We start from the raw sequence: 71,413 nt of genomic DNA on the forward strand, positions 1-71,413 counted from the left end.
AATCATTCACAGATTTTCCTCTTTTATCATAAACGTGGATGTGAGTGCTGCCAGATAGGGTTTCTGTTGTGGACTTCATGGTGAAGATAGCAACAGTCAATGCACTCATTTTAGAACTGCTCTCTCTCTCTCTGTGGCTGTCTCTCTCTGTGGCTCTCTCTCGCTCTTTCTCTCTCTCTCCCCATCCATCCATCCCTCTCTCCTCCTCGCTCTCTCTCTCCCCATCCTCGCCTCTCTCATTCTCTATCTCTCTATGTAAATTGATCCAGTCCTTGGTTGTCCTCTCCCTCTTCCTCCAGTTCCAGTATTGGAAAGTGTAGGGCTGTTTTGTGTACTATACCCTCCCTGCCTTAGGCGACTGTCTGTCTGGCCAGACCATTGACACACCAACCTCCTCCCCTTCCTCATCCCCCTCTCCATCCCCTCCACACAGCCCCACATTGCCTTACGTCTCCCGAATACAGATGACTGATTTTGACTGCAGCAATTTGTGGGGACACACGTGTTCTGTACAGCCTGGCTCACGCACACGTCTATATACTTCTGTCACTGTACTCCGCCACACAGCTTGTACGTCTACAATTACATCCACACGCACACACACACTCTTACACCCTCAATGCATCTGTACCACAGATGTACAGTACCCCTTGACTTTTTTCACATTTGTTGTGTTACAGCCTGAATTTAAAATTGACTAAATTGAGATTTTGTGTCACTGGCCTACACACAGTACCCCATAATGTCAGTGGAATTTATAAAAAATGAAAAGCTGAAATGTCTTCAGTCAATAAGTATTCAACCCGTTTGTTATGGCAAGCCTAAATAAGTTCAGGAGTAAAAATGTGCTTAACAAGTCACATAATAAGTTGCATGGACTCACTGTGTGCAATAATAGTGTTTAACATGATTTTTAAATGACTACCTCATCTCTGTACCCCACACATACAGTGCAATTATCAGTAAAGTCCCTCATTCGAGCAGTGAATTTCAAACACAGATTCAACCACAAAGACCAGGGAAGTTTTCCAATGCCTCCCAAAGAAGGGCACCTATTGGTAGATGGGTAAACAAATAAAAATACATTGAATATCCCTTTGAGCATGGTGAAGTTATTAATTACACTTTGGATGGTGTATCAATACACACAGTCACTACAAAGATACAGGCATCCTTCCTAACTCAGTTGCCGGACAGGAAGGAAACCACTCAAGGATTTCACCATGAGTCCAATGGTGACTTTGAAACAGTTATAGAGTTTAATGGCTGTGATAGGAGAAAACTGAGGATGGATCTACAACATTGTAGTTACTCCATAATACTAACCTAAATGACAGAGTGAAAAGAAGGAAGCCTGTACAGAATAAAGATATTCCAAAACATGCATCCTGTTTGCAATAAGGCACTAAAGTAAAACTGCAAAATAATTGCCAAAGAAATTAACTTTATGTCCTGAATACAAAGCGTTATGTTTGGGGCAAATCCAGCACGTCACTGAGTACCACTCTTCATATTTTCAATCATGGTGGTGGCTGCATCATGTTATGGGTATGCTTTTCATCAGCAAGGAATAGATACAAAATAGAGCTAAGCACAGGCAAAATCCTAGAGGAAAACCTGGTTCAGTCTGCTTTCCAACAGACACTGGGAGACAAATTCACCTTTCAGCAGGACAATAACCTAAAACACAAGGCCAAATCTACCCTGGAGTTGCTTACCAAGAAGACAGTGAATGTTCCTGAGTGGCCTAGTTACAGTTTTGACTTAAATCGGCTTGAAAATCTATGGCAAGACTTGAAAATGGCTGTCTAGCAATGATCAACAACCAACTTGACAGAGCTTGAATAATTTTTAAAAGGATAATGTGCAAATATTGTACAATCCAGGTGTGCAAAACTCTTAGTCTTACTCATTAAGAATCACAGCTGTAATCGCTGCCAAAGGTGATACTAACATGTATTGACTCAGTGGTGTGAATACTTATGTAAATGATATATTTCTGCCAAATGAGTAACCATGGGAGGGAGAAACTAATGTAACTGTAGAACGTGTTGAAGATTGTTTATCTATGTGCCGTTCTTTCTAACACCTGTTTAATCCACACAATCACAACTTCATATGTTCCTCTAATCCCTCCCGCTCTCTCCGCCACATCAATATCACCTCTCCTTCTAGCTTGCCTTTGAAGGGACTGACCCAAATACTCCACTCTGTTTGACAGACTTCTTTGCACAGCTGCTCAGACTCAAAAACACACTCTGCCACACACACACACATAAAATACTCTCACGCATATACACACATACGCACATATGCACACTCATAGCTTAGTTTATGAATATTCCGAAATGGAATAGTTAATGCAATAACAGTGGGATGTACTGTATACATAATCTGCTTAGTCTCTGGGATAATTTAAACAAATAATCTATTATGCTGTTATAGGGTCAGGAGATTTCACCAAACGTGGTCAGACCAGAAATATTAGGCCCTAGTTATTGGATTTAACCAGGCCCCGATTCTTTCAGTGGACAGACCATATGGTCTGGAAAAACTGTATTTTTGTGTAGTAATTTCCCTCTAGGAACACTGGTTGACACATTTTTTTTGTTGATATTTTCAAGCAGGTTTGGCCACGGTTTATTTTACTGAAATTGATTTGAAGAAAAATCCTCTCCTTTCCTCTAACTCCTGCTGGAAGCAGATTACTGCCACTTCACCATGACAAGTGGATTGAAGTCAAGACATAGACCCTAAGAGGGATTAGTATACTGTGGTGGTCAATTTCCATGTGACCATGTATAATTTGTTGGATAGGGCTTAGGCATAATGAAATAAGGGTACATTGTCAAAGCTTGTTATATCCTGGCATTTCAGTGATTTGGGAATTTCAATTAAACCTTAGTGATCTGGTCACTTGAGCGGATTGTTAACTAAAACCTGTCTCCTTTTCAGTCTTTCTAGGGCTGAAGGCGCCGGCTTGGTTTGAGCTGATCCTTAGGATTTAAGGATCCAAGAAGTTGAGATCGAGAGGAAGGGAAGTTGATCATCAACACCATGGCGCCTGAGGGAGTGGTCGAGCTGCGTGATTGGCTGTTCCTGCTCATGCTCTGCCTGACTCTGTTGGCCGAGGTGCTGGAGGTTGCTGCAGCCACAGCCCAGGGGTACGACGAAGAGGGAGACCCAGTGTGCCCCTCTGTGTGCCGATGTGACGAGGACTTCATCTACTGCAACGACCGTGGCCTGAGCTCTATCCCCCCTCTTCCCCCCTCTGCCACTGTGCTCTACCTTCAGAACAACCACATAGACAACGCCGGGCTCCCCACCTCCCTGGAGCGTCAACTCACCGTCCGAGTGGTCTACTTGTATGATAACGAGCTGGATGACTTCCCCATGCACCTGCCTCCTTCCCTCCGGGAGCTGCACCTGCAGGACAACAACATCCGTATGCTTCCCCGCGCCACCCTGGCCCGCATGCCCCTACTGGAGAAACTGCACCTGGACGACAACTCTGTCTCCACCGTCAGCATCGAGGACCAGGCCTTCGTTGACAACCCGCGGCTGCGCCTGCTTTTCCTGTCACGTAACCACCTGTCCAGCATCCCTTCTGGGCTCCCGGCCTCTCTGGAGGAGCTGAGGCTGGACGACAACCGCATCTCCACCATCCCCACCCATGCCTTCCGTGGCCTCTCCTCCCTGCGACGCCTCGTTCTGGACGGGAACCTCCTGGCCAACCAGCGCATCGCAGACGATACCTTCTCCCGCCTCTCCAACCTGACGGAGCTTTCATTGGTGCGTAACTCCCTCCTGACCCCGCCACTCAACCTGCCCAGTACCCACCTGCAGCGTCTCTCCCTGCAGGACAACGCTCTGATCCACATGCCCCGTGGCTCCCTGGATGGCATGAGGAGGCTCCAGAGACTGGACCTGTCTGGCAACAACCTGACCACCCTGCCTCGGGGCCTGTTCAAAGACCTGGACAGCCTGGGACAGCTGCTGGTGCGGGGGAATCCCTGGCACTGTGGCTGTAACCTGCGCTGGCTACATGACTGGCTGCATGCTAGGAGTAGCTCCATCACGGTGAGGGGCCTCACCTGCCAGGGGCCTGACAAGGTTCGAGACATGGCCCTTAAGGACCTGACCAGTCAGATGGAGGAGTGTGAAGTCCCAGGCATAGTGGCTGCCGGGGCTGGGGTCGGGGCCACAGGCAGTGAAACCAGAGACAGAGTGGGTGGAGCAGAAGTAGGAGGGGTTGCTGCTAGCTCCACCACCCTCGCCCCTCCACAGGGCTCCCTCTTCACCCTGCGCTCCAAGCGGCCTGGCCTGGGGCTCCCAGACTCTGGTCTAGACTACACCCTGGGCAGCAGTGGAGTAGGTAAGAGCCTGGCCCTGAATGTCAAGGCCCTGGCCCCTGACAGCATCCGTGTCACCTGGAGCGTGGCCCAACCCACCTCCTCCTTTAGACTCAGTTGGCTGCGGCTGGGAACCAGCGCTGCCATGGGCTCCATCACAGAGACCCTGGTGAGAGGAGACCGCAGAGAGTACCTGCTCACCTCCCTGCAACCCCGCTCCAGCTACATCATCTGCATGGTGCCCCTGGCAGCCAGCTCTGGGGGTAAAGGAGCCAGGGCAGGTGGAGACACTGACTCAGATGAAGCTCCAGTGTGTGCTAAAGCTGAGACGTCAGACCCCAGTCAGCCAGACGCGGGCCAGGAGGACAACCAGGACCCTGAACACATGGCTACTCTGCCTCTGGCTGGGATCATTGGAGGAGCTACAGCCATCGTCTCTCTGGCCCTCATAGTCGCCGTCTTTTGCTGGTACAGGCATCGGGCCGGACGCCTGTCTTCTCGTGACCACTACAGCCGTGGCAGCTCCAGAAAGAACAAGCACTACGATGACTACATTGAGTCAGGCACAAAGAAGGACACCACCATCCTGGAGATCCGAAGCCCAGGGTTCCAGATGACACCCATGGCTACTCACCAGCCGCTGCAGCCCATGCCCCTCAGGGAGGATTACATCATCCACACTATATTCCCCTCCAATGGCACCGGCCTCTACAAAGGTGCCCACCAAGTGTCCAATGCAGGGTATGGCACCAACCGTGGCTATAGAGAAGGAGGGATCCCAGATATAGACTACTGTTACACGTGATAGTCTTGGCCAGTTCCACACTGTTCTAGATGTACTGTATAGATGCAGTTTTTTTGTCCGCATGGGTTCTTCTGAAGCACCCCCTTTTGTGCCTTCCTCTTCTAGTCTCCCATTCCAACTAAGCCTGCTGTTCACGGCACTGACACTATTTGATTAATTGGCTGGGATGCCTGCAGGAAACCGCTACTGGTACACAGCAGCAGGGACTAACGAACATCCCATTACAGGTGTTGATACAGACTGCTTCTTCACACCATTAGTAATGGTCAGTGTACTTTTTCATCACTGCTCCCTCTCTCAGTTAGACATAGTAAAATAATGTACTGTGTTAAAACTGCAGGATATTTTCACATACAGTACAGTTCCATTTCAGGGCATATGTATGGCAAGTCACACTAACAAAGCTATAAGGTTAAAAAGCCCTGAAAGGGTCAGAGAGACAGACTGATATGCATCACTTGCCCACTGGCTATATTTTGCTCTCTTGGCTCATCCGTTTAAATGCCTCAACTATCCTGATGTGCCCATTTTGCCCTATCAGTTACCTGAAGACAGGGCTCTTTTAAGCTGTGAATGGTTCTCTTTCAAACGGCCCACATAACCGCTTGTCTTAAAGCAGACTAGTTGTGGTCTGATCCAGTGGTTCCACAGGGTGAGGGTCTTGTCAGGGCCCAGGGGTGGCTATCCCTGATGATATCCTTGATGACTCTGGCTAGGTTCTATAATGGAACAGTGCATTGAATTCAATGCAGCCCAGGCTTGTAGATACTTTACTTAGATAGACATCCACTGGTCTGTGTTTGGAGAACTCATTATTACCTGTTAGTGCTTTGATCAGTCCATCATTGCTACCCTTATTTATTGGTTTTGTTTTCGGTGCGTTTTTTTGGAGCTGGGCCTTTACTTTTTTTGATGGAGAAATTACTCATTTTTTTCAGTGAGAACAGTCACCCTTGATGGGGACGATGGATTTGTTATTGGTAATTTTTTAGCAAGAAGAAGATTTAAATAAAAAAAACACCTCCTGAGGTCCATCTGAAGGTTAGAATTATTTTACTGCACCAGCGTGAATGTTTATGTTATGTACACCTCTTCAATGAAAACTATCAGAAGCAAAAGAGACATGATCCGTTTACAATACAGAACTTGGTTAATAATAGAGTACCCTCCCAAGACTGACAAATCACTACTTTGAGACATAAGAGTCCAACCTCCATTTCTCTCTCTGTGTACTTATCCAGTTACCTGGAGGGGGTGGTGGTGTTCTGGTGAGAAGGAGAGCCTCCGCTTTGTACTAGATGGCTTTCTGTTGTTGTTGTTCACTAGTGGGCCGATTCCCAACAGGACAGAGGACTTCTGTGGGGCATCCTGTGGACAGACACAGCAGTATTGTAAGTGTGAACCAGAAAATGAGTGTGTAAACAGCTAGAGGATATCAGGTAGATTATCAAACCGCAACACTGTGGACCTGCACTGTGGGAGGGAGTGAGTAGGTAGAGGATCTGAGGAGGTGGGGTGAGGTGACAATGAGTTCTATTTTCCTTTGTGTGGGCACTGATGATAATCCTCTGCTCAGCAGGGTTGGGCTCAATTCGAATTGAAGGCAGTCAATTCAGGAAGTGATTTATAATTTGAAATAAATAGCTTTTTAGTTTATTGAGAAGTCATTGAAAATAAATGCCCTTATTTAGATTATTTTAGTTTACTTCCTGAATTGACTGCCTTCATTTCGAATTGAGCCCAACCCTGCTACTCAGTCCACTTCTCCTATACCAAGCAGCACTACAAATGTAAATGAATCAGCACTTACAGCTACGTAACACGGAGTGAATGAGGGGATAATGATAGACAGGGAGACCTAGAGAGACACAGAGGAAAAGAGAGACAGATTCAAATGCAGAAGACGGCACAGAAATGCTGGCTCTGGAACGATGGAGTTAATCCATGCATAAACCTGTTTGTCATACCCTGCTACTCCACATTGCTTTAATATTCTCCATTGCTTGTTTATCACTTTACTGTTTCCACGGTGGAAACTAATCGTGATTCCTTGGCTGTTTTGTCTGATAGGATTTCATAGTAGGCTGACTGTCAGACAATATGTCAGAGGAGTGTTAATTTTATTTTGAATACAACATGTGAAACTGGAACAAATGATGCTGTTGGTGGCAGGTTTTTATTTTAGAAAATATTGATAGAAATTATAGCCATTTTTTTAGTTTATTCATTTTATGCTGTTACCATGACACTAATTTCCACTTTGAAATACCATCCACACCTGTCTCTACAGGAAAAACAAAATACTGAGCTAAAAGTGTGCACATTTTGTGTGGTAGGGTCCCTATTGAGTGTACACCTTCTTTAGAAATCAATTCTCAGAGAGGGGTCACAATACTGTATAACCTATCACATTACAGCAACAATGTCGCCATTTCACCTTATGTAAGAGCACAAATAACTGATGAAATACACTGTATATATCTATATATTTTTTTTAAGTAACCACACATAGGGGTATTAGTGTGGGGAAGAATCATATCACAGGTAACCAGCTTACATACAGAAACCAGGCCTGCATATTTCACTGTAATTCCCTCTCCTCCTATTACTCGCCCTCTCTCCCCTATAAAACACAGTGAATTTATTTGGTATGCAGCTATTACGGCAGGTAGCATAGTGGTTAGAGTGTTGCGCCAGTTACCGCTAGGTCGCTGGTTCAAATACCTGAGCCGACAAGGTGAAAAAGGAGCAAGGCACTTAACCCTCATTTTCTCTAGGGGCACCGTACTACTATGGCTGACCATTCAAAATAACACATTTCACTGCACCTATGTGACAATATATATATTTTTTAAATTATTGTTTATAGTTGAGCTTGCATGCCTAGATGTGTATGTTTGAGAGAAATGGAGTCAGCGAGAGAGAGAGATAGGGTACCATAGTAAGTATGTAGATTGTGTGCATTGCAGTCATCGCCGGGAGCACTTACGGTAATTTTGTTTAGTTTTTTAGACCATCTGCAGATTTTACCTCTCTGTCGACTCGACCAGCAGTTGGTGTGTGTGTGTGTGTCAGATTGTGTGGCTCCTGCCGACTCAGACCAGCAGTTGTTCCACCTGCAGCCCATTAACACTGATGTCTTCCCTTCCCGGCTGCGACTGCTCTGGCTCCACCGAAAGGCCCTGTTTGCATAGTCTGTGTTTCTGAAAAAAATAAACCACTCCTCTCTGTGCTCAGATCGATGCTAGCTGCGTAATAACAGGGAGCGAAAACAGGGTCAGCTGGGGATCCGTCACCCAGCACACTTTCTAAAGCTTTCTGGGCGAAATGGTGCGCTTCATTATCATCATTATCATCATTATCATCAATTATTGCACATTCACATCCACATTCAGCGCGCCCTCTTCATGCCTCTTCTCTTAGTAGAGTGCCCATCACCCAACCCACACAAGAGGTGGAAGCCTTTGGTATGCTGAGTGGATCCAGGTTTCAGGCGCCAACTTGTGCCATTTTGACGTCATGTCGGAAACTTGGAAACTCTGAGATTTCCGACTTGCTTACTCATTGTAGAAAGATGATACCCAAGTTTCTCACTTGGGAAGTATCAGAATCAACCAATAGGAAGCTCTACGCAAATAACTTAAGTTAATTTTAACTCGGAGGTCCAGAGTTTCCGACATGACATGAACACGGCATAACACAGGAAATTCAAGGCAAGGGTCTGTGGTTTTATGGTTAAAATAATCAGAACAAGGAATTATTTGACTGTTATCAGGAATGTGTTATCTGTTGTTATTTTTTTGTCTACCCCTCCATATTTTTCCTGTGTTTTTTGTAGGTTGCTGCTGTTGAAACATCGCTCTCTCTTCCTTTGTTGGACTCTGTGTTATACTGAGAAAAAATGAACTATTTTGTATAAAGGATGTCTCTTTTCAATGTGATTAAAGGGGAAATGTGCAAAGCCTTGTGGAGTCCATTTATTTGTGTGTGTGTGGAGTCCATTTATTTGTGTGTGTGTGTGTGTTACTGTGTGTGTGTGTGTTACCGTGTGTGTGTGTGTTACCGTGTGTGTGTGTTACTGTGTTATGTGTTTCAGTCTTGTCTATCTAGCATTAGTGTGTTCTGTGTGTGTTTGTGTCTATTTGAGTGTACCTGTTCCTCGTTAAAGTTGTGTCCTAGCACACAGTGTTCTAAACCGAAGCCAAGCAGCTTTGTTGGCTGTGGTACAGATGTATTGATTTCCACTGCTTTGGCCCCCTCATATCCCACAGGCAAATACACACACACACACACACACACACACACACACACACACACACACACACACACACACCTACACAGCTGATAGACCCACAATGATTACCATTATACTCATTATCCTCTCTTCTTTATATCCACACGCAGCTCCTAGAACAGACGGGCCGGCGTTAACCTGTTCTCACATTCACACTGGCCTGTTTATGAGCATCTTTAAACTATGTCTATTGCTTCTGGATGCACTAATACTGAAGGGACATTATCACAGCAATGCTGGCTGACTATGAGTAACACGGGAATTAGTCTGCTGGGACAATAAGCTGCTAAGAACAGTAGGCACCTTCCGATGAACTCATTTAGTTCCGAAAATAAATGTTGTTTATGTTTTAAGGCAGCTGTTTCTTTCCTCTTGTTCTCTGCTTAGCTGGTCTGAAAGAGATTTTATAGTCTCAGGCAGAGGTGTACACATTAGCTGTATGTGTTATTGTGGATTTAGTCCATTGAACAATCCTGACTGCAAAAGGAAACAAATTGGGCAAATATATAGAGACATGCAGGCCCAAGGAAAAGTCATTTGTACAGGAGTTACATTTTGTCCCCCATCCACCCCCCTTCTCCAGAGGACAGGCTAAGTGCTCCAGGCCTCTTGTCTTTTATAGGATTACCAGGGTACCATATTAAATAGAAACATGTCAGAAGGTTGGAGTGGTGGAGGGGGGGAGTGAGACAGGGGCGAGCCAATGTCACTGTATTTCCTATGTTTATTGGGAGTGACACAAACAACCCTCCCCTCCACCTCCTCCCCTCTCTGTATGGATTAGCTGAGAGTAGGGGCAGGTCAGTAGGCATGCGTCTCACTTCTTTTCCTCTGTCTCACACACTCCATTTGTCTCTGTCTCTTTCTATACCACACCACCCCCATCCACTGCCTCTGCTTCATCCAGCCATCCGTGATTCCCCTCCTCTTTCTCTCTCTCGCTCTGTGTGGAATTTCTCTTTGTCTGTCTGTGTGTGTCCTTCATTTGACATACATAAATCAATCAGTCAATCCAATTTTATTCTGAGTAAAGCCCAACGGACTTGCCTTCGAGCCATTGCCCTGGAAAAGTAACGGAATCCAGTGTCTAATTACGTTCCAAATCATATTGCGATTGTGATTGTGGATTGAATTAAGATATATAATTTAGTTTGATTCTTAGATACAATGCAGCCAATTTGTTGTAAAAGAAGTCAAATTAGGAGAAATGAAGCGCAGGTACAAGTTCTTGATGCGATTGTAATAATAAGTGTGTAATCAGCTGTGTTGGTCTCTAAGGCGGGTTGAGGGTCACCCGGCCCAAGCAGGCGGTCTGCATGGGGACTGGCTCACTGGGAAGGGACTGTTGTGGCCTGCTCTGACTGCACACTGGTTTAGACAGCTCATTGCTACTGCCTAAGCACATCAAATCAAATTGTATTTTTCACATGCGCCGAATACAACGGGTGTAAACTTGTGAAATGCTTGCTTCCCAAAATAATAATAAAAGTAGTAATACGAGGAATAAAATACTGTCACGCCCTGACCTTTAATGCCTGTTGTTTCTTGTTGGTTTGGTCAGGGTGTGAATATCTATGTGTAGATCTAGTATGTGTAGATCTATGTTGGCCGAGTGTGGTTCCCAATCAGAGACAGCTGTCGATCATTGTCTCTGGTTGGGGATCATACTTAGGCAGCCATGTTGCCTAACTATGTTGTGGGATCTTGTTTCTGTGTGTTTGGCTTGCTTGATGTCAGCCTTTAGAACTTCACGTTACGTTGCTTTTGTTGTTTTGTTCGGTGTTTATTCAATAAACGAACATGTACGCATACCACGCTGCACCTTGGTCCAATTCTGTACTCAACGAACGTGACAGAAGATCCCACCACCAACGGACCAAGCAGCGTGCCGAGGAGGAACAAACACCCTGGACACAGGTGGGGGAAGATGTGGTCTTGGGAGGAGATATTTGCTGGTAAAGGACCCTGGGCGAAGGTAGAAGCCAAGGTAGGAGCGGATCAACGGCAACGCCAACGGTGCCGACCGCTAAGGAAGCCCGAGAGGCAACCCCAAGAAAAAAAATATATTGGGGGGGGGGGGGGGGGGCACACGGGGTGGTTGGCTAAGCAGCAGGAGGCTCGGAGAGACCTGCAGATTAGCACTCTGATAGAAGAGGCAACCACCTTACGGGGGCTGATTGCGAAGATAGAGCAGGAGAGCTCCCTTCAAGAGGAGGCGCTGCAGGAGGCCCTTAGGGAGAAGGAGTCAATGGTTGCACAGAGAGAGGAGCTGGCCAGGCAACAAGAGAAGCTGAGAGAGGAATTAACCCTCCAGCAGCAGAGAGCTCAGTCTTTAGAGCAGAGGTTAGCAGAGCCAGCTACCCGCACTCGCTGTAAGGAGCGTGTGTTCATTGTGGAACCAGGTTATACGGAGATATGCACTGTGTCGCCAGTGCGCCTTCACAGTCCAGTGCGTCCTGTGCCAGCGCCCCGCACGTGCCGTGCGAAAGTGGGCATCCAGCCAGGACGGGTTGTGCCAGCTTTATGCTCCAGACCTCCAGTGCGCCTCCACGGTCCAGTATATCCTGCGCCGTTTCTACGCACTGTGTCACTAGTGCGCCTCCCCAGCCCGGTACGGCCCGTACCTGCTCCCCACACCAAACCAGTGGTGCGTGTCGCCAGCCCGGTACGCCCGTACCTGCTCCCCGCACCAAACCAGTGGTGCGTGTCTCCAGTCCGGTACGGCCCGTGCCTACTCCCCGCACCAAACCAATGGTGCGTGTCTCCAGTACGGCACGGCCCGTGCCTGTTCCTCGCACCAGACCAGTGGTGCGTGTCCCCAGCCCGGTACGACTGGTGCCAGAGCAGTCCGCTCCACCGGTGCCTAGTCTAGCTCCGGTCAATTGCTCCACTCCTGTGCCAGAGCTGTCCGCTCCACAGGTGTCCAGTCCAGATCCGGTCAGCTGCTCCACTCCAGTGCCAGAGCAGTCCGCTCCACCGGTACCAAGTCCAGCTCCGGTCAGCTGCTCCACTCCAGTGCCAGAGCAGTCCGTTCTACCGGTGCCTAGTCCACCCCGGTCAGCTGCTCCAGTCCAGAGCCAGAGCAGTCCGCTCCACCGGGGTTCAGCTCCGGTCAGCGGCTCCACTCCAGAACCAGACGTCAACCCCTCTCCAGGGTCGGGGCCTCCCACACCAGGGTCCAGACAGGGCTTGGTGCATCGCGGGGGGATTGCCGGTCCAGGCCCAGACGTCAGCCCCTTTCCAGGGTCGGGGCCTCCCACACCAGGGTCCAGACAGGGCTTGGTGCATTGTGGGAGGACTGAGAGGGGAAGCATCGTGCCGAGGTCCAGACCGGACCAGGGGTGCAACGGGGAGGCAGTAAAGGAGAGGACGTCACGCCCGGAGCCGGAGCCACCACCGAGGCTAGATGCCCACCCGGACCCTCCCCTGTTAAGTTAGGTTTTGCGGCCGGAGTCCGCACCTTTGGGGGTGGGTACTGTCACGCCCTGACCTTTAATGCCTGTTGTTTCTTGTTGGTTTGGTCAGGGTGTGAATATCTATGTGTAGATCTAGTATGTGTAGATCTATGTTGGCCGGGTGTGGTTCCCAATCAGAGGCAGCTGTCGATCGTTGTCTCTGATTGGGGATCATACTTAGGCAGCCATGTTGCCTACCTATGTTGTGGGATCTTGTTTCTGTGTGTTTGGCGTTAGCCTTTAGAACTTCACGTTACGTTGCTTTTGTTGTTTTGTTCTGTGTTTATTCAATAAATGAACATGTACGCATACCACGCTGCACCTTGGTCCAATCCTGTACTCAACGAACGTGACAAATACACAAGAATGACGCTATATACAGGAAGTACCAGTACCAGATCAATGTGCAGGGGTACAAGGTATTTGAGGTAAATATGTACATGAAGGCAGGTTAAAGTGACTAGGTATCAGGATATACACTGAGTATACCAAACATTAGGAACACTTCCCTAATATTGAATTGCTCCCCCTTTTGCCCTCAGAACAGCCTCAATTCAAGGCATGGACTCTATAAGGTGTCTAAAGTGTTCCACAAGGATGCTGGCCCATGTCGACTCCAATGCTTCCCACAGTTGTGTCAACTTGGCTGGATGTCCTTTGGGTTAGTCGAGGTAATATGTACATGTAGGTAGAGTTAAAGTGACAATGCATAGATAATAAACAGAGAGTGGCAGCAGCGTAAAAGAGGTGGTGGGTGGGGGACAATGCAAATAGTCCGGGTAGCCATTTGATTAGCTGTTCAGGAGTCATATGGCTTGGGGGTAGAAGCTGTTAAGAAGCATTTTGGACCTAGACTTGGCGCTCCGGTACCGCTTGCCGTGCGGTAGCAGAGAGAACAGTCTATGACTAGGGTGGCTGGAGTCTTTGACAATTTATAGGACCTTCCCCTAACACCGCCTGGTATAGAGGTCCTGGATGGCAGGAAGCTTGGCCCAAGTGATGTACTGGGCCATACGCACTACCCTCTGTAGTGCCTTGCGGTCGGAGGCCGAGCAGTTGCCATACCAGGCAGTGATACAACCAGTCAGGATGCTCTCGATGGTGCAGCTGTAGAACTTTTTGAGGATCTGAGGACCCATGCCAAATCTTTTCAGTCTCCTGAGGGGGAATAGGCTTTGTCGTGCCCTCTTCATAACTGTCTTGCTGTGTTTGGACCATGATAGTGGACACCAAGGAACTTGAAACTCTCAACCTGCTCCACTACAGCCCCATCGATGAGAAGGGGGGCGTGCTCGGTCCTCCTTTTCCTGTAGTCCACAATCATCTCCTTTGTCTTGATCATGTTTAGGGAGAGGTTGTTATCCTGGCACCACACGGCCAGGTCTCTGACCTTCTCCCTATAGGCTGTCTCATCGTTGTCGGAAAACTGAATGATGGTGTTGGAGTTGTGCCTGGCCATGCAGTCATGGGTGAACAGGGAGTACAGGAGGGGACTGAGCATGCACCCCTGAGGGGCCCCCGTGTTGAGGATCAGCGTGGCAGATGTGTTGCTACCTACCCTTACCACCTGGGGGTGGCCCGTCGGGAAGTCCAGGATCCAGTTGCAGAGGAAGGTGTTTAGTCTCAGGGTCCTTAGCTTAGTGATGAGCTTTGAGGGCACTATGGTGTTGAATGCTGAGAGGTAGTCAATGAATAGCATTCTCACGTAGGTGTTCCTTTTGTCCAGATGCTCTCGATGGTGCAGCTTTAGAGCTTTTTGACTCTGCAGGTGTATGTGGACCATGTTAAGTCCTTAGCAATGTGGACGCCAAGAAACTTGAAGCTCTCAACCCGCTCCACTACAGCCCTGTCGATGTGGATGGGGGCGTGCTCGCCCCTCTTTCTCCTGTAGTCCACGATCAGCTCCTTGGTCTCACTGACGTTGAGGGAGAGGTTGTTGTCGTGGCACCATCAGGCCTACCACCATTGTGTCGTCAGCAAACTTGATGATGGTGTTGGAGTCGTGGGTGAACAGGGAGTACAGGTGGGGACTAAGCACACACCGCCGAGGGGCCCCCGTGTTGAGGGTCAGCATTGCAGAGGTGTTGTTGCCTACCCTCACCACCTGGGGCCGGCCTATCAGGAAGTCCAGGGTCTAGTTGCAGAGGGAGGTGTTCAGTCCCGAGGTCCCCAGCTTGATGAGCTTCGGGGGTACTATGGTGTTGAACACTGAGTTGTAGTCTATGAACAGCATTCTTACATACACACACACACACACACACACCTTGTTGTACCTATTTCATGCTTTCTTGGGCCCATCTGGATGATCAACACCACACTGATTTAGTGGCAGCCCCTCTCTCCCCACTCCAGGAGCCCCATTCATTACAAAAGCCAATGCATTAATCCTCACGCTTTCCTTCACGGACAGGGCTGTCGGCTGATCGATACAGCCGGAATAAATCAATTGATGCCACTGCCACACAAACTGACTCTCCCCCTGTCCCTACCCACAACCTTCCCTGTTGTTGTTTCTCTCCCCACCTCCTCAGCTCTCAGGCTGACCTCTCGTCTGCCTCTTTGTCTTCATAGTTGCCCCTTCTGCTCTGACAGCGCCACTGCTTTCAAGATCCTGTACTCACTATTCTCTCCGTGATTCATGTGTTTGCTCTGATTCATGTGATTCATGTCATTACAGAGCATCACATCACATCAAATCCCATGTCATTTCACCATTGCTGTTGTGTTTTTTAAACACTCACTGTGTCTCTGTCTGAGACGAGGTACACATATCACATTCTCTCCACCCATCCTTACCACTTCTTCGGGTGTTGTTGCTCTCTTCTCTTTTGACACTGCCGCTCTCATTTTTCTCTTATTGCTGTCACCTCTTCTGCAGACAATCTAGCTGTGCAGTGAGCTGTGAAAGACTCTCGCTCCTTCACTCACAAACGCATGCACACAAATATACGCACACGCAAACACATACACTGATATGTATATACAGACACTCTTTCTTATGCTGACACTCTCACACACACGCACACACCTGCTCTCCAATTTCATTATATGTCACATAAAATAATGTTTTTCAGAGGTGACTGAAACAAGAGCAATTATGTAGGTTGATTCAGCAGCATTTGGGGCACCAGGTGATTTTTTAAATTTTTTCATTTTTATGAATAGTCTTGGACATCTATATATATTTTTTTACAATATTTGTCTCATGCAGAGCCAAACTGTCATTGCCATTTTCATTAATTTTTCTCTGCCAAGCTATTCAGTGTGTTTTCTAAAGGGCTTGGAAATGCCACAAAAACACATTTAGGATGGGAGCATTTAGACCAGGGTGTCAAACTCATTTAATTGAGGGCTGAGTGTCTGCTGGTTTTTGGTTTTTCCTTTCAATTTGTGTCCAATTAAGACCTACACAACCAGATGAGGGGAGTTCCTAACTAATCAATGACCTTAATTCATCAATCAAGGACAAGGGAGGAGCTAAAACACTAAGACATTCGAACCTCCGAATGAGTTTGACAAGTGATTTAGACTATTGACGTATAGCAACAGGAGACAACCTTGTTCATGGTTTCTGGTTTATGTCCCCCTTGCACCAGCTTCCCACCCACACACACACACATACAGTATATCTTACTATGGTCATCATAAATGAATTCCATTTAAAAAAAGAAGAATCCAAGGGTTGTGTCGCAACACCCAGAAGTGTATGCTGAGCGATGCTGAGCTCATGCTGAGCTCATGCTGCCATCAGCCGACATACAGGGGTAACTGCAACTCAGCATGGCACTGCAAAGGATTAATGACAACATAACAAAAGGATCCTACATCACGACATGTGCTTTATAAAAATCCACACTGTTGCTCCATTGAACTGTGATGGCAAGCAGATAGATTAATTAAGTCATGATGATATGATCAGATACTGAATCATAAACTTCCCAAAACATGCACACATAGCCTACAAAACATCCAGTGAAATCAGAAATGTCAGCATTACTTTAATCAAATCAAATTTTTGTTGTCACATGCACCAAATACAACAGGTGGAGACCTTACAGTGAAACGCTTACTTACAAGCACTTAACCAACAATGCAGTTTTTAGAAAAAATAAGTGTTAAGAAAGTATTTACTAAATAAACTTAAGTGAACAATAAATAAATAAAAATAAATAGATATGTTCATCAACATGTTGTCCTGAATCTCAATGCTTTGTTGGGAGTTAGGACTGATCATCATGGCGTGAGTATGGAAAGGGAATGAGATCACCTCAACCCTTACATTAATCATAGGTGTAGGCTACTTGTTTGCCTATTATTGTTAAATCCTTACCATTTGGGGTTCAAGCTCAATATACCGTGTGTCACTATGGATTCGATGTCTACTGTAAAGATTATATATCCCCCGTGAGAAATATTGAATACCTTTTTAATACCCTAACATCCCATGTGAAAAAATATAGAAGTATGATAATATTAGTCGATATGTTATCGTGTAAGTTTACATTCAGATGAATTAATGAAAGAAAATAAATGTTATATTTTATAACACGAATCTAAGATAGTTTATAGGCTACCACTAATGTGTTCATTGCTATTCATTAATGTATTTAACGTTACATCAATAGGAAAGGAATAACATCACATATATGTAGCTTCCATTCTTTATTATAACCCAGGGCTTTCTAGGGGGAGATTTCTCTCTTAACTCATTTTGTCCTTTCGTTCCTTTTGTCATACCAGGTCCACTGACAGCATATCACACCCAACTGATTATTGATATAAACAACAGCAAGTGTTTCCCAATATGTACAGAATGTTCTAGAAAGGAGATGAACCAAATCGATCCTTCTAGAACGATAATGAATACGGTAACGTTCGTTGATTCGACGTTTGTTGTTGTTTTACTCATCGTACTCAACGCGATCTAGCCTTTGATTTGCTGAACTTTCCTTGATTAACTAAGTTGAACCAATCATACACCAGTGCGCATAAAGTCAGAAATAAATGGAGAAGCACTGGGGTTGCCATGCATGCCAGAAAGCTTAGCGTTTTACAACACAGTTTGGTTATCAATCATCTTTATAAACAATTTTTATATTGATTAATTTTCTAATACACATAGCTATATTTAACAAACCGTACAAACAATACAAAATGTCCTAAAGGAAACTGCCATAAAACATTTTTGTAACCTGCTTGATCTCAGATCTTAGAAATGTGTTATCTTTTCTTGAATAGAATCTGGCAACCTAGCTCCATATTGTGCAGGGGCGGTGCTCTCGTCTCACAGTAGTTTCTGGAACCTCATGGTTATACCATGGAGAAGGTGAGTAGTAACTGTCATCAATATTCTGGTCAATAACTATTTGTTCTGCAATATTTACAGTATTGTCGAACCGTTTGTCTATGGTGGTAAACGGGAACGCGTTTGGCCTATTTGAAGATTGACAGAAAGATGTAACTAGTTAGCTATCTCGTTTTACTCAATGCGGACTTCATTGTTACTAGCTCGCCAAGTAACGCTAGCAGTTGGCTAGCTAGCTAACCGGTAATGTTAGCATATTAGCTAGCTAGCTAACAAAATAGCTTTCAATTGTAACGTTGGTTGGCTAATTTAGCCGGCAAATATTTTTGGTCCAGAACAATGTATTGGTACTCTAGCCAGCCGATTAGTTAACTACCGGTAGTTAGCTAGCTAATCAGCTAATTACCTAGCTAATATTACATACGCCTGTTCTGTCGATCATCAGAAAAAAGCAAAGTGCAGGCACGAATGACTTCATGCTGTGAAATGGCTAACATTGCTGCAAGCTAACTTATTCACGTTTACTAGCATAGCTATATAGCTAGCTAGCGTACTGCCTGGTTAACTAAGTAACTAGAGGACATGACTGGCAAGTTAACCAGCTAGTTATTTAACAGTTAACGTTGCAGGACTACAAGTCAGTCAGCAATCAAACTTGCTAACGATCATATAGCAGTAGCTAGTTCAACTCAGTTAACCACCTTTAAAATCTGAGTGGTTAATTTAGCAGCTAGCAGCCTATATGCGTTTAGCTGAAACATGGCTAATGTGCATCATGGTAGAGGATAGGTTCTGCGATATGTAATGTCCTCATGGCATATAGGTTGGGTGATTGGCTTGGGTTTTGTTTAACCTGACAGCTGGCTTCTAACGTTACAAACCTTGGCTGCTTTAGGAATCAGATTGTTGTTTATAGATTAACGATGTTCTATTAAATTGACAAGTAAAGAAAAACGATGTCATGAAAAATAAATATATTTAAACAGATTTGGTTACAGTGAATTTATTCAGGTCTTACTCTCCCCTCACAGGTGTCACAGTTGAAAGATCAGGGCAACAAGGCACTGAGTGCAGGGAAGATCGACGAGGCCATACGCTGCTACACTGAAGCGTTGGCCCTCGATCCCTCAAACCATGTCCTCTTCAGCAACCGCTCGGCTGCCCATGCCAAGAAGGGCAACTACGAGAGCGCTCTGGAGGACGCCTGTCAGACCATCAAGATTAAACCTGACTGGGGAAAGGTGAGACGACAGCACATAGAGGGTGGCTTATATTTGCACTAGCTATTGTCAAAAGTGACACGCCTCATCACCATGATTTGTGCTTGCACAGGGCTACTCAAGGAAAGCGGCAGCCCAGGAGTTCCTTGGACGGTTTGAGGATGCCAAATTGACGTACCAAGAGGGATTCAGACAAGAGCCCACTAATCAGCAGCTCAAGGAGGGGCTGCAGAACATAGAAGCCCGGCTGGCAGGTAGAAACATTTGAACCTGTCACACATGATTATAAACAAAACACAATGGGATTTTGTTTGCTCATCATGCTTTGTTTTGCCTGTGTTGTGAATGTCACCTCCTCTTGCCTCACCAGAAAAAAAGATGATGAACCCATTTTCCATGCCCAACATGTTTGAGAAGCTGGAGAGTGACTCTCGAACCCATGCCCTGATGAAAGATCCAGAGTACAGAGCGCTTCTGGAGCAGCTCCGGGACAAACCATCTATGCTTGGCTCGTGAGTATGTTTCTGTGGATGCCACTTGTCTTGTTGCACAGCACCTGTACATTTAGAAATATACTGTATTTTTTCATGCTTTCAGTTTTCAGGCCCCTTCCAAATGCAAAATAAATTCAACACCAAGATCATCTTGTCTGACTGTAGAAATAAGTACCAGAACACAAAATTCCTTTGTAGCTCCTGTAGATTTCCTGTGATCTAATTCAAGTACACTCTTTATCTCGGTCCCTCTACCTGTATCCATCTACCTGTAGGAAGCTCCAGGATCCTAGAGTAATGACTACCCTGTCGGTCCTGCTGGGGTTAGACTTGGCTGGCATGGATGATGAGGAAGAGCCCACTCCACCCCCACCTCCCAAACCCAAAGAGACTCAGCCACCCCCTCCCAAGGAGGAAGACTTACCTGAGAACAAGAGACAGGTAAATAGATTGCATTATAAGTAATTATATAGTCCTTCACAGTCTTGGACAATGGTAATTTGTGCATGCGTCTCCTCTCAGCACCCAGACCGATTTGCTGGATTTATTGCCCTCTCAGCATGGTCTTTTAACAGCTTAAATGTCACTTGTGCTTCCATAGGCTCTGAAGGAGAAGGAACTGGGCAACGAGGCATACAAGAAGAAAGACTTTGCCACTGCACTGAAACATTATGAAGAAGCCCTCAAGCACGACCCAACCAACATGACATATCTTTCTAACCAAGCAGGTATAGAATCATCACTGTGTACAGACACACACACACATAGACAAATAATATTGTGTAGAACAGAGTCTGGTGCACTCTGTGTGGATAGGCCACTGGGAGAAAACGGATACCGGACTGCGCTCTGGTCAAAGAGTGATGAGACACAGAAGCCCAGTCTAGGAGTTTAATGATGAAACATGTGGTCTGTGTACAGAGGGAAAGAGGATAAAAGAAATAGAAAATTACTACAATGTAAATCCAATAAACAATATTACATTAAACAGTAATGTCAGCAATCTCTATACACAATTTACAATAAGAGAATTAACACAACATAATTACTCAAGAGAATTAACATTAGTTACACCAACTGGTAGGCTAATTACATAATTGTACAAAATGGTAAGAGAACTGGTGAAGAAAGTTACCCCTCTACATACACATTTCTTGTATTTACATATAACAATAGCAACAGGAATATTATAAAAGTGAAATAAGTGTTTGTTCTGACTTACATTTTAGTCAAAAACGAACAAATATCCCTGAAAATGAAAACGGTATGATCTCCATGAAAGCCAAAGGAACTGAGAAATAAGTTAGTTTTTTATACTAACAAGTGGTTGCCATGGTGAATAATCCAATCATAATTGGTAGGACACATGAAAGGAAACAGCAGTGTTTACTGGGATCTCTAAATGAAAATACTGGCAGATCAATAAAATGTCCTTGTAGATCAAATTAAATTTAGAGGATTCTAAATTAATATCTAAGGGGCTTTCTAGAATCTTCCGAACTCTCTCAAGGTGCCCTGTTGGACTCCCATTTACAGTTGTCTTAAATATGCTATTAGGAGAGGTGTTAATATTTGATGAGTTAAACTTGTAGTGTTCTGCCATTTAACGAACTGCCAACAGTTGTATTTATCTCTGTAGTCTGTATATGAAAAAATAATCATATAATGTTTTATCCATGATAGAACTAATTAGCTGTGGGATTAATTGGCTTGATCAGAATTGTATGCGATTAACTGAGTGAATATCTCTACCCCCTAATCCTGGGTACAATTTTCTATTTCCATACGATCAAGGGCAGATAAAACAGCATAACATTTGATCATTTTATGTGGGTCCTCGGCAAGTAATTTTACAGAATAGATTTGTCCTGCTTATAAGAATAATTATTGTCAAAAGGATCTAGAATCTACTCAATCCCTCTCCAAGTGATAATGCTTTTCCTACCATGGAGGTCTTATCTCCCCAGGAAGAGTAGATGCTGCTATAGCAGTAGCTTATTGGGATCCTAATAATAAAATACTATCTCAGCTTACCATCATGCAGACAATATAATATGATTTTTATATGCATGGTTTTTATGATCTGTAAAATCTGATTGATGGATAATGGGTGGTTTCTAAGGTGTCTGTCTTTTTCCGTGTTCCCATCCCAGCTGTGTTCTTTGAGAAGGCTGAGTATGAGACGTGCAGGGAGCTGTGTGACAAGGCCATCGAGGTAGGCAGAGAGAACCGGGAGGACTACAGACACATTGCCAAGTGAGTTCCTTGTCAAATCACTGAAAACAATTACACATGTGGGTATAAACTGCTGGGAGTCTGAAGGGGACAATTGCATACGGTGCGTCCATCAAGGGATGAGGAGAGATTAGGTCTCCTGAACAAGCAGCCAATTAAGTCTTTGTATTCACCATTGCCAGGTCACATTTGGGTAATGGTTGGCTCTGCTACAAACTGGGGAAATTGAATGTCAGAGCATGTCATTCAGGTTTCTAATTTTAAGTGCATTCTCTCTCTGTCTGTCTCTCTCTCAGGGCCTTGTCTAGGATTGGCAACTCGTACTTCAAGCAGGAGAAATACAAAGAAGCAGTCCAGTTTTACAACAAGAGTCTGACAGAGCATCGCACTCCTGATGTCCTTAAGAAGTGCCAGCAGGTACAGAGTGTTGACCCTATTGAATGAGGGCTGTCAGGGTAGATTATGCTGGGTTCGATAACGACTCTTTAACCAATCTGTTTAATCACTGTCCCTTCACTGTGTCTGCAGGCAGAGAAGGTACTGAAGGAGCAGGAGAAGCTGGCCTACATCAACCCAGAGCAGGCCTTGGAAGAGAAGAACAAGGGCAACGAGTCCTTCCAGAAAGGTGTGTGTCTGTAAAATGGAGGATCTACAATGGTTGAAAGTATTAATTGTTATGTGTCATGCCTATTTGTGCTCTTAGTGGTACGGTTTCTCTAGTTGTTTGCATACCGTTTTAGATTCTGCTAGTGTCAGGATATCTGACATGCTTGTGTTTATCCTCTCTGTTCTTCAGGAGACTATCCTTCAGCCATGAGACATTACTCTGAGGCCATCAAGAGGAACCCCAATGACGCCAAGCTCTTCAGCAACAGAGCTGCCTGCTACACGAAGCTACTGGAGTTCCAGCTTGCCCTAAAGGTACAACACACCTCACTACTGTGGTACCATGCATGTACATGAGCTTCATCCATATTACTAACTAATAAACACCAACGTGATGATATCCACTGTAGTACTTTATCAGTCAAAAAGGACTAGGATGTTTTCTGATTTTCTTTCTCTTTTAGGATTGCGAGGACTGTATCAAACTTGATCCTACCTTCAGTACGTATTGACCTTTAAATTTGTATTTTACTCAAGCTCTTGTTAGTCCACCATTTTTAATTAATTTAGCACATACAGGCCTCCTAGCTTTTCTAATAGCAGGCGTATTTACTTTTTGCTACTACTTGATTTCGGGCATCACAAGACTGATGATGGAATGCATCTTGAAAACGTTAACGCTGACATGTGCAATTGTTTGAACTGTATCAAACCTGGGCCCTTTAAAAGCATAGATCTCACCTCATTTAATTTCTCTCTCCACAGTAAAGGGATACACACGCAAGGCAGCCGCTTTGGAAGCCATGAAAGATTTCTCTAAAGCGATGGTCGTCTACGAGAAGGCTCTGGAGCTTGACTCTACTTCCAAGGTACAGTATGACAGATTTACATTGGAGCACTAGCAGGATCTCCTTTACCAACCCAACTCTAAAAGAAATTGAAAGATATGTTTATTTTGTATGCGGTTTCTATTAAATATTAAGCCATGGCTTATGGTTCTTCTACCTTGTTTTGTTGGTGTCATTGAGCGGACTGAGGCTAACAGTTTAAACCATCTGACTCTGTTCCGGGTGCAGGAGGCCACAGAGGGTATCCAGCGCTGCATGATGAGCCAGCATGTGAGGAACGACGACAGTCCAGAGGACGTGAAGAGGAGGGCCATGGCTGACCCGGAGGTGCAGCAGATCATGAGTGACCCAGCCATGCGCATGATCCTGGAGCAGATGCAGAAGGACCCACAGGCACTCAGCGAGTAAGCAGGCCAGATCTGTGCAGCTACACACATTTCACACACTCGCTATCTACATAGTATACAACACATGCAGCGTAATCACACTGTAATTGGCCAAATGAGCTTGAAATTGAGTTAATTGGTTCTCTCTTTCTCCCTGGACCCTCTCAGTCACCTTAAGAATCCAGGCATTGCTCAGAAGATCCAGAAACTGATAGATGTGGGACTGATAGCCATCCGATGATGAGTGTGGAGAGAACAGGGCCAGACCCCATGAAGAACTGCAAGACCACAGAGGATCAAGATGCCATTCCCTCCAGATATAACACTCGCACCCCCTCTCCCTTCCACCCTCAAAATTATACTGTATGCCATCTTGCCCAAACTTCAACCAACAAAGGGTTTCATTTTCACTTTGTCCAAATTTACGGCCTTAATTAAATTGTACTTCATATGAAACCACAGTCTCTTCCTCATCACAGAACTCTCTGAAACAAATAATTTGATTGGACAAACTTATCAAACACCTATTACAGGAGCAGCAGACCAGGCTAGAGCTTTGGTTGGCACAATGACACTGCATTCCTATCAGCGCTGCAGCTTATAACAAAACAAGTAAAGCTCTAATTTGTGCCTCTGTTGGTTGTTGAACCATGATGTCAAGGTGCAATATGACTGCTTAATTTTTCACTTCCTTTGCGTATTTTAAAACTGAGATCAGATGGCCAGTCAATATCTGTGTAGGGTGCCTGACTAAGATAATTTATCCCCTTCTGGACAGGATATCTTTCATAAATTCAGGTCAATGTAGTTGTGCTACTGGTGTACAGGCTTACGAGCTCACATTACTGTGCTTTCCAGATCTTTTGAAATAAATGTTTTGTGGTCATGGAAGTACTGATCTTGGGATCAGCTTTGGATTGAAGCTGTGGAAGTTGAATACTGATTTAACTTTGTAATATCTTCTCTCGTCATTAAACACCTTTGACTGGCAATACAGAGCAGGGAAAAGTATAATCTCTAGTTGGCGCTTGTATTAAAGCTCTTCTGCTTCACATGGCGCACAAAATGGCTGCTAGCCAACAACTGTTTTCTTACGGCCTGCAATGTCGTACCCAAGGATGTTTTGTTTGTCGGGTTCTTACAGTAATGTGGGAGGGTTGTGTTAAGATGTACTGTTCCCTTCAAATTTCAGCATTTCACTGAGTTCTTCAAGACTCTGGGAGCTAGTAGAATAGACTTGGCAGATTTGAGTCCTGAGATTACACAACCAGCCCATTATCAGAAGTGACACCCACACATATGATGTATATCAAAGAGAAATCCCCAGAAGTGTAATGTACAAGTGAAATTAATCCTGTTCTGCAAAATATATCTGAATGTATTTCTAAGTTCATCCGTGTCTGCTTTTTATTTTCCAACTGGGAAAACCCTTCAAGCATATTCAATTTGTGCTAATCTGCATGGATTTGCGGACTGCTTAATGAAAATACTTCACACTTTCTGAACTGAACAAAAATATGAACGTAACATGCAACAATTTCAGTGATTTTACTGAGTTACAGTTCATATAAGGAAATCAATCAATTTAAGTAAATTCATTAGGCCCTAATCTATGGATTTCACATGACTGGGCAGCCAATCAGAATGAGTTTTTCCCCACAAAAGGGCTTTATTACAGACAGAATTACTCCTCAGTTTCATCGGCTGTCTCAGACGATCCCGCAGGTGAAGAGGCTGGATGTGGAGGTCCTGGGCTGGCGTGGTTACACGTGGTCTGCGGTTGTGAGACCGGTTGGATGTACTGCCAAATTCTCTAAAACGACATTGGAGGCTGCTTATGATAGAGAAATGTACATTCAGTTCTCTGACAACAGCTCTAGTGGACATTCCTGCAGTCAGCATGCCAATTGCATGCTCCCTCAAAATTGAGACATCTGTGACAAAACTTCACATTTTAGAGTGGCCTTTTATTTTACCCAGCACAAGGTGCACCTATGTAATTATCATGCTGTTTAATCAGCTTCTTGAGATATGCCACACCTGTCAGGTGGATGCATTATCTTGGCAAAGGAGAAATGCATGCTCCCTCAATATTGAGACATCTGTGACAAAACTTCACATTTTAGAGTGGCCTTTTATTTTCCCCAGCACAAGGTGCACCTATGTAATTATCATGCTGTTTAATCAGCTTCTTGATATGCCACACCTGTCAGGTGGATGCATTATCTTGGCAAAGGAGAAATGTTCACTAACAGGGATGTAAACAAATTTGTGCGCAAAATCTGAGATAAATAAGCTTTTTGTGTGTATGGAAAATGTCTGGGATCTTTTATTTCAGCTCATGAAACATGGGACCAACACTTTACATGTTGTGTTTATATTTTTGTTTAGTATAAATGTATGAAAAGTATTTATCCAATGCCCTGAAAACAAACCTTGAATTTATGACAAGACTTGCTATTTTTATGCATCTTAATCTTGATATATTTTCATCTTAATCTCATGATTTGCCTCAAATTAACCACTAGAGGGCATTACTCACCAAGACCTCAGGAGTGTCTCAAACTCACCCTACCTACCCGTTCACAAACTAGCCAAGTTAACTATCTAATAATGATTTTTTTTTAATGTGTAGCATACATATTTTAGATGGCAACTAATCAAGTTGTTATAACTATCCCAATACCAATATGTGTTTACAGGTTGATCTTAGTATTTGTATAGCCTATGGAAAACGATTGTCTCACATGTTTGTCAAAACAATAGTTTCTCAGCAACAATATCTGATGGTAGCTCCCCCTTAAAAAAACACATACAGCCCTGATGGCATGTGAAAGCGGAACAGTTATCTCTCTCTTGACATTTGCTCACACACAGGATGAGACCACAGCCACTAAGACATTGTGAGAGAGACAGGAGGAAGTGACAGGCAGATTTCACAAGCTGCAAAGACAGGCAGAGGCGGAGGGCACCTGGTGTTTGACTCTGTGAAGAAAATTAGTTTGGGACTACAACTAGGTAAGACATACAGGGTGATGTTGAGGCACAGAACAGTGATAGAATTGTCCACACTCTGAATAGTGGCTCTGAAAGTAAAGAAAGGGCAGATAGAACATATTGGATAGGGGTATGGGTGTTGTTGAACAGATGATTGAGAAAGGGGTCATTCATTTACAGGAAGTAATACGGTTTTGGTTTCCTATCCTATAATTACAACATATACATTAATGAGGTTTATGTTGGTGGAGTACATTATTACAATATATTTTAATGTGGGGATTGGCTAAGAGGGTCACGTGCAGAGCAGACAATATTTTTCCTGTAGTTTGATTCACTGTATTACCTGATTTCACACATTTTTGTCTGATCTAATAACCATACACTGTCTATCAATGTTCAGCATTTCACTTGCAATGAAAAAACAATCGTTTTTGCTTTAATTGAAAAGTGTGTTAATAATGGGTGTTTCTATCTTAAATGCAGATGGATTTATTACCACTATAATACAGCACCTTAAAAATTAGAGTTGATTGTTAGTTCTACGATGTAGCATCAGCTATCACAATTAACACTTGATAATTGAGTGATAATTGTTCACTGTGCTAATGAGTGCTATATTTTCCCTCTGTAAGTATGGCTGCTTGGGATCTGTCTGTGACAGTGGAGGAACTTGGCCCAGAGGCCCCACCCTTCAAAGTTAGCGTGACCTCAGACCTGCATATTGGTGGTGTCATTCTCAAAATTGTGGAGAAGACACGTGAGTTCCCTACCAATGTACACTTCAACTTCCATCCATATTGGTGGTATATTTAAGATAAGAGTATATTTAAGAAATAAGGCCAGAGGGGGTGTGGTATATGGCCAATATACCACGGCTAAGGGCTGTTCTTATGCACGATGCAACGTGGAGGGCCTGGACACATCCCTTAGCTGTGGTATATTGGCCATATATCACAAACCCTGAGGTGCCTTATTGCTATTATAAACTGGTTACCAATGTAATTAGAGCAGTAAAAATAAATGTTTTGTTATACCCGTGGTATACAGTCTGATATACCACCACTGTCAGTTAATCAGCATTCAGGGCTCGAACCACCCAGTTTATAACATCTATTTCATATGCAACCGTGGGGTGTAGAGTAGTAAGTTATTATTCATTTATACTCCACAACATCTGTAAGTCAGACAACAGAACATGAACATTGATTCCAAAACAACATTCAAAATATCTATGCAATGGAAAACAACAGACTGTACTGTATTTGGCTGAGAGTCAAATATGATCACCACTAGGCACCATAGATGTGTTTTAATACATCATTGCCAGACACCTCTCTGTCCACTCCAGAGATAAAGAAGGATTGGTCAGACCATGCCCTGTGGTGGGAGCAGAAGCAGCAGTGGCTGCTCCGGCCATCCTGGACCCTTGAGAAGTATGAAATCCATGCCGACGCTCGCCTGAGCCTCACCCCCCAGCACAAGACCCTGAGACTGGGCCTACCCAACGGGACCACCCTGAGGCTTCAGGCATGCTTCTCTCGTCCAGTCTTCCAAACGGTCATGGGGATCTGTCGTCTGCTGAGTAAGTAAATATATGAGGAAGAGTTCCCACCTAAATAAAGTAAGAGATTCTTCTTATTGTTGCAGATGTTAATCAGCATCCCCTTACACTGCTTCCCTCTGGTCATCCTCAGACCTGCGTCACCCAGAGGAGCTGTCGTTGTTACGGCCAGTGGAGGTGAAGAAAAAGAAAAAAGACAAGGAGGCAGAAGAGGAAGTAGTATATGATCTAACAGGCCTTCAGATCTCATCAGGTAGGTCTAGTCAAATTGGAGGTACACTTCAAATTTCAAAATGTCTGTTCAACATTCCGTACAGTAGCTTTCACTGTACAGTACACACCAAATACTGTGTAACATATCATAACTGCATGTGTAATAACGACAGGTTCAGCTCACACCCTCTCCAATGGCATGCCTGTGCACTTTGCTGACTCACCGCAGACTGAGGCTGTGTATAAGATGTTGTCTGTCAGCCTACCTGCACCTGCTCCTGAGACTATCACCAAGATGCCCCGTCCCACCAGCATTGTGGACAAGGCACAAGTTCACAGCAGGTGAGTGTCTTGTGTGTATGTGCACAGCACACATAGATATGTTTACGTATGTTACTCTGTGCGATAGTGGGTGTGATTAAATGTGTGTTTTATTATTGTATTTAGATGGCTGGATTCGTCTCGTTCTCTGCTCCAACAGGGAGTGCAGGAGCATGACAGGCTGCTGCTACGCTTCAAATACTACTGCTTCCATGACCTGGATCCCAAGGTAGGCCTGAACCACGCTTTCTGAGGGGCTATCAATTATTTCCTTTGTTTACCTCATGGTGGCCGTGAATTGGGCTGTGTGTAATCTGTCACTTTATCTACCTCGTCTCTGTCTCCAGTATGATGCGGTCCGTCTGACCCAGCTGTATGAGCAGGCTCGCTGGGCCATCTTGCTGGAGGATGTTGACTGCACAGAGGAAGAGATGATGCTCTTTGCTGCCCTTCAGGTAAACAACGACTGATTGAAATGTCACCAAAGGTTTTTCCCTGTGTATGACACATTGCTTCCCTTCTCTTTCACAATGTTATACGTTTGTGTATGTGATTTGTGTGTGTACACTATCCTCAGTACCACATTGGTAAGGTGTCTCTGTCAGAGCCCCAGCCGATGACATCATGTCCTGCCATGGATGACCTTGACTCTGCCCTTCAGTGTTTGGAGGTGAAGATGGAAGCGGACGAGAGCAGCACAGTGGACATGCTGGTTAGTCCCTCTGAGTCGGAAAAGGCTATACGGACACTCCTGATATTTAGTTTCAGAATTGGTTAAAATTAGGTTACGGTTAGGGTTAAGGGTTTGATTAAGGTTAGGGTTAAAGGGAAATTCGACTCAAAAACTATATTTTGGTATTTGTTTCATTAGTCCATTGTTGATATAGTCCCAAAATGTTTTGCATGTCAGCAATCAAATACAGCCAGTATGATGCATTTAGCCTGTATGATTCATTTTGCATCATATTTACATTTACATTTTAGTAATTTAGCAGACGCTCTTATCCAGAGCGACTTACAGTTAATGAGTGCATACATTTTTCATACATCATATGATTCAAAATGCATCATACCGGCTGTATCAACAATGGATTAATGAAACACATACCAAAATACAGATTTTGGGTGGAGTTTTCCTTTAAGGTCAGTTTTTGATCTTGGTTAGTTGTTTTGTAGGTCAGCAGTGTCCTTATAGTCTCTCCCCTCTGAATCTCCACTATACTGCACTGGTCTGTAGCTGTGGCCATGGCTGATTTGTAAGGCAGCAGGAAAGAAGTTGAATTGCAACTGCACATGAAAACACAAAATAGACACTTGATTTCATCTCTACACAGGAAACAATGACGGCAGCACCAGAGCTGCATGACTACTTGAAAATCTTCAGGTAATATGGGTTGACAACATAAACCATTGCTGGCTGGCTGAACGCCCTCTGACTCAGATCCATCTTTCTGCCGGTGACAACCTTTTCCTGCCTTGGATTTTAGATTGGATATCGATCACGCAAGATATATGAGACTTTCGGATAGTCTTGATTAGTTTTTTTATGAGACGTACACGTACTCACCCACCCATACACACCCAAGCAAACACACACTCCGATGCAGCCACCGTTATATTGATATGCACACTCACACACACATACAACTAACTGCATACCCTTTCCAATGTTGCAGAAAGACGTTAGCATCCTAGTAGTACTTTGTTTTATCTCACTTTCTCCGACCTAGACCAAAGAGACTGACCCTAAAGGGCTATAAACAGTTCTGGTTCGCGTTCAACAACACATCCATCTCCTACTACAAGAGCAAAGAGGAGAGCCTCAAGGAGCCCATTCAGCAGATGAACCTCAAAGGTAAAATGCACTGACATGCACTGTGGTGAAACTGCACACCTACATGCACATACACTCAGCCCACATTTTCACATACAACCACAACCACACAAGCTGACACCCCTGCAAATATGTGTACATACAACATCCATTCTAGTACATAGAGCATCAGAACGGACATTCTAAGCAAAATGTTACTTCTGGGTTAATCAATATTATTCTAGATATAATTAGATTTATTCGCTGATGACTTTAATAAGCCAAATGAGTCCAAACTGGCCCCATAAGACACTGCTGTGCTCCTCAGGCTGTGAGGTGGCCCCAGACGTTAGTGTGGCTGGTCAGAAGTTCTGCATCAGGCTGCTGATCCCTGGGGCTGAGGGCATGAACGAAGTCTACCTACGCTGTGAGAATGTAAGGAACTCAACTCTCAGCTCACTCTGTTTAGAGAATTCTTCACATGAATGAGAAGCTATTCGTATCATCCTATGTAACCTGTTCCAAGGAATAGACCCAACTGCTACATATCAATGTACTAAGTCCCACTATGTCATGCTCTGCTATGGTATATTTCCATCTTTCCATACAATGTCCATTCCTCTCCTGTCACTAGGAGCTGCAGTACAGCAGGTGGATGGCAGCTTGCCGTTTAGCCTCCAAAGGGAAGACACTAGCAGACAGCTCTTTCTCTAGTGAGGTGCAGAATATCCAGTCCTTCCTGGCCATGCAGCGAACCACCCCCGGGGCCAATACTGCTCAGACTGATGACAGCATCAACACACACAGCCTTGTATCTCCACGCTACCACAAAAAGTACAAGGCCAAACAGGTAAGAGTCATGGCGATCTGCGGGGGAACTCTCGTAATATTACAGAATGTATAATAATAGAAGCAAACATAACGTTCACACTTGACCAGTGATTCTAACCATCCCTCTGTTCTATCAGCTAACTCCTCGCATCCTGGAAGCATATCAGAATGTGGCCCAGCTCCCACTAACAGATGCCCTCCTCAGGTTTCTTCAAATCTGGCAGGCTCTACCTGACTTTGGGGTGTCTTATTTTGTGGTGAGGTGAGTACTTGTCCTTTTGTCAAATATTTTCCAGCTATCTGCCTTGTCAACATAGCACTAAATCTTAGCTCACTTGAAATTACCCAAATTCTACACATTTCCTGTATAATCACAGGTTTAAGGGATGCCGTAAAGATGAAGTTCTTGGGGTCACCAACAACCGTCTCATCCGCATTGACCTCAGCATAGGAGATGTGGTGAAGACATGGAGATACAACACCATGAGGCAGTGGAATGTCAACTGGGATATTCAACAGGTAAGACGTCTCACTGTCTGCCTAATGTATCTTCATCTATCTGTTACCTGGTCTGTCTACTATATTGTTTCAAATATGTACAAACTAATTATGACTTAAATGTTTATCTGAAGAAGACCTATAAGTGGAATCAATTGTTAAACCTAATTTCTTTATTCCAGATGGCCATTGAGTTCAATGGCAATGTGAACATTGCCTTCAGCTGTGTGACAGCTACCTGCAAGATTGTGCATGAGTACATTGGGGGCTACATCTTCATGGCCACACGCACCAAAGAGCAGGCAGAGGTGTTAAACCAGGAGCTCTTCTTCAAGCTGACTGGTGGTCATGAAGCCATCTAAACATTCATGAATATCTGGATCTCAGAATGCACCTTTATGGTTTTATGGTACATGGACATGCAGTATTAGAACCAATCAAATAGGTTGTCAAGAGTCACCAAGACATTCAATGGGAAAGTGGTCAGTTGAACAAGTTCTACATAGGCTACCATTTCCATGACTCAGAACTGTATTGTTATTACTCAACCATACAATATGTTTTACTGACGTTATAAAAGTCAATTTCGTTTTTAAATGTTTGTGTATTCTTCTATTCAAATGTATTCAATAGGCTACATCGATAATATTAAATGAATGGTATGCAAGAAAATTGCTTATTATTTGCTCTGTTGTTGTTGTGGTTCAAAATAATAAGACGTAAAAGGTGTACATTTATCACCAAGGCATTAAGCCTGATGGATGGATGGAGGCAGGCCATAGAAGTAGTTTGGAGGTGGGGGTGCTGCGATTTTTTTCGTGGCCGACGGGGGAAACTTTTTGCCCTCACTGCAGACGTCTATATCGGTCCACGCATGACTGTAAGTCGCTTTGGATAAAAGCGTCTGCTAAATGGCATATTATTATTATTATTATTATTATTATTATTATTATTATTATTATTATTATTATTCACCCCTACTTCCTGTGGCTATGAGGCAGGCCTACATTCACAGTCAGTCACAAAGGCTGTTTTAGGCTTATCTCATAGGAAACCACATACAGTGGGGAGAACAAGTATTTGATACACTGCCAATTTTGCAGGTTTTCCTACTTACAAAGCATGTAGAGGTCTGTAATTTTTATCATAGGTACACTTCAACTGTGAGAGACGGAATCTAAAACAAAAATTCAGAAAATCACATTGTATGATTTTTAAGTAATTAATTTGCATTTTATTGCATGACATAAGTATTTGATCACCTACCAACCAGTAAGAATTCCGGCTCTCACAGACCTGTTAGTTTTTCTTTAAGAATCCCTCCTGTTCTCCACTCATTACCTGTATTAACTACACCTGTTTGAACTCGTTACCTGTATAAAAGACACCTGTCCACACACTCAATCAAACAGACTCCAACCTCTCCACAATGGCCAAGACCAGAGAGCTGTGTAAGGACATCAGGGATAAAATTGTAGACCTGTACAAGGCTGGGATGGGCTACAGGACAATAGGCAAGCAGCTTGGTGAGAAGGCAACAACTGTTGGCGCAATTATTAGAAAATGGAAGAAGTTCAAGATGACGGTCAATCACCCTCGGTCTGGGGCTCCATGCAAGATCTCACCTTGTGGGGCATCAATGATCATGAGGAAGGTGAGGGATCAGCCCAGAACTACACGGCAGGACCTGGTCAATGTCCTGAAGAGAGCTGGGACCACAGTCTCAAAGAAAACCATTAGTAACACACTACGCCGTCATGGACTAAAATCCTGCAGCGCACGCAAGGTCCCCCTGCTCAAGCCAGCGCATGTCCAGGCCCGTCTGAAGTTTGCCAATGACCATCTGGATGATCCAGAGGAGGAATGGGAGAAGGTCATGTGGTCTGGTGAGACAAAATTGAGCTTTTTGGTCTAAACTCCACTCGCTTTGTTTGGAGGAAGAAGAAGGATGAGTACAACCCCAAGAACACCATCCCAACCGTGAAGCATGGAGGTGGAAACATCATTCTTTGGGGATGCTTTTCTGCAAAGGGGACAGGACGACTGCACCGTATTGAGGGGAGGATGGATGGGGCCATGTATCGCGAGATCTTGGCCAACAACCTCCTTCCCTCAGTAAGATCATTGAAGATGGGTCGTGGCTGGGTCTTCCAGCATGACAATGACCCGAAACACACAGCCAGGGCAACTAAGGAGTGGCTCCGTAAGACGCATCTCAAGGTCCTGGAGTGGCCTAGCCAGTCTCCATACCTGAACCCAATATAAAATCTTTGGAGGGAGCTGAAAGTCCGTATTGCCCAGCGACAGCCCCGAAACCTGAAGGATCTGGAGAAGGTCTGTATGGAGGAGTGGGCCAAAATCCCTGCTGCAGTGTGTGCAAACCTGGTCAAGACCTACAGGAAACGTATGATCTCTGTAATTGCAAACAAAGGTTTCTGTACGAAATATTAAGTTCTGCTTTTCTGATGTATCAAATACTTATGTCATGCAATAAAATGCAAATTAATTACTTAAAAATCATACAATGTGATTTTCTGAATTTTTGTTTTAGATTCCGTCTCTCACAGTTGAAGTGTACCTATGATAAAAATTACAGACCTCTACATGCTTTGTAAGTAGGAAAACCTGCAAAATTGGCAGTGTATCAAATACTTGTTCTCCCCACTGTATGTGGTTTCCTATGAGATAAGCCTAAAACAGCCTTTGTGACTGACTGTGAATGTAGGCCTGCCTCATAGCCACAGGAAGTAGGGGTGAATAATAATAATAATAATAATAATAATAATAATAATAATAATAATAATATGCCATTTAGCAGACGCTTTTATCCAAAGCGACTTACAGTCATGCGTGGACCGATATAGACGTCTGCAGTGAGGGCAAAAAGTTTCCCCCGTCGGCCACGAAAAAAATCGCAGCACCCCCACCTCCAAACTACTTCTATGGCCTGCCTCCATCCATCCATCAGGCTTTATGCCTTGGTGATAAATGTACACCTTTTACGTCTTATTATTTTGAACAACAACAACAACAGAGCAAATAATAAGCAATTTTCTTGCATACCATTCATTTAATATTATCGATGCCATAATACTATAGCTGCCATATACTTGTTCTCCCCACTGTAGGTCTCCTGCTACAGTGCATACTGCCTAAATACCTAAAAGAAACTAAAGTATATGGCAGCTATAGTCTTCTGTAGTGCATTTTCTATAGACTGTAGTAGAATAACATTTTGGAAGAAGAGACCGACAGCTGCAGAATTTGTGTTTAGGACTGAATAATTCAGCTTTATTAATTTTTATTAATCGTACATTGAGCTCCAAGATTATTTGTTGTTGTTGTTTTGGCTCTGTACTCCAGCACTTTGGATTTGAAATGATACAATGATTGTGACTGTGCAGACTGTCAGCTTTAATTTCAGGGTATTTTCATCCAAATCGGGTGAACCGTTTAGAAATTAAAGCACTTTCTGTACATAGTCCCCCCATTTTAGGAGACCAAAAGTATTGGGACAAATTCACTTACATGTGTATTAAAGTAGTAAAAAGTTAAGTATTTGGTCCCATATTCATAGCACGCAATGACTACATCAAGCTTGTGACTCTACAAATTTGTTAGATGCATTTGCTGTTTGTTTTGGTTGTGTTTCAGATTATTTTGTGCCCAATAGAAATGAATGGTAAATAATGTATTATGTCATTTTGGAGTCACTTTTATTGTAAATAAGAATATAATATGTTTCTAAACACTTCTACATTAGCAGATAATCCTGAATGAATCGTGAATAATGATGAGTGAGTTCAAATATCCTACCCCAAAGACATGACAGCATTTTATTGTGGTATGGTATTTGTGCGTCTGTATCATTATTCACGATTCAATCAGGATTATCCCTAATCATGGTAGCATCCACATTAATGTAGAAGTGTTTAGAAACATAGAAGTCCCCACAAGAATAGTAAACAAACAAAAATTTGACCAACTGGGGACATTTTGTTTGTCCCCACAAAGTCAAATGCTATTTCTAGGGGGTTTAGTGTTAAGGTTAGAATGAGTGTTAGAATAAGGTTTAGGGTTAGGAGCTAGTTATGTTTTGGGGTCAAGGTTAGGGTTAAGGGAAAATAGGATTTTGAATGGGACTGAATTGTGTGTCCCCACAAGTTTAGTTATACAAGTGTGTGTGTGTGTGTGTGTGTGACTATATCTGTGTGAGTGTGTGCGTGAGTGAGCGCATATGTGCTAAGCTGCTGAGAATCAGTGCAGGTGGTCAGTCCAGATCAAGTGTTCAGCAGTATGATGGCTTGTAGATAAAAACTGTCTCTGAGCCTGTTGGTATCAGACCTCCCACTGGGCAAATATGTAAATTCAACGTTTATTCCACATTGGTTCAACGTAATTTCATTGAAATTACGTGGAAACAATGTTGATTCAACCAGTGTGCGCCCAGTGGGCTAATGCTCTGATACCGACAGTAAGGGAGTGAACAGCTCGGGGCTGTGGTGTGTGGGGTCATTGATAATGCTGCAGGCCTAGTTTTAGTTAAGTCTGGGGGCATGGTTCTTCTGGTGTGACTCTGTAGCAAGTACTTAATAGGCTTCTAATGATAACAACTAAGAATGAATGCACAGAGACCATTTATGCCATTTCCCATAGAGAATGATAGTGGCCTCTAGTGGTCAAAATGCCAATTAGCATGGGCAGCGCCATTGAGGGCGTCCACCATTTTAATGTATTCAACTGGGTGGGACTTCCAACGTCATTGGCTGATCCCTCCACGTGACCCTGTTGGCGGGATCATCCAATCGTGAAGAAGGAAATTGACTACTTCAAAATGGAGATTGCCTCAATGGCGCTGCCCATGCTGTCACAGACACTATATAGCTCGCCAGCTTGTAGTCCTAAAACCCGGAAATGAGTTACCTCTGGTTCGTTCAGCCATTCCTATGGTGAAAATGAATTGGGAAAGAACAGGGTTTTGGGATAAACGCCGAAAATAAGGTCTGGGGTTAACACAAGCTTAGGAGATGTTATATGTTTTGTTCTATGTGATAATATCCGTCAGTTAACATGACCTTTATTAATTATGATTCAAATAACCTTTTTTTTAATTAAGTAATGCTTCAAAATTCACAGAAAGTGAAGTTAGCTGATAAAGATGATCTCATAGAACAAAACGTATAAGATCTCCTAAGCTTGTGCTTAACACATACCTTATTTTCGGCATTTATCAAAAAACGCCATGAATTTCTCCATAGGCTTTGTCTAACGAACCATGGCGGAGTTAGTGCCTACAAAAAGACACCGTTTCTATTTCTCTCTGTAATGGCACAGATACAAAAGATGAGTCCTCTATCTATGTCTATGTCCATTTCCCCATAACTCCTTGCGCGCTTCTACATTCACAGATGACCAAAATGGCGGATTCGTCGGTGGGTACTCGATAATCCCAAATTATTATACAATTACAACGTTTATATGTAGATGTGTGCCCTCGACTTTCATTAATATATATTTTCAATATCTTATCTTTCGACAGGTCGATGTTATCGAGGGCTGTCGGCTCCCTGTTCTCCGAAAAAATCAGGAAAACGAAGACGAGTGGCGTGAGTGTCGTCTCTTGGCTACCGTTAGGGTAGCTAGCGCTACACTAGCTGCATAATAAAACAACTGTCATGGCTGAATGTTTGAAAACACAAGCGCTTAGCTACGGCTAGTGGCTGATTGGAAAAAAAGGCACTGGTGGAGTTTTACGGCGATTTAAATTGCTTTCTACTTGTGTGTGAACGCTAGTTTGTTAGTTAGCTACCTACGTATTTTGATACTGTGTATGCTGAAATTAGCTAGATAAAGTAACATTCACATTTTGTGCGCTGTTCGAATTTCGTATATACTAGCTAGAAAGCGTACTTGGCTATCTAGCTAGCTTCCTACCTAATTTATAAATTGGAACAGCGAATATGCTCATTGCTTGGGTAGGATTAGGTATCGAGATCTGTCATGTCGTGTGATGTTTTCTTTGCAGCCCTGGCCGAAATTCTCAGTGTGAAGGAGATCCCTGGGAGAAAACTCTACTATGTCCACTATATTGACTGTGAGTAGCCTATGCTTCATGTAATTCAGAGTGAATATGAGTGTAATGTTCCGACATTGTCAATAGTGATCTTCACAGGAGAAGCACATGTCCCAGTATGTATAACTGTCAATTTGGGAAACATTTGACTAGATGTCATCTCCGGTGTGTGTATACGTGTTTGTGTCTCTGCTTGTGTTTAAAGTCAACAAGCGTCTGGATGAGTGGGTTACGCCGGAAAGGCTTGACATGAAGAAGCTCCAGTTCCCTAAGAAGGAGGCTAAAACGCCTACTAAGAACGGGCTTCCGGGGTCACGGCCTAGCTCCCCTGAGAGAGAGGTGGTAAGAGCGGCCGGAGCTGGCCCCCAACATCCTCCCAGCAGGCCTCCCCAGCCACAAACCCAGCAGAAGTCTCTACCCACCAAGACTTCTATACCAGACTTTCAAGTGCTACAACAACAAGTTCAGGTTTGGCAGTAGTGTCTTAAGCCCAGTCCTGGGAATTGTACACTGATGCTGACAACTAACATTGTTGTACACTGATGCTGTCTTGATTTGATTATAACCTAGATGTTTTTTTGCAGTTGTGCTTAATACTGAGATTTTGGACAGCTATCTTGGTTAAACCAGTCCACTACACTACAACCTAATTGTAAACACCACCATTTGGTATATAGTCTTTTGAAGCTATGATCATTTATTGAAATTAGACAAATGAAGAGGATGAAATAATTTATAGACCTTTGTTAAATGAAAATGGCACAATTGGTGCTATATTAATTATTTCAAAGATCTCATAAAATGAAACGTCAAGTGGCTTAATTCAAGATTTCTGTGAAATAACTGTTCTCTGGTCTTGCCTCTGTGAGGAGACAGAAGTGGAATAATAAGGTGCCAGGGGATGTATTTCTTCTGTTTCATGATATATAAATGCATTTACAAATCTTTTAGCTTAAATTTGTTACAAAAAAGCATTTGTACTCAGTATAAAAAAATAAAATGAATGCACTCACTGTAAGTCGCTCTGGATAAGAGCGTCTGCTAAATGACTAAAATGTAAATGTACTCAGAAAATAGTCGTGTTGTCCTTTTATACGGTCATTCCATGTATTTATTTTTATACACTGGCTTATTAAGTCATTCTCAGGCATGTGTTGATATTTTCAACTGCTCAAATATATGCTGTCTTGACTGGTTATGCTTCTATTACAATATTTAATGGATAACATGATTAGTTCAGGTGAAAAATGCAACTCAGTACTTGTGGAGGTTTGAGTGTGACTGTCAGTTAATCCCCTTCCTCTCTTCCTTTCTGTTCAAATTCAGAGGAAGAGTCTTGATCTCAACCTTCAGACTGCCACAGCTCCTTCCAGAGGCAAAACCCTGCCCACACCGGTACAGCTTCAACTTACCCATTCTACACAGAGCCATGATTAACAACTGTTCAGTCCACAAAGTCAGAATGGGTTTATAGCTAAATTTGAATAGTAACACCAACCAAATTTAGATGCACTCAAGCTATTTTTGAACTTACAGATGTATAATTCTAAAATCAAGGAGAAACATCTTGCGAATAGATCAGTGGTCCGACTGGTCGATCTCCAACGCATTCCTAGTCGATCACCAAACATTTCTGTAAAAAACCCAACGATTTATTTGTTTCTCACTGATGGCGGTAGGTGCACTTGATTCAGCAGCCCTAGCGCCGGGAAGGCAAAGTGTTCCCATTTTGAACCATTTCATGTGTCTGAAGGTAGAACTCTGCCTACCGGGCAGGCCCAGAGAGCAAATCAAGTGCACCTATAGGTCTACCGCTGGCCAATCAGATAACTCAGATCACCGTGTCTGCACAGTTTCCACGAGCCATAGACTAAAAAGAAGCCTCAAACGCACAGCAAAGTTGATACTGTGAGATTTCAAAACTTTTTTAAAACCATGACTAGAGAGACTCAACGAATACAGCAAAGAGCTGCTGTTTTTGAGTAAGTTCTTGTTTAAGTTGTTATTCAACATTGTCAACACTTATAAGCCATAAAATGCGTGTTCTCCCTCCTTCCACTCACGCTACAACCAGCGCTGCAATGAATGAGTATAGTAAAGTGTTCCGATAAGCTTGCGTTGTTATTATTAGTGGCTTGTCTTTTTTTATATCGAGGAATATTTAATCTTTCTCTGGTCATAGGAGTAACAACATGAATTGGTGCATGAGGCAGAAATAATGCAGTGTGACTTGAGTTTCGCCATCAGCTGGAAGACCGTGTCCCCTTTTCTCAGCGGAGGGGCGGTGAGTCGGGTGAGAGGCAGCCTCACCTCAGCTCACTCCCTCCCCTCATGCAGGCCATCAGTCCAGAAAGAAAAAATGGCTAATTATTATGCTCACTCAGCTGTGCCTCACAAGTAATACAACAAGTTATCTATTACCAGTGTTTAAATATAATTTCAAAATGGTCTGGGAAGAACATTGGTAGTGCAATTGAAGCATAGCCAGTATGCAGTGATAATGTATTGGACCTATAGCCTACTGCACTAATATAATTGCTACAGAACTGTTTTTAATTGGTTAATGTTGCATAGGCTTAAATTGTTTTAAGTTCTGTTTTTAAAAAAATAAGTGGTGATCTGCTTGCATTTTGACTCAGTGATCTTGACTCAGAAAAGGTTTGTGACCACTGGAGTAGATGATAAGTGATATTGTTGACTGGGGGGTTTTGCCCCGGCCCTAGAATATGACTGGTAATGTAAAAGATGACTATAATACCTCGGTTATGCCTGTGGTGTGGTTGGCATTTGAAATAACATCAACATAATCTTAAGAGATTAATTAAATGTCTCTTGAGTGAGATTTTTCTCATGTCTGCCCATGTTTCGCCTCTCATACAGAAGAGGAAAGCAGAGTCTGTGTCCCTGGCAACACAAGTGTCCCCGGCAACCCCCGTGCCATCCTTGCCAGGTTCAGCTGAAGCCTCCCAGGTGTCAGTTTACCCTGCTGTGAGGGACACCAACACCTTCAACCTCAAATCCAACGCCCACGATGACCATGAGCAGCTTACCTCGCTCACCACAGTAAACCAACATTTGATAACCTTGCCCTTCTGTAATGATCAATCTCTAGCCTCCCACTATGACTGTGTCTGTGTTTTGATTTCTTATCTCCTCCCCTTTTCAAATCATCCCAGAATGGTACTGCCCGTCGCCCCATGCCCAATCAGCCAGGCAGGAAGAGGAAGCAGCCCCCCAACTGCGGGGGAACCGATGAGGTATGGAACACTCATTAGTTGCTCTTGTTTCTACTGTTGACCATAATCTCTTCTTCCATCATTCACATTTATAGAGTGACACACTTTAGCATTATACTGGCATCAACAATTAATTCTTATGTTTTTGGAAATTGCATCAGCATCCTTTTAGTTTAAATGCATCAAAAAGAAAACTGATTTTAACACAGGATAAAGCACAATAATATCCAGCTAGGGCCCTTACTACATTAGACTAGTCTGAGCCGGGATACTAGACTAGTGTTGACTAACAGGATCTTACTGTCCTTGACCTATAGGTCTACCTTTCATGGTTATATGGTTTCAGTTAGACAGTAATCTGTATCAGAAGCCTGTTAGCATCAGCACAAGCACATTTTCAACAATGTTACTTGCAGCATTGTGATAATGTGAGGAGGCAAAATTGCATTTTACATAATTATCTGTGTGAACTCAGTAATTATCAACTACTATGATTTATTGCCTTCCCCTTTCTGTATAATGTTAAGATATCCATCCCAAATTAACAAGGAAAGAAAGAACAGGTCAATATAATATATGAAGAAATCTCCCTGTTGACCTTTAATCCCTTAATCGTCCCTCATTGGTATAATTAGTGTAAACGATAATCAATTCCATCCCTCTTAAATCAGTGTCCAAAAGCCCTCTAATCCGCTTGTTTTTTTGTTAGATAATTAAGGTTTTCCAGTATAACAACAGCCCTCGATGTGCCAGTGTCTATCTGCCGACAGGAGAGGTCCGTCTCATTTCTTTCTCATTGCCCTTGTCTCTTTGTTTATGGAATTATTTTAAAGGTTATGGCCTTCGATCAGACCTTTATTATTTCATATGAGAGCTATTTCTCAGTGTATGGTTGAGTTTTTCTGATTAAACATAGGCAGTTTTTACAGTTGTTTCATTTGAATTTATTGGCTTTTATTTGTACAAGGTTCTAAGACAATGCATCAGATATGGAATACTATTGTTCTCTTCCATTTTGAATCAGGACTCGCAGGACAGCTCCGATGGCATCCCCTCTGCCCCTCGCATGACTGGCAGTCTGGTGTCGGACCGTAGCCATGACGACATTGTCACGCGTATGAAGAACATTGACTGCATTGAACTGGGCCGCCACAGGCTGAAGCCCTGGTACTTCTCCCCCTACCCACAGGAACTGACCACATTGCCTATTCTCTACCTCTGCGAGTTCTGCCTCAAGTACCTCAAGAGCCTCAAGTGTCTGCAGAGGCATCTGGTGAGACGCTACATAAGAATATCTCAATGGAATGAATGTGTGTAACACCAGTACAAGAGACTGTGGAGAGGGTTGCTGTACAGTCATGGTATTGTTTGAGCTACAGAAGACCAGGGGTCAACCGACCAGCTAGGCTGAGCTAAGGGATATAGCTACACTGAGTCTACAAAACATTAACACCTGTTCTTTCCTTGACATAGACCGACCAGGTGAATCCAGGTGAAAGCTATTATCCCTTATTGATGTCACTAATAATATAATATGCCATTTAGCAGACGCTTTTATCCAAAGCGACTTGCAGTCATGTGTGCATACATTTTTACGTATGGGTGGTCCCGGGGATCGAACCCACTACCCTGGCGTTACAAGCGCCATGCTCTACCAATTGAGCTACAGAGGACCACTTCAATCAGTGTAGATGAATGGGAGGAGACGGGTTAAAGAAGGATTTTTAAGCCTTGAGACATGGATTGTGTATGTGTGCCCTTGAGGGTTAATGGGCAAGACAAAAAATGTAAGTGCCTTTAAATGAGGTATGGTAGTAGGAGCCAGGCGCACCGGTTTGTGTCAAGAACTGCAACACTGCTGGGTTTTTCACGCTCAACAGTTTCCCGTGTGTATTGAATTGAGGCTGTTCTGAGGGAAAAGGGGGGCAACTCAATATTAGGAAAGTGTTGTTAATGTTTGGTATACTCAGTGTATATGTCCACTAGGGGCTTGGATACAGAGCCACCTTGTCTATGCATGTGATCCTATATTATTCTCCTGCTCTCATCCAGACCAAGTGTAATCTTCGCCATCCCCCTGGCAATGAGATCTACCGCAAGGGCACCATCTCCTTTTTTGAAATAGATGGCAGAAAAAACAAAGTGAGTAAAGTCCATGATCCTCCCAGCTGTTATTCTAATGAGTTTCATTGAGATTCTCGCTTCACAACTCTTGTTTCTCCCATGTTTGCCAGACATACTCTCAGAACCTGTGTTTACTGGCCAAGTGTTTCCTGGACCACAAGACCCTGTACTATGACACAGACCCCTTCCTCTTCTACATCATGACAGAGTACGACGCCAAGGGCTTCCACATAGTGGGCTACTTCTCCAAGGTACACTGAACTCCCCTTATATCCTGGTATTAGCAGATAAACATCTGTTGCTCACAAATATCAGCAATAATACTATGTAATACTTGCCATCATAACCAACTCCTTAGACATGTTGAAAATACATATGCTTTTTGCAGCTGACTTACTCTTCCTTTCTGTACGCAGGAGAAGGAGTCGACAGAAGATTACAATGTGGCTTGTATCCTCACCTTACCTCCCTACCAGCGGAGAGGCTACGGCAAATTGCTAATTGAGTTCAGTAAGTGACATAACAGACTTTTTAAAAACATTTAAATATTGGATCTTGGTTTAAATCTGCACAACCATTGTACTTCTACCTGTGTCAAAATGATCTGTGGGAGTGTGTTGAAATGTGGCCATTCGGTATGCGGTAACTAAAGGTCTTGTTTCTGTTGGTCATCAGGTTATGAGCTGTCTAAGGTAGAGGGGAAGACGGGCACACCAGAGAAGCCTTTGTCTGACCTGGGGCTGCTCTCCTACCGCTCCTACTGGTCCCAGACCATCCTGGAGATCCTCATGGACCTCAAGCCTGACAATGGGGAGAGGCCTCAGATCACAATCAAGTACGACTGTCCTGTTATTCTCTCAGCTTGTTCTCTTTTATAGCTCAAGTTGCAGTGATTTCTGTAACCTAATATCACGTGGTCTTGTGTATTTCCAGTGAGATCAGCGAGATCACCAGTGTGAAGAAAGAGGATGTCATATCTACACTTCAGTACCTAAACCTAATTAACTACTATAAGGTGAGAGATACCAGAGTGCAGGGGACAGCACTTCAGCACTGTAATTTTAGCTGTTAAGGGGCAATCTTGATCAGCATATTTGAACCTCTTCTCTCCCTGTGGTTTCTCAGGGCCAATATATTCTGACTCTTTCGGAGGACATAGTGGAGGGGCATGAGAGAGCAATGCAGAAGCGTCACCTGCCCATCGACCCCAAATGCCTTCACTTCACCCCCAAGGACTGGAGCAAGAGGGGCAAGTGGTAGAACCCTGTCTGGTTCTCCTGGCCCCGCTCTCCCTCTCTTACCGCATACTTTCCTGAAGCTCTCAGGAAGGAGAGCACCACAGGTCTCCTCAGAGAGGGAGCTTCATTCAATTTCATCTGACCCTTTTTGTCAAAGATGTAAAAATGAACAACTGTTTATATTCAGCATCCTTTTTTACAATTATGCCCAACCTCCTATTACCCATGTTTCATCTCACTGTTCTGTCTTTGACACAAGTAGATCAATTTGCTTAGTCTCAATAGTAGGAATGGTCATAATTTCGGATAGAGGACGCCTACCCTCTGTTTTATCACCCTCCTGGCACACTCTGTCTTCCACACTCTTGGACTAGTTGGTAGTATGTGCTCATGTTAGTGAACATCACTCTGTTATTGTTTTGGCTGTAATCCTGGATTTTGACTACACATGTCCACAGTTTCATTGATCCAACACACAATGAGAATTACAGATCTAACTGTGCTTGTAATTGTATATACACTATTGCTGTTTTATAAATGATTTTTAAAGTGGTGTTGCATTTCTGTATGTCAAATGTAATGTGGGGATGCTCAGTACAGAAAATAAGCCATGTCGAACTGTTACAAGAATGTAAATGTGGATACCTGTACAGTTCTGTCCTTAAAAAAAAAAAAACTTGAATGTAAATTAACATGTTTGGCACAATATGTGTCATTTAATTTAATGACTATTTACTGTACATTTGTGTGTATAGTTAGGGATTTGTAACAAGTGATTCATACTTTGTTTTTCTGTTGTCGCTAATATTTAGTTATTTCCCTTCATATTTAAGTGCAAATTCAACATTGATTTGTTTTCTCTTTTGTATTATATGAACAGTGCATGGGTTTGTAAGTGGTTTAGAGATAGGGGAATCAGTGATTTTTGGCAACACTGAAAAAGGCTATAAATCTAACAAACAGATGATTGTTATAATAGCCTAAAGAGCGATGGATTTACACATATCTAATAAACCAGGACACTTTTACTGGGTTTCATGACTTTATGAGTTTTCAAAGGATAAAATCTGAGTTGTCATCACTGATCTGGAGAAAGAAATAAGGTTGTTTTCTTTAAGTTTGACACTTATTTCCCTATTCGTGGTCATTCCCCTGAATGTCCTCCTGTGTTGCCTGAAAAGGACGTCAACACAACTGTTTAGGAGCTGAATCAGAAGTCTTATTCCTTGACTGTTTACACATTTCCAGGCAGTTATACAGGCAGCCCAATTCTGATATTTTGCCAAATTAGTTTCAAAAGAGCTGATCTGATTGGTCAAGAGGTCAATTTACTGGCCAAAAGATCAGAATTGGGCTGCCTGTGTAAACGCAGCCGTAGGCAGCAGACATCAATTTATATGTAAGTAAAATGTAGCTATGTTGTACTCTGCTCCAGAAGTTTGTCTACAGAGAGAAATGCTCTCACCTCAAAGAAGGCATCGATGAGGCGCTCCAGAACACAGCCCTGGGAGCGGAACGTCTGCTGGTTCTGATCTATGGCTGCCAGCAGTCTGAGGTAGCTGGTGATCAGCTCTATCTCCCTATGGACCAGTCATGTTGGGGCTCTTGTTAGATTGCGACTACAGCACAGACTACAGTAAAATGGCTTGGCAAAACAGGCTTTTCTGTTAGCATTGTGAACCAAGTTGACAGCTGGCTTTTCTCCTGTTTAGTGTTTGACATAGTTTCTTACCTCTTTCCATACTTATTTTCACTATAGCTCAATTTGAGGGCCTCTTCATAGAACTCCTCATCGGTCTGTGGTTCAATGGGCTGGGGCTCTACAGACAGGTAAAGAGAAGAGGAGACCGGTTCAGTCGTCTTTCTGTTGCCTATTGTTTGTATTTTGCCTCACCCACATGTACATGTGGTAGCCTTTTGAAAAATGTAGGACCGGCCGACCAACCAACCTAACTTCTTCATTGACTGCATCTCGCTCTCATATACCTCTTGGAACTAAAGTAGAAAAGAATGCAGTGTTATGTTCAGCAAAATCTACTGCAGTATCTGTCTTTCTTGCCTTATTGTTTGTCATGGTCGGAATACCTTTTGGATCTTTGACGCCATCCGTCTCTTGATTGTCATCTGGAAGTTGTCGACAAGGACAGCAATGAATAGACTATGCAGAGAAAATCACAATGTACAATCAACAGGGTGTTTGCTCTTGGAAGAACTTAGTAGGAGTATCATACATGTACTGTATTGTCTTTGTTGCAACATTTTCAAGCCTACTCACTTGAGGAAAGTGAAGTATTCCACCACAATGTACAGGACAAGAAAGATGATAATATGAGGTGCACCTGTCATTCATAAAAAGTTAAAGTCATGACCACAAATAGTTACATCATGTGATGATTGGTGACTGACCATGCATGACACACAGACTGTAGTGTTCCCTCCCTCACCGTTGTCTCGGCTGGTAGAGTAAATGAAAGCCCAGTCATCCAGCGTGAGCAGCTGGAACAGAGTGAAAATTGTCCGAAACATGGTGCCAAAGCGATGCGGGTCAGACTCGTTAAACATCTCTCGGAAAATGACAGCAAACATGAAGAGGAATGTGAACATGAGGATGATGATGGCACCCATGGACTGGAGAGACTGGAGACAGGTGGACACAATGGACTGGAGATTTTGGAGGAAGCTGTCAAGGAAAGAATTACATGTTACTGAACCATGATGAAAGATATTAGATAGGGATGTATTCATATAGTTTATGTACTTGGGGTGTCAGAGTTCATCCACTGAAGTGCTATCAAGGGAAGTCAAACAGAGGGGTGGTCGGTCTGAATAATGAGTTCATGCTGAAAAACACTTGAGGCGTCCTACCGGATGGTACGCAAGACCCGGAACGCTCGGATGGCCCGGACCCCTTTGAAGAGCTTGAGGATGCGGAAGATTGTGGATGCCTGGCCTCCACTGAAGTTCCCTGCAGACTCAATGAGTGGCAGCAGGAAGTCAATGAGGCTCATCGTAATTATGAAAAAGTCTGAGACAGGCAGAGAACAGAGGGAGAAAATAAAAATGAGATGAAACAGTGGGAGACTTGTTGTTGTAAAACATTGGAGAGGGTTTTTTGCGACTGCCCCCAAGCCAATGTAAACAGCTACCTACCCAGGTCATTCCAGGGATTTTTGAAGTAGAGTCGACCCCAGACAAGCAGTTTCAGCACACATTCCGTTAAATAGATCGCCAGAAAAGCAGAATCGAGAGCTGAGAAGAACCACCCTGGCATTGGGAAACAAAACAGATGTCATTAACACACTTCAACCCATGCATGAGAATAGAGAACTTACTAAAAGTAGATTTTAAAGGGTCACAATGTATTTTCCCTGTTTCTCACACCTCCTCTCACAGTCACACTTTCAAATGTCTGGGCCACCAGGGTCCCTGTGTTGAGCACCACCACAAACAGGATGAACTTGTCAAACATGGGGTCTTCTGTGAAGGCCACAATGATCCTGAACAGCTGATGCATCCAGTCCTGCAGGGCACCCCATGCCCTCAGCCAACCTTTCCTAGAGTTCCGCTGCTCCTTGATCCTCCGCTGCTCATCTGAGAGAGAGAGAGAGAGAGAGAGAGAGAGAGAGAGAGAGAGAGAGAGAGAGAGAGAGAGAGAGAGAGAGAGAGAGAGAGACACACCATAGGAGGTTGGTGGCACCTTAATTGGGGAGGACTGCCTCGTGGTAATGACTGGAGCGGAATTAGTAGAATGGTTTCAAACACATCAAACATATGGAAACCACATGTTTGACTCTGTTCCATTTATTCCATTGCAGCCATTACAATGAGTCTGTCCTCCTATAGCTCCTCCCACCAGCCTCCTCTGGCACACACATAATTAAAGTGGACATTGTGAGTTGTAACTTTTCCGGGACAGTTTGCCCCTATGACGATAGTCGTCAGTATACTGTACTTCACATACCTTTTTGGATGAGCCTCTTCAACATTTCACCATCTAAGGCCTCACATGTTGAGAACACTCGCTTCTTGTGTGGCTGCTTCCCGCCTATGGATGACTTGTGGTGGCTGGTTGAGCCTGCATAATAGATCATAAATGATGATGCTCATAGACATACAAACACACAGAGGTACAGAGAGGTTTGATGACAGTGTGGATTATAAATATTGGATTCTGAAGTCATTCTTCAGAATGGGTGATATGATTTATTAGAATCCCCATTAGCCGACGGGAATGGCGACAGCTAGTCTTACTGGGGTCTGACACATAACGAAAAATACATTATGTGGAGTATGGGTATGGGGAGTCTTACCCTTTCCAGCCACTGTCTGCCTGTATGATGGTTGATGTTCCATCTTGTACTCCAGGCTAAACACACACACACACCGCAGAGAAGAGTACCAGAAAAGTATAATGAAAACATGTAACATCAAACGTGTAATCTCTTATTGTAACAACCTGTAAAGCTACTGACCACCAAAATGGTCATAGTGGAGAACCTTGAGCACTTTCTGATGGCAGCACAATGATATATTGTATTGTTAGACTTAGAGGAACTTTACTTTTCCAAGGGAACATTACTTCATGCCATCACTACTTTATCTTCACAACAATGACCAGTGTCATTAGCTACAAACACGTCTAATTAAGGCATCTGTCAAATATTCATCAATACAAACAAGTAGCTAAGCATTTACCGTATTGTCTCTGGAAAAATAAAACCTTCTGCATAGAGGAATGGTACAGAATGCCACTGGAATCCATCCGTGCGTCATAAGGACTTCTTTATTCTCGATGCTTCCTTGACCATTCTATTCCATTAATTATATTCTACTCTACTGTGCTATTATTTCTCGTTTTTTTCTGTCTGCATTGTTGGGAAGGGCCCGTAAGTAAGCATTTCACTGTTACTCTACACCTGTTGTTTACGAAGCATGTGACAAATACAATTTGATTTGATTTGAAGAAGAATGAGCGTTCACTTTTCTGTGGGTGTCAAGCAAACGGCAGCAATTCTTCTTTGTACCACAAGGGCGCGGGATGATACAAGTGTAGTTTACAACAATTGTTTTCAGTTGATGTGAGAGGATCTCTTGCGTCCAAAATGGACTCTTCCTTGGCTTGTTATAACAAACCATTTCAATTTGAACCATTTCAATTTATTTTGGAATAGTGGTAAAAAACAGGGCATACTTATATTTTGTCAGATTTCCAACACATTTTGAAATAGTAATATGGTGACATTTTGAAATGTATCATATCAGATTTTATTGGTCACATACACGTTTAGCAGATGTTAGTGCGGGTGTAGCGAAATGCTTGTGTTTCTACCTCCAACAATACACATAATACACACAATCTAAAAGTAAAAGAATGGAATTAAGAAATATATAAATATTAGGACGAGCAATGTCGGAGAGCCATAGACTAAAATACAGTAGAATAGAATACAGTATATACTTGTGATAGGTTGTCATTGTAAATAAGAACGTTCTTAATTTACTTACCTGTATAAATAAAGGTGACATGATTTTTATTTATTTATTGGCTATTCACTACGTTTTATGAAAACAACAACACGTGCGTAATTTCGTAAATATAGGCAAAATTGTTATTCTGGATTTTTGTTTTATCCCTAAGAAGTCGAAAACAACATCCTGTCTGTGGAATTTAAGACAGACTTCTGGCAGTCGTGGAGTACCCCCAACAGTATACATTTTTGTTGTAGCCCTGGACACTTAATTCAACTTCTCAATTTATCATCAAGCCGTCAATGAGTTGAATCAGGTGAGTTTGTCCGGGGCAACAACCAAAATGTGTGCTGTTGGGGATACTCGAGGACAGACCTACTGCACCCTTCCCCTGAAGTTGGACCTAATGACCACTGTCAAGGTCGATGCGTAAAGTTGGAAAAATTGATTGTCGGTAGGAACTATTCTACATCAAATGGGGTCATGGAATAGTCCATGTTTTTTAATAGTTTATATACTCTAAATAAAGAGCATACTTTTAGAATTGGTGTTGGAGAAATTATACATGGCATGTATGGAAAGTAGATGTTGCAGAAAATGGATCTAACCTAACAAAAAGTCAAAACACCATTACATATTTTCTATAATAAATACACAATTGCAGAGTAGATTTATACTCCCTTTATTATTTTAGGAAGAAGTTGGCATGATAATATTGTTTCAACGAAAAATATGACACATTAATTTGGTCAGCGGTAATTAGAAGCAATGCGTGATTGCTTTTCTGTCATTACGCACATCATCACAGTCAAAAGCAACATGATTAATACAAATGTGGGAAGATACATAAACAAACAAATACATGATTAAATAAACAAATAAATAAATATCAAATAAATAATTGATTAGATAGATAAATATAACTTTGTAGAAAACAAAACTAATTTACACAAAACTATAGCCTACTATTCAGGAGAAACATTTCTGATTTCACAATTGTTTACAAGAACTCTGTCCAAACATGGAATTCAGTCATAATGCCGAAGCAAACAGTCTGAGGTCATTAAATAGTTTGAGACAAAACGATGACCTGTCTGCTCTCCGTTGGGTGATATTTGTTTATGTGTCCGGTGAGGCCAGGGGAGGAGAAGAAATTATCACCACAAAATCGACACGGAATCACCTCTCCTGTCACATTTGTGATGCACTCAGTCCCTGCGTATTTGGCGGAGGGCTCGGGTGTTTCTAGGCCGGACTTGAGCGGGCTGATGTGTTGTTGGTCGGAGACTTTGGCCGAAGGAGACTGATTCTGGGGATGACTAGCTGCTTTCCTATTGTGCAAGGCCAAGTGTTTCCTCAGGTACGCTTGTTTTCTGAATTTCTTTGAGCACTGTGGGCAGCTGAACATAATTTCTTCATCAGAGCCCGAGTCTGAGGGTAGCGGGGAGGGTGGGAGCGCCTCTCTGGCTGTTGGTGTGTCAGGTCGGCTCTCCTCTCTCTGTGACAAGACTCTCTCCACTTGAAAACCCTTTGGCTTGTGCCAACGTCTGTGGGAGGCCAGGTTAGCGGGACAACTAAAAACTTTGTCACACTCGTCGCAGCGATATTCGACTCGGACAATGCGAGAGCACTTGTGGAAGGCCAAAGTGAGAGGGTCTGCATACCGCTCCTTGCAAAGCTGACAGATGAATTCTCCAAGCGGACTGCTGGTGTTGGAGCGCTGCTTCACCTCATCCTCTGCCTCCTCTGTAATGCGCAATCCGAGGACGGGAGATGTGGTTACCTCATCCCGGACGCTGGACTTCTTCTCTTGGTTTTGGGAGCTTGAGGACTTGCGCTTTTTATAATTAGTATGGGGAGATTTCGCGTTGGAGGAGGCAGGCCGCTTCATTGCTGCAGATTTAGCATTCCCGCACATGGTGTCCAGTCTGGTGGTCATCTCCGGAAGAGACGGCGACACTGGGGAACCATCAATGGTGAAGCTTCCCAAATTTGCCTCGGGAAAGGTATCTGATGGAGCAGGAGAAAGAAAGCTTAGCATTTGATGAGCGGCGTCCACGGGTGTGTATTGATATCCCTCGCTGTCAGGCCGGGTCGGGCTCAGTGAAGGCGCACGGTGAGACTCTGGCATTCCACCGAAAATACCCGGGCTGAGAACTCTGATAAAGTTGTGGCACACCGAGGGCAGTGCATGAGCCGGGGTATTCTCGACCAGCGGAGAACAGTTGGCGTCCAGCGCCAAGTCCTCCTCGCGTATCCTGTATGAAACAGGACCAGCCTTTTTAGAACGTTTTATAAGGAAACCCTTTGGCATGGTGACTGTCAGGAAACACACACGACGCGTTATAATCAACCTCAATAAGTTGTTGCTGTTAAAGTCGAGGCCAGGAAATGGAAAGAGGCGTGCGTAATCGTAATGCGTCCTATTCGCTCTGCGGTACCTGTCCACACTGGCCCTCTGTCGTTTGTCTCGGTCTTTATAAAGGCCCCGAGCGGTCATTGTGCGTCAGTTAGGACGCAGATGGCAGCAGTCCAGCCGTCAATAGAAAGGCCCGGCAACATGATCCACCGGGAGTCTTTGAGGAGCACAGCGGCAGATGTCAGCCTCCCCATTGCCGAGTCCACCCCCCCCCCCCCCCCCCCACCCCCCCCCCCCCTGCCCCCAGACCACTTGCCCCGTCCTTGACGATCCCTAGCCATTATGCAGATTACACAGAGCCACACCACACTTATCCAGCCTTTATCCTCCCATGTCCTCTGAGACTCTATTCAACACACACGTGCCGCAGCCGTCCATCCATTCATCAAAACGCACGTTTCAAAAGGAGGGGGATGGGGGTGAGTCAGGCTTGTGCCAGTTTGGGGGTAAAGAGGCAAAGCTCTGCTCAAATTCACCTTAAACATAGGCGTTCAGGGGCATTCAACCCTTTGAACAATTTAATTTAATTGAATGTGATTTCAACATCAAGAGAAGAAAAAGCACAAAAAAAGTAACTCCGTATGTGGAACTCCATTTTACGTTTTGAAAATTCAGTCCCTGGTGTGAAGGGGATCCTAATTATTTTATCATCAACGTTGAAAACAATTCTGCTCCCTAGTTGTGGCAAACATTGAATACCGCCAACGTCAAACGTCTCAACTCAACAATAGAAACAGTCTGTCATGTCATTGTCAGCGAAATTAACAATTTTCATCACACGTCCACAATCTGGCGCAAAAACACATTACATATACAGACCCAACCCCCAACCTAACAAAATACAGATTATTAGCAGCAGGGCTATCTGAATCAGGGCTGTCTTGTAAAGGCCAACAAAAACGTTTGAAATCGATAAACGGTAACGGTCACAGACCAAACATCTTCCATAGCCTAACTGTAAAGCCATGAAACATGTGACAGGTTTACCTATAAACTAAATGTCAGTGTTTAAAACGTAAACATAAGGCATTTAGATTTGCCAATTAATATGCTCATCTTAAACACAGGCGTTTAGAATGCAAGATTAAACATGATAGTCAGCTTTTCCAGTCACTTTCCAACCAGGAGAACACCTACAGTACCAGTAAAAAGTTTGGACACACCTACTCATTCAAGGGTTTTTCTTTATTTTTACTATTTTCTACATTGTAGAATAATAGTGAAGACATCAAAACTATGAAATAACATATGGAATCATGTAGTAACCCAAAAATATATTTTCTATTTTAGATTCTTCAAAGTAGCCACCCTTTGCCTTGCTGACAGCTTTGCACACTCTTGGAATTCTCTCAACCAGCTTCATGAGGTAGTCACCTGGAATGCATTGCAATTAACAGGTGTGCCTTGTTAAAAGTTAATTTGTGGAATTTATTTCCTTCTTAATGTGTTTGAGCCAATCAGTTGTGTTGTGACAAGGTAGGGGTAGTATACAGAAGATAGCCCTATTTTGTAAAAGACCAAGTCCATATTATGGCAAGAACAGCTCAAATAAGCAAAGAGAAACGACAGTCCATCATTACTTTAAGCCATGAAGGTCAGTCAATCTGGCCTTCATGGTCGAAATGCTGCAAAGAAACCACTACTAAAGGACACCAATAATAAGAAGAGACCTGCTTGGGCCAAGAAACACAAGCAACAGATTGAGATTTTTGGTTCCAAACGCTGTGTCTTTGTGAGACGCAGAGTAGGTGTGTCACAAGCCGGGCTAGAACTCCGGTCTCAGATGTGGAAAGCTGGGGGTACTACCCCTTAGCCACAGAGGAGGTGTTGTAGGACCCAAATGAAACACCCAAGGCAATACTCCAGGTAAGTTGATTTAATGTTCCAAAACAGGAGGCAAAACAAAACAACTCCACGAGGGGAGAAAAACAAACTAAAGATAACTTCGAACAGCTTACTAGGACAGACACGGTGGGACAAAGCAGGAGACACATAGTCAGGACGCAATAACCAAGTGAGAAACAAGGGGAAAACACACAGCTAAAATACTAAAGGGAAAACAAGGCACAGGTGACCTGGATCAAACTAATGAGGACACACGAGGAAGAACTAAGGCAGAGGGGAACACAGCTGACCTCTAGAGGCCCGGAGACAAACAGGAGAAGCAGGAAGCTGACAGGACCCCCTCCTCTAGGAACGACTCCTGACGTTCCTTCCAGAACACCCTGGCCCCCGGGTGCGAAAATCTCGGATCAACCCTGGGTCCAGGATGTCCCTGGCTGGAACCCAGGAGCGCTCCTCTGGCCCGTAGCCCTCCCAGTCCACCAGATACTGCAGAGAGTTCTGGACCCTCCGGGAGTCCAGTATCCGGCGGACTGTGTAGGCTGGCTGGCCGTCAATGATCCTGGGAGGTGGCGGGGGTCTGCGTGGGGGGGCAAAGGGAGAAGACAAGACAGGTTTAATAAGTGAAACATGGAAAGTGGGGTTAATTCTAAGGGAACGAGGGAGAACCAAACGATAAGACACAGGGTTAACCTTTCTAGCAATGCGGAAAGGGCCGATGTATCTCTGGGAAAGCTTCTTGGACTCGACCCGGAGGGGCAGGTTCTTGGTGGCCAACCAAACTCTCTGACCAGCTCGGAAACTAGGGGCCGTCCGGCGGTGGCGATTAGCCTGACTTTGGTATCTCTGGGAGGTCCGAAGGAGGGCACGCCTGGCCTTCTTCCAGGTCCGCCTACAGCGTTGGACAAAGCGCTGGGCCGAGGGAACACCAACTTGCGCCTCCTCCTCTGGAAATAATGGAGGGTTGTAACCGAACTGGCATTCGAAGGGGGACAATCCGGTGGCTGAGGACTGGAGGGTGTTGTGGGCATATTCAGCCCAAATGATATAGGTGGCCCAAGACGTGGGATTACTGGCCGCCATACACCGCAGGGTGGTCTCCAGATCCTGATTAATCCGTTCCGTTTGACCATTAGACTCTGGATGGAACCCTGACGATAGGCTGGCTGTGGCCCCAACAAGCCTGCAGAAGGCCCCCCAAAACCGGGACGAGAATTGGGGACCTCGGTCAGAGACCACGTCCAGGGGAATACCAAATATCCGGAAGACATGGTTCATGAGGAGCTCAGCAGTCTCCTTAGCCGAGGGCAGCTTGGGCAGGGGAATAAACCGGGCAGCCTTAGAGAAACGGTCTACCACCACTAGGATGACGGTGTTGCCCTGGGATAGAGGAAGTCCCGTAACAAAGTCCAGAGACAGGTGTGACCATGGCCTTCGAGGAACAGGTAAGGGATGGAGCAGTCCCTGGGGTCGCTGGCGTGTCGACTTTCCCTGGTTGCACACCGGGCAGGCCTCCACATAGACCTGCACGTCCTTCTTGATGGACGGCCACCAAAACCGCCGTCGGAGGAACTCCAGTGTGCGAGCACTGCCTGGATGGCATGTCAAGGGCGACTCATGACCCCACTGCAAGACGCGGGCCCGAACAGAGAGAGGAACGTACAGGCGACCGGCAGGACCACCGCCTGGATCGGGCTCATGGACAAGAGCTTCTCGTACCCCTCTTTCTAGTTCCCACTGAAGAGGTGCGACGATCCTAGACCTCGGAATAATCGATGCCAAGGGCTTCTCTCGTACCTCGGGAGAATAGACTCGAGACAGGGCATCCGGCTTGACGTTCTTGGTGCCAGGTCGGTAAGACAGGAGGAACTGGAATCGATTGAAGAAAAGGGACCATCGTGCTTGCCGAGGGTTCATCCGCTTAGCCTGTTGGAGATATTCCAGGTTCTTGTGGTCTGTGAGAACCTGGAAAGGGTGCTGAGCCCCCTCAAGCCAATGGCGCCACTCCTCCAAGGCCAGTTTTACCGCAAGCAACTCTAGATCCCCCACGTGGTAGTTGCGCTCGGCCTCAGACAGGCGGCGAGACATGAAGGCACAAGGGTGTAATCTCCCATCCGCACCCCTCTGTGACAGGACGGCTCCCACCCCCACCTCTGAGGCGTCCACCTCCACCACGAAAGGTCTTTCTGGGTCAGGGGTCACCAGAATCGGAGCAGAAGTGAAGCGGCGCTTGAGATCCTCGAAGGCCCCTGCTGCTTCCGGACCCCAGTGAATCCTGGTCCCTCCTCCCTTGGTAAGCGTCGTCAAGGGGGCTACCACCGAGCTGAAATTCTTGATGAACTTCCGATAGAAGTTAGAAAAGCCAATGAACCGTTGAACCTCCTTGACCGTGGCAGGTGTGGGCCAATCGTGGACCGCCTTGACCTTCTTGGGATCCATCTCTAGGTGCCCAGGAGTGACAATAAACCCGAGAAACTGAGTCTGAGAAACATGAAATTCACACTTCTCAGGCTTAACGTAGAGGTGATTGTCAAGGAGCCTCTGGAGAACCCGGCTAACATGCCCCTCATGCTCCTTCAGTGACCTCGAGAAGATGAGGATATCGTCCAGGTACACGAAAACGAACAGATTAAGCATATCCCGGAGAACATCATTAATCAGGGCTTGGAATACTGCGGGGGCATTGGTGAGCCCGAACGGCATCACCCGATATTCATAGTGCCCCGTGGGCGTGTTGAACGCCGTCTTCCATTCGTCTCCTTGCCGGATCCGCACGAGATGGTAAGCATTGCGGAGATCCAGCTTAGTAAAAATGGAAGCCCCTTGAAGCAGCTCAAAAGCAGTGGCCATGAGAGGAAGGGGGTATCGATTCCGAACCGTGATCTTGTTGAGTCCCCGGTAATCAATACAAGGCCTAAGACCCCCGTCTTTCTTTTCAACAAAAAAGAAGCCCGCCCCAGCCGGGGAAGTAGAGGCATAGATGAGGCCGGCTGCCAAGGACTCCTTAATGTAGGTGTCCATAGCTGCGTGCTCGGGGGAGGACAAGGAAAAGATCCGACCTCTAGGAGGGCAGCACCCAGGGAGTAGATCAATGGCACAGTCATACGTGCGATGAGGCGGTAAGGCAGTAGCCCGGGCCTTGCTGAACACTGCCTTGAACCGATGGTAAACACTGGGGACTCGGGAGACGTCAACAGACTCTTGAAACTGGGTACTAGGGGCTGAGGGACTCTGAAGCATGCAGGTGAGTTGGCAAGTGGGACCCCAGCTTAGAATGGTGCCAGTAGGCCAGTCGATCTGGGGATTATGTCTGCATAGCCAAGGGTGACCCAGGATAATAGGATACTCGGGAGAGTCAATAAGATAGAAGGTCTCCTCCTGCTGGTGTTGAGAGATGGTAAGTCGCAGGGACTGAGTCGCCTCGGTAACCTTTCCTGGTTCCAGAGGTCTGCCATCTAAGGCTGTAACGGCCTGGGGTTGAGGAAGTAGTTGGGTAGGGATCTTAAGTTCCTTAGCCAAGGTTACATCCAGGAAATCACCTGCGGCACCGGAATCGATCATAGCCTGGACCCGATGCTGGTGGCCCCCCCAGGACAGAGTGGCTGGAATAGCCAGGACAGCGTTAGTAGGAGGCGCTCTAATTCTCCCCATCACAGCCCTCCTGTAGCTGGGCGGGGACAGGCGTTTCCCGAAAGCTCGGGGCAAGTGGAGCGGAAGTGGCCGGCAACCCCGCAGTAGAGGCACCGACGCTCCCTCATGCGACGTTCCCTTTCGTTGGGAGAAAGCCTGGAACGGCCTAACTGCATGCTCTCCGGGGAATCCTGGAGCAGTTCAGGAGCCGGGGAAGCTCTGAATGACGGAGTCCAAACAGGAGAAACAGAGCTGCTCAGAGGAACTTGGGACTGAGACACCTGACGGCGAGCCGTTCTCCGCTCTCTTAGACGATTGTCCAGGCGGATGGCCAAGGCTATGAGGGACTCGAGATCTCCAGCTGGTTCCCGGGTGGCTAACTCATCTTGAAGGGGCTCAGATAACCCTCCCTGAAAGCAGACCCTCAGCGCTTCATCATTCCATCCGCTCCTTGCTGCTATGGTCCGGAACTCAATGGCAAAATCTGCCGTGCTTCGGGGGCCCTGACGGAGAGACAGTAGGCGCTTGGAAGCCTCCCGCCCACTGACAGGATGATCGAACACCCGCTTGAACTCTTCTACAAATGCAGCGTGGGAGTCACAACAGGCCTCCTGGGACTGCCACACCGCAGAAGCCCAGGCGAGCGCCTTGTCTGAAAGAAGGGTAATGATGTAGGCAATCTTGGAACGGTCTGTGGGAAAACTTGAGGGTTGGAGCTCGAAGGTGAGGGAGCATTGGGTGAGGAAACCCTGGCAAGAGCTTGGATCCCCAGAAAAGGGCTTGGGAGGTGGTAGTCGGGGCTCCGCCAACCGAGAAGGCCGGTCGTCACTGGGGGGTGACCTGGGGGAAGGGAGAGGACCAGGGAGGCGTTCAAAGAGCTGGCGGAGGGAACTCATCATTTCGGCCAGGAGTTGAGAATGACTAGCCATCAGCTCCTCTTGTCGGCTGAGAACGGCTTCATGGCGCTGGAAAGAAGCCTCATGTCGAGTGATCACCGCCAACAGGTCCTGGGAACTGAGTGTTTCTGGGTCCATGAGTGACTTGGTTATTCTGTCACAAGCCGGGCTAGAACTCCGGTCTCAGATGTGGAAAGCTGGGGGTACTACCCCTTAGCCACAGAGGAGGTGTTGTAGGACCCAAATGAAACACCCAAGGCAATACTCCAGGTAAGTTGATTTAATGTTCCAAAACAGGAGGCAAAACAAAACAACTCCACGAGGGGAGAAAAACAAACTAAAGATAACTTCGAACAGCTTACTAGGACAGACACGGTGGGACAAAGCAGGAGACACATAGTCAGGACGCAATAACCAAGTGAGAAACAAGGGGAAAACACACAGCTAAAATACTAAAGGGAAAACAAGGCACAGGTGACCTGGATCAAACTAATGAGGACACACGAGGAAGAACTAAGGCAGAGGGGAACACAGCTGACCTCTAGAGGCCCGGAGACAAACAGGAGAAGCAGGAAGCTGACAAGGTGAATGGATGATCTCCACATGTGTGGTTCCCACCGTGAAGCATGGAGGAGGAGGTGTGATGGTGTGGTGGTGCTTTGCTGGTGACACTGTCTGTGATTTATTTAGAATTCAAGGCACACTTAACCAGCATGGCTACCACAGCATTCTGCAGCGATACGTCATCCCATCTGGTTTGCGCTTAGTGGGACTATCATTTGTTTTTCAACAGGACAATGACCCAAAACACACCTCCATGCTGTGTAAGGGCTATTTGACCAAGGAGAGTGATGGAGTGCTGCATCAGATGACCTGGCCTCCACAATCACCTGACCTCAACCCAATTGAGATGGTTTGAGATGAGTTGGATCGCAGAGTAAAGGAAAAGCAGCCAACAAGTGCTCAGCATATGTGGGAACTCCTTCAAGACTGTTGGAAAAGCATTCCTCGTGAAGCTGGTTGAGAGAATGCCAAGAGTGTGCAAAGGCAAAGGGTGGATTCTTTGAAGAATCTAAAATCTAAAATATATTTTGATTTGTTTAACACTTTTTTGGTTACTACATGATTCCATATGTGTTATTTCATAGTTTTGATGTCATCACTATTATTCTACAATGTAGAAAATTGTAAAAATAAAGAAAAACCCTTGAATGAGTAGGTGTGTCCAAACTTTTTACTGGTAGTGTATATCTCCTAAGTGTTCAGATTTTATACACTAGTGTTTACTTTCCCATCGTCCTGTTTAGAGTGCATTGTCATTAGAAATGTATGTGACTTTCCATGCCTTTTATTCAGATAAGTGTTAGGAATTTGTCACCTTACCTACACTGAACAAAAATATAAACGCAACATGTAAAGTGTTGGTCCCATGTTTAATGAGCTGAAATAAAAGATCCCAGAAATGTTCCATACACACAAAATTCTTATTTCTCTCAAATGTTGTGCACACATTTGTTTACTTCCCTGTTAGTGCTCATTTCTCCTTTGCCAAGATTATCCATCCACCTGACAGGTGTGGCATATCAAGAAGATGATAAAACAGCATGATCATTATGTAACAGTGTTGCTTCCGTCCCTCTCCTCACCCCTACCTGGGCTTGAACCAGGGACCCTCTGCACACATCGACAACAGTCACCCTCGAAGCACCGTTACCCGTCGCTCCCCAAAAGCTTCTTCAAGGTCTCAGAGCGAGTGACGTCACCAATTGAAACGCTACTAGTGCGCACCGCTAACTAGCTAGCCATTTCACACCGGTTACAATTACACAGGTGCACCTTGTACTGGGGACAATAAAAGGCCACTCTAAAATTTGCAGTTTTGACAGACAACACAATGCCACAGATGTCTCAAGTTTTGAGGGAGCATACAATTGGCATGATGACTGCAGGAATGACCACCAGATCTGTTGCCAGATAATTTAATGTTCATTTCTCTACCATAAGCCTCCTCCAACATAATTTAAGAGAATTTGGCAGTAAGAGAATTTGGCAGTACGTCCAACCGGCTTCACAACCACAGACCACGTGTATGGCGTCGTGTGGGCGAGCGGTTTGCTGATGTCAACGTTGTGAACAGAGTGCCCCATGGTAGCGGTGGGGTTATGGTATGGGCAGGCATAAGCTACGGACAACAAACACAATTGCATTTTATTGATGGAAATTTGAATGCACAGAGATACCGTGACGAGATCCTGAGGCCCATTGTCGTGCCATTTATCTGCTGCCATCACCTCATGTTTCAGCATGATAATGCACGGCCCCATGTCGCAAGGATCTGTACACAATTCCTGGAAGCTGAAAATGTACAAGTTCTTCCATGGCCTGCATACTCACCAGATATGTCACCATTGAGCATGTTTGGGATGCTCTGGATCGATGTGTACGACAGTGTGTTCCAGTTCCCGTCAATATCCAGCAACTTCGCACAGCCATTGAAGAGGAGTGGGACAACATTCCACAGGCCACAATCAACAGCCTGATCAACTCTATGCGCAGAAGAAGTGTCACACTGCATGAGGCAAATGGCGGTCAAACGGCGAAGTCGGCTCAAAACAAAAGTGATGTAATTAAGCATTCTGTTTTTACATGCAAAAGTGATTGCTTTTGATAAAAACTCTTTATTTGCCTTCCCAATGAAAACTAGTTTGAAAATTCAGACATATATTTTATGGAAAAGAGATGTTGTATGTTTCTGGACGGTGGACCATGCTGCCTTGTTGACAACATGACTGAGCGGCACAGATTACTGTTCGATTTGAGAAGGGCGCTCATCCCTCACCGTCTTTGCCCGTTCACATCACGGGCCATAGACCGGTGCCCCGCGGCTCAATATAATCGAATCTGCCCACTGAAAAAGAAATGGGAGGGGCCTCATTATCATATTTTCCAGCATGCTTTGTTGCAGGTTGATTTTTAGAATATTTTGTTTTAATATCTATGTTTCCTCATGCATATTGATTAATTGATAGGTAGTCTTGTTTATTAAGTCCTTCACCATAGCAGTCACTCTGAGTGCAGGTTGCGAGTGATTTGATATTCAAATTCTTGGATATCCTCCCTCTGGCTGGATTCTGATAGGACTTACTAATCACTTCACAAACTTGCAGGTCTGATGTAGCCTATGAACCAGGATTTTCAGACAATGTTGAGGATAACTAGGCCATAACTAAATGTCTAATATGTGGTCATAAAGGATTTACTTCTAATTGCAACACATTCACTTAAGCAGTCACTTTGGTGAAAGCTCCAGCAATAATGCAACAACCATGTATCTGTCACTAACAAACACAGTCATGGGTGGGTATCTCTGACATTCACTCGAAAGGAATGCTGGGAAATAAGCAAATACTGCATTACACCCTACAGTGTTAAAACAACACCCCCAGTGTTTAGCGTTTAAAACCTAAACCCTTGGTGCTGAAATAAATGTGTTCATGTGTTTAAAAAGTGTTACAGCGAATAAGCATGTTCTGGTGTTTACAATCTAAACACTGTGACAGTGTTTTCATTGAAATTCTAAATGCCTTGACACATTTAAAAAGTGTTACAGAAAAGTGTTAAGTTATGTGTAAACACTTGGTTTTACAATGTAAGGACCTGTATTGTTGGATATAATTTTATTTAATCTAAGCAGTCAGTTGCATTGATTAATGTTTTTTGCCTCTTTTGGGCTTAACCTCAAAATGGTGTGTAGGTTTATGGCATATTGTTGCAATTCTATAAGTTCCTGTATAAAATAGGCCTGTGCATATTGTGTTATTGTGCATTGAAATAAAATACAAATAAATACACATTCTTGTTTTGATAGACATTAGATATTAGGCCTATCAACCTAGACAAAATCATTACCTTTAGCCTGTTGTCTTATACCCTTATTTTTTAACTTGTCAACATTGATTTAAAATAGGCGTCAAATCAAATCAAATCAAATCGCATTTTATTTGTCACATACACGTGTTTAGCAGATGTTATTGCAGGTGTAGCAAAATGCTTGTGCTTCTAGCTCCCACAGTGCATCAGATAATGTTGTTATGAAGAATAAGCATGTCCCACAATAGGAGACACCGATGCTGTCCTCAGCAGCAATCTGGTTTGGTATATGCTCAGGGCGCACACGCACAAACGCACGGGCGGGCAACACACACACACACACACACACACACACACACACACACACACACATCCCCCAGCCGTTGTACGGTGTCTCCCAACCGGTCTGTTGTCTCGGGAGCATTGATTGTTATTGGATTTTTTTTGTTGTCCTTTGGGGATACGAGACAAAAAAAGTTGGAGCGCGAGGAGGATTGCACTATGGAGAGGCGAAGGGCATGTATTTGAATAGGCCTGTGTGTTCGGGGTTGAAGGGGGGACTTTCCCCACATTTTTACTTTCTGCCTTTGTTGGAATTGGACGTTTGAAGCATGTGCCTTTGGAGGCACAAGCCACGCGCCCGCCCTGACCTCTGTGACACCCTATTTGCATAAAGCTGGAGAATTGAATTCGGTCCTATTCTTTGACGTGACCTGCCTGACTCAGACACACAGTTCAGCGGTGGCATAATTAAACGGAATCACAAATGTGGCGCTTTTAAACTAACGGAATACCTATATCTACTGAGGCTTATAAAGAAAAACACGTTTTAAAAAGGCGCCACGCGCAATATAGACTGTTCAACCAGTTCAAACTAATGTCATTAACCTCAAAATCTAATTTGCAGATGTTATCGCAGGTGCAGCGAAATGCTTATGTTTCTAGCTCCAACTGTGCAGTAATATCTAGCAATAAGTTAAATACATCAGAGTACAACTACAATGTTAGCCAACACAATGTTGTTTTGAACATGTAGGCTAATCAAAAAGAGGAATGTTGCATGGGCACTCGGGGTGTTTATGAGCCCTGTCCTACATTTTACATTTGAATTCAGCCTCAGTAGGTAAGGGTAATTATACATTTAAAAAAAGCAACTTCGATAATTTAATAAGAGCACAATCACAACCAGGCAATGAAATGTGGCTTTCACAGTTTTAGACATGAGTCACGAGGGGATGAGAGCAGCAGCTTTTGAAAAACATAAAGTATGAAAATAATGAATAACCACACGCTTTCAAACACCACGGAAATGACCATCCTGGTTAGACCTTGGTCTATAACCTATTAAGCGACCGACTATGACTACAATGATATCATCATCATCACATCACGCACATCATTGATGATTCGTCATAGTCTTAGCAATTGCTTGAAAATGTATTTTGAAGAATACTCAATGCCTGGGACTAGAGCAGCCTATGGGCTATACAGAGGCACCGCCACCGTAGGCCTACACTGCCTTTGTTCAGCGCACAGCCTGGGCAGGAGGAATTCGGAATGTGTAATCTTGTTGCTACGGGAAAGGATGCAGGAACGCCAGCGATTGGCCCGTGGCGCTCGTGGGCCATGTGCAGTTCGTGCTGTCTTATTTACATACAGCTGTACAGTTTGCTGAGGACATGAATACACAGCCTTCCAACAACAATAGAAGAAACAAAAATGCAGCTACAGCAGCATGACTCTCCAATCCCTTTTCAACCATTCACAGTCAGATTAAATAGGGTAAAGGCAGGGGGTGTAATCTAAAAACGTAAATCGTGATACATTAGAAGGAGGTAGCAGTGATAATACACATGTGTTCTTGACCCCTCTTGTGGAATTCTTAATCTGAATTTCTTCAAAATAGAAATCTTTATTTTTTAAACATGTTTTTGTGTCAATTTATTACAATAAGGCAACAGGTTGCATTATCATGTCGTCCCCCACGAATGATGCAGCGCCCCTTGGGCCAATTGAGATATTGCATGTGACTAACACAATTCAGTTAATTACTACAGCTCCCCCCTTGGGCCAATCAGTGTAATTTTGTAAATGCCGGATCTCTATGGCAAGACGCATCATTCACACGAGTTTCATCGAAATCGGCCCAGTGCTGTCTGAGATATCGCGTGTGACTAATGTACAAAGGAACCTACTGATGGATTGAGAAAGATCCACAGTCACCTCCCGGATTTAATCGTGGGACAAATAAAATGTAGGCTAGGTGTAGGCCTATTCGACTTTCATGTCATTTTTGCAGGTTAGCGTTTTTTGTCATTAATCTTGTTCTGGAGGCTGCTCTGCAGAATGTTCTCTAGCTGGTACAGCCACAAAGTCTTAACATCTGATTTTAAACCTAACGTTAACGCTAACCTTAATGCCACTGCTAACCCTAATGCCTAACTCTAACCTTAAATTAAGACCAAAAAGCGATTTTGGGTTTTCTCGAATTTTTACAACATAGCCAATTTTGACTTTGCAGCTGGCCCATCTAGTGGAAATCGCTCAATTATTTTTCACGTCCTAAAATCATATAGGCCTACATCTCACCTCAACCAACCATATTAAACTTTCAGTTAGGCGGGCCTAGGTGGCGCTGTTGTTTTTTTGGTAATTTATTAGGATCCCCTTTAGCTGTTGCAAAAGCCGCAGCTACTCTTCCTGGGGTCCACACAGAACATGACACATGACATAATACAGAACAGCTCAAAGGCAGAACTACATACATTTTAAAACGGCAAACATAGCCTAAATATCAATACATACACAAAATATCTAGGTCAAATAGGGGAGAGGCGTTGTGCCGTGAGGTGTTGCTTTATCTGTTTTTGTTCATCTGAAGTGCTGATTGGAATGATCGAAAATTACGCTTTGGTTCGTTTAACCCAAATCGTTGCTTGTGTTTGTTATTTATTAGGTTTAACCAAAGGGGAAAAGTAGGTTGAGTGTTGAAAGAAATAGGTCAAACTCGAAACATAGGTTTGTTAATAATCAAATATATGAAACATTGAATCATATATTTGGTTTCAAAAAATGTTCTTTATTTTTTAATTGAAAAAAACTAACTAATTTACTTGTAACTAGCTGAAGTATTTATTTTTAGGTTGATCCATGGGTAATTTCTTAGAGTGTAGGGCTACAGCCTACCCTTATTTCAAATAGGGGACATTATTGCGTCCCATAATACGAGAACATCTCAAAACAATGTAAAACAAACAAACAAACAACAACAATTCGTACACATGATATATTCTTGTTATATTTAGAGAACCTTCTGAGAATAATGATGGCTAATAGTGAATTCAGAAAGTTCTCAAAATGAAACTTCACAAATTGACTTTCCTATTTTTTAAAAACAAATATGTGTTTTTCTGTTAATATATTTCAGGACATATGCTACAAACAAGCAAAAAAACCTAATAAACAATCAACAACTGAATAATTAGGCAGCAGTACACTTAAAGCTGCAGCCTCGGATTCGAAGAAAAATGTAATGGCCGCTCTGCACTTGTTTTGTTAAACAGCAGAAAAATTTAACCCCTCTCAAATTCATAGACATGGCTATGGATGCAAGGATTGATCATGCATGCATTTTTTTTTAATACAGTGTGTGTGTACAATTAGGTACATTGTTTAAAACAAGCTTATATTTTGGGTTCTGATGGGGTAAGACAGTTGAACTAAGCTCATCAAGCATTTATAAGTTATATTATTCTAGAATCAATGGCTATATATCAGAAGCTCTTTCCTGCAGTCAAATGACTAGTGGCCTCATGGGTGGAAAGTTATTCATATTTGTTCATAATTTCATAATTAATAAACATTCTTCTTTTTTTTATACCAGAAATCCGGTGTTTCTATGTTAAACGGTTTTGTTATATTTCAGTCTTCTGTGCTGTATATAAAGTGTAATATCGGGAAGCAAACTCAAAATGTAATACATTTCAACTCTATATCTGACATGGTACAGGTGTCCTCTTTTTGTTAAGCCCATAACCGTGGGTGAGGTGTATATTTTTGATTCAAAGTAGATTTGTTTAAGACTACAAAGAAACACTGTGTGACCCTGATTTAGCCCACTGCAGTAAAATGTTAATTTAAAAGTAAAAAAATGGATGTACCAACCACAGACTCTTCCTATTAGGCTGCAGTATTTTATAGGAAATACTTTACTAGATGTTTGGTGGTGTAGGCTACTACATCCCATGGTCACACTTAAAATTACAGTGTTGTTATAATGGTGTAATTATTCCTATAAGTGCAATGTAACAAGTATTGTTTTTACTCCCTGGGATGTGGACATGAAGCTAGAAGCTAGGCTTAGGGTTAGATTCAATCTGGACCTCGGAAGATCTGCGTTATAGCGCAATTTAAATTTAAAGGTAATCCGAACGAGTGATCATTGCCTTTGCATTTAAATGAAGCTATAGCACAGATTGGGGCCTTAGGGTTAGTATTACGGTTAGGGTTGTCATTGAGGCTAGGGTTAGGGTTGAACTGGGATGTGGACAAGAAGCTAGGGTTAGGGGTTGTGGTTAAGGTTAGGGTTAGGGTTAAACCAGGGTTTGGACATAAAGCTAGGGTTAGGGTTCAGGTTGTCGTTGAGGCTAGTGTTACTTGAACCAGGATGTGGACAGGGTTGAGTTGGCGTGTGTACATTAATCTAGGGTTAGGGTTATAATTTCTATAGCAGTTGTCACTGTTGTTACAATATTCTTACGTTATAAATAACAATTTAAACTTACAATACAATACCATTTCTTTAAGACAGATGAAGCAAGCATACACATTTTCTTCAGGAAATGTACCTTTTCTAGTCATGCACTCTTCTCCCACAAACCTACACATTCTTCAGTGACTCATCATGATACCAACTTAACCTCTGCATGAGAAATCTTATTTTTCCTTGACTAGAGAGTTAATGTACATGTTTTATCTTGATAAAAGAGCCCTGGTGTTGTTTCTTGAAACCACATTCTGTAGGCCTATGCATCTCTGGTCATGGTCTTAGCACTCTCAGCGAGTTTTATTAAGCACAACAGCTGGTAAATATTTGCTAAGAAGTCATGGTGACCATCTATCTCTATATTCATAATAAATAGCCTGATGTATTTATGTACCTGTTATTATGAGAAGGAAATGAAACATGTAAATTAAGTATAAGAGAATGTATAAGATGTAAGATATATCAAACACACCTTCTTTTCTCTTTTTGTCCCTTCTGAAAATAACTGGTGCAACGTCTGGGCCCTGGTCACAATGGCATAAGGTTGTCGACGCAGCACTTAACCAATAGATGTCGCTGTAGTACTGACTATTGCTGTGAGCTAGTACTGACAATTTACCGGTACACAGGATGTGCGAGATGACAAAGGATGTGGAAACCTTGTGTCACTGTCAACATGTATTCACATGAAATTGGTAACAACAACCATGCCATATTTAGTTCAGTTCCAGATCTCATTTTGTTTGGGCCTATAAGAGAATGTTTATTCAGGAACTTGATTTCTCTGCATAGGATGGAATGTAATTATGTTAGGCCTATATCAATGCCAAAACAACCCCTCTACCTTTTCCGTTTAATAAAACACACTGGCCAGGCAGCTAGACTTGGTAAATATGATAGATGCAGTAGGTTCAAGCATGATCGTCTTGGTTGGATAATGTGACATAGTTAGAATTCCATTCAGTCATTGTTTCTAACAGAGATATCAAGTGAAGCAGTCAGCTTCTTGTTTCATTGGGCCACATTTCATCATTTTCTAACAAAATAGGAAGGGGAAGTAGTGTCTAGAGTAAATGAGCTGGGGATAGGCTGGTCTTTAATCAAATTAACACCACTCATCATACCAATGAATAATAGGAAATATAAAATAATATTTATCTGATCCACAATCAATACTTACAAACTTACAAATGATTTGACCCATATATTGTAACACTTATTTGAAATAGATATTTCATCTACATTATGTTAAATAAAGGAGTTATTGATGAAAAGTATATATTTTACTCATGGAGTTTGCATTGCCATGTGTGAATGGTGTTTTCAACATATTTCAAATGCAACATAATAATAGTGAATGTAAAAAAATAATTAACATCAGGTGTCATTCGATGGTATACACCAATGTCATTCTAAAATGCTTGTCTTGGGTATGCTAAACAATAATCATTGTTCCTTTGTTTTAATCCGTTGAAGACTCACTACCCCCAACACCGTCCTCCTATCCCCACCCCACCCCCACCCCCACCCCCACCCCGCCCCCAGCTCTGTTGTGGGCTTGGCCAGAGCTGGTGACCTCCTAACAGGGCCACATGGTCAGGCGAGGGGAGATTTTATACAGTAATTAGGTGATGGAGTCGGGCCCCAGCTCCACTGCCACATAAGCTAAAGGGTTGTTTAAAGCTGGACTGGTAAGGCTATTATTCAATGAGGGTAAAGAAGCACCTAACTGAGTATAGAAACCATGTACTAAAGCTTACAATATACACATATTTCTGACTTTATTATGCACATATTGCATTGGATATGCCTGTAATGTTATGAGTCATGCAGCATACATTACATGGTGTTTCCAACATGAGGATGCATTTGAGCGTGATGAGAGGAGGAGCATCTGGGATTAGGGGCCCAGTCTTTTATTCTAAAGTGAGGTACACAGTACTGTAGGCTGTGATTCTCCGTACCCCATAGTGACAAAATCCATCTGAAAAAAGAGAGAAAAATGAATGTGCTGGCACAACACAACAAAGACAAATGGAAAGCACCATAATCCTCAGTGATAACTCCTTAATTTGACACAGTAAAAGGCTCACAAAGAACAGCATAATTCTCCTCTCTCTCATAAACATCTCCGGTGTTCAGTCTGTGACTGACGCCTGTGCTTTGGTAGGATGACATAATCAGAGCACGCCATGGCTGGGCTTAGGGAGACAAAGTCATGTCTATGGAAACGCATGCAGGACAAGGTCAGGTAGCAGAGCACCTGCTGGGAGGGAAGGCATGGTGAGGGGATAGGATGGGAGGGGGAGGTGAACAGTGATGGTAGTCCTCTTAATGGTTAGAGTCTAGTAAACAATGTACTCTTATTGTTGGGGAACCATTTCATTGTTTAGTGTGGACCCCATCCCTAAACACACTAGCTCTCCCCTAAACACACACAAACATACACACACATAAACATGCAAACATATGCTCCTTTGCCCCCCAACCCTTCTTCCACCCAAAACACACACATTTGCTTAGAATAGCACATTGTGGCTGACAGGCTAGATGCACTTAGTCATTGGTCGCTTAATCTAGTCGCCCTAATCATCCAACCATTAGTCTAGAAAACGGATTAGACTCAGAGAGAGAGAAAGAGAGAGAGAAGGAGAGCACATCCTGCTTATTGCAGTCTATCGCTGCCTCAGCCTCTCTTTGACAGAGCGAGAGAGAAAGAGAGAGAGAGAGAGAGAGAGAGGGGGAGGAGAGAGATCGGGGATGTGGTGTGTGTGAGGGGAGGAGAAGGAGGGGGTTGGCTTTAGTGTGATGTGAATGGGCGTGAGAGAGAGAGAGAGAGCATGAGGAATTGAGAAAATCAACCTGCCTCTTTTGACTGAACAACAGGATGGAAGAGCTGAGCTCCTAGCCACACTGATCAGAGAGAGTTTTATTTTTGGAGAGGGGAAGAAGGGAGCAGAGGGGAACCGAAGAGGGAGGAGGAGGAGAAAAGGCCTCAGCGTGGGGATAGATAGCAGAAAAATGCTGTCATGGGGAGAGGGGGGAGGGAGCCGACAGAAAGGAACAGAATGAGACCAGGCAGGGTGGAGCGGAGCTGAAATGTGGAGGTAAGTCCTGTCTTTCTCTACTCAGAGCCTTGAGAATGCACACATTCCAAATTCCATATGTCCTGTGTCTGGTGATAATGAATGTGATTGGCTTGATCAAGACAACCTAGATGCCTCGATGTGAGCATACATATGGTCTTATTTCTAGTCGATTCCACCAGAGATTCAGAGCATTCTGCCTTACAGAAGTGAGAGAGCAGAGGATGTGTCAACACAATGAACGAACGCTTTGTCAGGGGTAGGAAAGGATGTCTGAGCGACATTCTGCTATCTTCACGCTCATTCTCCCCCCCCTCTCTTTCTGGTGTTGTGGGCTCATTTAAAAAACGGTGTTATGACATTGACATGAAGCCACTGCAGACCTTGCTGTGTAGGGTGCTCTGGGCTGCAGAACCCAGAGATGTGGGCCAGGTGGAGGAGGGGAGGGAGGGAGCAGAGACAGGGAAAATAAAAGAGAGGGATAGAGAGGATCTATAGTGATACAGAAACAATAAGACAAGATAAATA

The 71,413-nt window shown here is 43.9% G+C and overlaps 5 protein-coding genes and 1 long non-coding RNA gene across 10 annotated transcripts in view; 4 read left to right on the forward strand and 2 right to left on the reverse strand.

Annotated features, from left to right (window-relative positions):
* Positions 1–8,313, reverse strand: part of LOC311100188 — a 73,209-nt gene extending 64,896 nt beyond the window's left edge. For 4 of the 5 annotated variants that reach the window (XR_014609800.1, XR_014609801.1, XR_014609802.1 and 1 more), the window contains exons 1-2: positions 8,147–8,313; positions 6,403–6,525 (exon numbers count right to left, since the gene is read on the reverse strand). This is a non-coding gene — a long non-coding RNA (uncharacterized lncRNA). Of the gene's footprint in view, positions 1–6,402; positions 6,526–6,967; positions 7,016–8,146 lie in introns of all 5 variants that reach the window. The other variant, XR_014609803.1, reaches the window with a different exon arrangement.
* On the forward strand, positions 3,058–5,206 carry LOC311100173 (leucine-rich repeat transmembrane protein FLRT1-like; the record flags this gene model as incomplete). Its single annotated transcript, XM_084140976.1, has 1 exon — positions 3,058–5,206. One exon carries the CDS (start codon positions 3,058–3,060, stop codon positions 5,155–5,157), a length of 2,100 nt encoding a protein of 699 aa, XP_083997102.1. The 3' UTR covers positions 5,158–5,206.
* A 9,650-nt stretch (positions 8,314–17,963) lies between the features above and the next one.
* On the forward strand, positions 17,964–25,393 carry LOC311100177 (stress-induced-phosphoprotein 1-like). The gene is made up of 14 exons (XM_084140982.1): positions 17,964–18,232; positions 19,243–19,452; positions 19,544–19,685; positions 19,802–19,943; positions 20,201–20,366; positions 20,527–20,653; positions 22,079–22,181; positions 22,457–22,577; positions 22,689–22,785; positions 22,957–23,081; positions 23,231–23,267; positions 23,532–23,635; positions 23,843–24,018; positions 24,169–25,393. Exons 1-14 carry the CDS (start codon positions 18,224–18,226, stop codon positions 24,239–24,241), a joined length of 1,632 nt encoding a protein of 543 aa, XP_083997108.1. The 5' UTR covers positions 17,964–18,223; the 3' UTR covers positions 24,242–25,393.
* A 1,507-nt stretch (positions 25,394–26,900) lies between these two features.
* Positions 26,901–32,905, forward strand: LOC311100174 (fermitin family homolog 3-like). The gene is made up of 15 exons (XM_084140977.1): positions 26,901–27,018; positions 27,633–27,757; positions 28,349–28,582; positions 28,695–28,814; positions 28,948–29,116; positions 29,222–29,324; positions 29,443–29,550; positions 29,673–29,807; positions 30,430–30,479; positions 30,826–30,950; positions 31,237–31,343; positions 31,543–31,758; positions 31,877–32,001; positions 32,117–32,258; positions 32,420–32,905. The coding sequence occupies exons 2-15, from the start codon at positions 27,634–27,636 to the stop codon at positions 32,597–32,599; spliced, it is 1,938 nt and encodes a 645-aa protein (XP_083997103.1). The 5' UTR covers positions 26,901–27,018; position 27,633; the 3' UTR covers positions 32,600–32,905.
* Positions 32,906–37,143: 4,238 nt separating this feature from the next.
* On the forward strand, positions 37,144–45,936 carry LOC311100176 (histone acetyltransferase KAT5-like). Its single transcript, XM_084140981.1, has 15 exons — positions 37,144–37,669; positions 37,777–37,843; positions 38,263–38,331; positions 38,516–38,778; positions 39,637–39,705; positions 41,191–41,373; positions 41,487–41,567; positions 42,256–42,321; positions 42,571–42,819; positions 43,599–43,688; positions 43,781–43,921; positions 44,087–44,180; positions 44,346–44,505; positions 44,604–44,685; positions 44,796–45,936. The coding sequence occupies exons 1-15, from the start codon at positions 37,646–37,648 to the stop codon at positions 44,928–44,930; spliced, it is 1,773 nt and encodes a 590-aa protein (XP_083997107.1). The 5' UTR covers positions 37,144–37,645; the 3' UTR covers positions 44,931–45,936.
* A 5,504-nt stretch (positions 45,937–51,440) lies between these two features.
* Positions 51,441–52,691, reverse strand: LOC311100180 (insulinoma-associated protein 1a-like; the record flags this gene model as incomplete). The annotated part of the gene is made up of 1 exon (XM_084140984.1): positions 51,441–52,691. One exon carries the CDS (start codon positions 52,689–52,691, stop codon positions 51,441–51,443), a length of 1,251 nt encoding a protein of 416 aa, XP_083997110.1.
* Positions 52,692–71,413: the final 18,722 nt, after the last annotated feature.

Source organism: Coregonus lavaretus (genome assembly GCF_964263955.1).
Source record: "Coregonus lavaretus genome assembly, chromosome: 24".
In the NCBI taxonomy this organism is placed as follows: domain Eukaryota; kingdom Metazoa; phylum Chordata; class Actinopteri; order Salmoniformes; family Salmonidae; genus Coregonus; species Coregonus lavaretus.

Excerpts from the sequence above, each read along its gene's own strand:
- LOC311100176 (XM_084140981.1), top strand. The coding sequence starts at position 37,646 with ATGACCAAAATGGCGGATTCGTCG. Across the intron at positions 37,844-38,262 it reads GGAAAACGAAGACGAGTGGC|CCCTGGCCGAAATTCTCAGT; the intron begins GTGAGTGTCGTC and ends TTTTCTTTGCAG. Across the intron at positions 43,689-43,780 it reads TAGATGGCAGAAAAAACAAA|ACATACTCTCAGAACCTGTG; the intron begins GTGAGTAAAGTC and ends CATGTTTGCCAG.
- LOC311100177 (XM_084140982.1), top strand. Across the intron at positions 19,453-19,543 it reads TTAAACCTGACTGGGGAAAG|GGCTACTCAAGGAAAGCGGC; the intron begins GTGAGACGACAG and ends GTGCTTGCACAG. Across the intron at positions 22,182-22,456 it reads GACTACAGACACATTGCCAA|GGCCTTGTCTAGGATTGGCA; the intron begins GTGAGTTCCTTG and ends TCTCTCTCTCAG.
- LOC311100174 (XM_084140977.1), top strand. The coding sequence starts at position 27,634 with ATGGCTGCTTGGGATCTGTCTGTGACAGTGGAGGAACTTGGCCCAGAG. Across the intron at positions 29,808-30,429 it reads GCAGCACAGTGGACATGCTG|GAAACAATGACGGCAGCACC; the intron begins GTTAGTCCCTCT and ends ATCTCTACACAG. Across the intron at positions 32,002-32,116 it reads GTGTCTTATTTTGTGGTGAG|GTTTAAGGGATGCCGTAAAG; the intron begins GTGAGTACTTGT and ends GTATAATCACAG.